This window comes from Arachis hypogaea, chromosome 15 (genome assembly GCF_003086295.3).
Source record: "Arachis hypogaea cultivar Tifrunner chromosome 15, arahy.Tifrunner.gnm2.J5K5, whole genome shotgun sequence".
NCBI lineage: Eukaryota > Viridiplantae > Streptophyta > Magnoliopsida > Fabales > Fabaceae > Arachis > Arachis hypogaea.
Genome location: NC_092050.1, coordinates 25,039,368 through 25,111,456, shown reverse-complemented (window position 1 = coordinate 25,111,456; position 72,089 = coordinate 25,039,368). Strand labels below are relative to the sequence as shown.

The following is a 72,089-nucleotide window of genomic DNA, read 5'->3' as shown; positions in this document are numbered from 1 at the left end:
GGTTAAGTAATTAGTGACACTTGAGTTGTCAAACTCAGCGGTTGATTGAGAATTGAAAATTGCTGATTGATTTGGATCCTTCTAAAGCTAGTCTTTCCACAGGAGATGACTAGGACTTGAGGAATCAAGTTGATTAGTCCACTTGACTTTCCTTTATTTAGTAAGGGTTAACTAAGTGGGAGCAATAAACAATTCTCATCACACCTGATAAGGATAACTAGAATGGGATTTCCAGTTCTTATACCTTGCCAAGAGTTTTTATAATTATTAATTTATTATTTTTCTTGTCATTTAATTTACTTGTTCTTTAATTCAAAAAAACCCAAAAATATACCTTTTTCCATAACCAATAATAAATCATACTTTTCTACAATTCCTTGAGAGACAACCCGAGGTTTAAATACTTCGGTTATAAATTTTATTGGGTTTTGTTACTTGTGACAACCAAAGCTTTTGTACGAAGGGATTTCTTTGCTGGTTTAGAAACTATACTTACAACGTGATTATTTTTATAAAATTCTTTACTGGCAAAAGTCCTCTCGTAAAAAATGGCGCCATTGCCGGGGAATTGCAATTGTGTGCCTTATTATTGGTTACTGTAAATATTTTCTTTTGCTTGTTTATTTGTTCTTATTTTTGTTTTTAATTTTTAATTTTTATTAGCTACTAATGCATCAAGGTCGAAACAATCAAAGATGGAAGGAACTACGAGGATCTGATCAACCCTTTCGGCAACAACACTTTCCAAAGTACCAGGGACAATGACCATTCTACGATGCACACCCAAACAATAGTTACGGTGGACCCCTTCGTGACAACCAACCTCCACCAGTTTACTATGGTCAAGAGCCATTCCGAGGTGCGTACCAAGATGATAGATATGGTGGACCCCCTTGTGGTTACCAACAAACCCCATCATACGCCTATAAACCACCTCCTCAACATAGCTTCGAACCACCATACTCACAAGCCAACCACCACCATTCACCTCCATATGACCCTAACCCTTATCCATTCCAACTCCAATCCAACTACTCCCAAGAACCACCACTTCTATATGCACCATATCCATGTCCATCGAACCAAGAATTACAAGATCGTCTCAAGGACACAGTGAACTAATTTCATGCAACCCTTCATCAATTGGAGCAAGCGATAAATCGATTAGCCCCCAGTACGAAGGAGACACGAGAAGCTCCGGTGGACAGTGAGAAGCATGACTTTGTACTGGAACAAATAGAGGAAGCTGCAATTATCGAAGAAGAAGAATTGGTTGAAGACTTAGGAGACGCTGAACCTCCATGGGAATCAAGAGTTGTGGAGAATTCTGCCTAGAAATTTGCAATTGATGCTAAGGAGGATAGTGCACAACCCCCAAGGCATGTATCTTATGAAGAATTGGACGGAACAGATCAAGAAGCAAGTTTCCTTGGTAGTGATGATCATGAACCAAGCTCTCCTAATGGTGACCTTGCAGTCACAATTGAACTCTTTGAGCTAGAAGATTCTTCCCCAAGTGAATATGAAGATGATGTGGAGATAGATTTTTCTCAGCCTCCAACTTATGACTTGAGTGATGAGGAAAAAATTGAAGACTTTGAGCAAGACGTGGTTGCAATTGAAGAGGTTTGTCAGGAATTGGAAGAATTCACAGAGGAGTACAAGGATGTGGAACTTGAAGAACCACTGGAAACACCTCTTCCACGGCCATTACCACCTAATACAAACTTCAAGTGGGTAAAATCCTTAGCCTTCATCTTTACTTTCCCACTTGAATACGGCTTGCTTGAAACAGATGGCCAGCTTAGCGCTCTTTGCGGCTTTAAGAGTAAGAGAGAGATGGTTAGTAATAGAAGTTGGTATCCAAGGTTCAATACGGTTCCACGCTCCGATTGGAAGTGCAAGGATTGGTATAGAGCTCGATTTAATGGGTTTCGGAAGATGTTTGGGTATCTCAGTGGAAATTTAGGTTGCGTACCGCCCGACTGGAAAAATGAAAATCAAGACAAAAACGGGTACAAAAGCAAGGTTTGGGATCATGGGATTCATTTTGATAATCAACACCCGTGGAGCCTAAAAACCTGCTTTGACTTGCTCGAAGGCTTTACATGCCTAGTTTGGGAGCCTGGAGGCTATTGGAATTGCAAGCATTGGTGGAGATTTTTGGATGAGTTCAAGCACAAGCAGCCATAACAAAGAGCTCATCAAATGTCCAACTTAAGGACTTTAACTAAAAGTGCTAGGTGGGAGACAACTCACCATGGTATGATCGTTCCTTTTCAAATTTTAATTTTATTTCGTTTTGTTTGTTTTTAGTTTCATTTTATTTTTATTTCATTTTCCCTAGAATCATTCATAACATCAGCATCTGCATCCTGCATACTGCATAAAAAAAAAATCACACCACGCGTGCGCATGGGCCATGCTTGGGCGTCGATTCTAAATCGACGTCACAATCCAATGCCCAGAAAGTTGGGCTAGAATCGTGCAGCTGGTATGCGTTAGGCACAATTGGGCCATGCGTGCGCGTCGATGACGCGTACGCGTCACTTTCACTTCACACACACCACGCGTAAGCGTGAGCGACGCGTACGCGTCGCATGATAATTTTTGCCCTCTTAATTGAAACAGAGAGTTGCGCCAAAATGACGTTGGAGTTGTGCGTTTAGCACAATTCTAGGTGACGCGTACACGTGCTTCACGCGTACGCGTCAATTCCATTATCCCTCACTCACGCGTTCGCGTCGTTGCACTTCCGCCTCATCCACGCGTTCGCGTGACCCACGCGTCCGTGTGGATTTGAATTCACTTAACCCCGACACAGAAACCCCAACCCAGCGTCGCCCCATTTCCCCCCTCCTTCCCTCACAGCCTTCTCTCTTCCCCTCTGCAACCACCCAACCACCACCGCCGACCAGCCACTGCGCCACCGCCGCCACACCGCCCTCGCGTCGCCCCTCTTTCCCCCCCTCTCTTCCTCTTCTTCTCCTTCCTCCCTCTTTTCTGCCCCCAACCACCACCGAGCCGAACCAGCCACCGCCACCACCCCCAAAGCTACCGCGCCACCGCCACCACCACCCCCAATGCCACTACCCAGACTGCCCCGCTCCCTTCTCTTCCTCTCCCTCTCTCATCCCTTGCCCCACCTGGACCACCGCCGCACTGCCAGCGCCGCCGTGCCGCCTCCCATTGCCGCCGTGCCGCCACCAGCACTACCACACCACCACCCTCTCTCTGCGTTCAATTTTTGTTATTGCGCCTACCAGGTTCCGCTGCACACCGATTCCTATCCTGTTCCAATTAGTTAGTTGCATATTTTTCAAATTCTGTTCAAATTAGGATAGTTAGAGATGTATGTTAGTAGTGGATTTTAGGTGGTTAGGTAGCTAGAATGTGGTTAGTGGATTTAGGTCTGATAATTGCGCTGTTCTTGTTGTTTGTTTTATCTGTTTCGCAATTCTGAAATTGTTGTGCTCATAATGTTGCTCATATGCTGTTCTTTACTGTTTAATGCTATTTTCACATTATTCAACCTGAATTGCATTTCTTGCCGCAGCTTGAGTTTGTTTATTCTGAATTCATGTGAATTGCTATTTGTTATTTTTTTATGCATTACTTTAATGTCATATGAACTGATTTTTGTTGCTGTTTATTACCCGGGAATGCCTAATTTATAGCCGGAATGCTGCCCGATTTTTTTCACAAATTGTTTTCCTCAACTACCATTCATGAATTGGTTTTGGTATTTTCGAATTCTGCACTAATTGGTTTCAACCAACCCAATTCATGGATGAATGGGCTAGCTTTCTTATTCTTTCTGGTTCCCTTATTAGTTAAATCGCATTATTGATGATTCTGTTCAATTTTGCAATTCTTTTATTTATATGATTTATCATCAATAATCTGCAATATTTGCTTGAATGTGAGTTGCTTGTTATTCAAGTTTATGCTGTTTTTGTTAATTAGGAACCACAACACCATGCCACTTACCTTAACTTCACTTTTTAACTCTTAACTGCATTAACTTTCTAACTTCTCTATTAGTTTTCAACTAACTATTTTCAACCCATTTCAAGGCATAATTATTGGTGTTCCTGATAAACAAGAATTCCGCATATCATAGATCTTGGATTGTGATTTTTATTCTTTGACATTTAGCTTGCATAGAGTCCAAAATTTTACATCTCTCCAACTCACCTCATGCTAATATTGCTATTTTATTTCTCTTTTGCCCCTCTATGCTTATACTGCTCCAATACTATTTGTTTACCTGTTTTTCTGCTTTAGTTTAATAAACTGTATCCTGCAACCTCTGCTTTTCAGGATGTCTGACCCCAAAGGCAAAAGAAAAGCCAAAACAGGCACAGGCAAGAGAAAAAGAGGAGAATCCTCTACCACTATTTTGGATATCCTCCATGATGATTCCTGGCAAGAGAAGAATTTTACTCCGCAAGAAAAGGCTGATCAGTTAGTGCCTGCCACAGACCTAGTCAAGTTTGCCAACCGATACTGTGAACTGAAGTATCCGGTCTTTGCAACTTCAAGGAACCTATATCTAGAAAAGACCCTCTGCATTCCAGCCGAATTACTACAGTACACCATAGACCAAATCAAACAGAGAGACTGGTACTTTTTGGAGAGGAACTTGACTGAGGTCAATGCATCCTGGGTCAGAGAATTTTACTGCAACTACTTTAAAACAACCCTGGATGCGGTCCAGCTCAGAGGAAAACAAATTCTAGTTACTAAGGAGGCAATTGAAGACATCCTCCAACTCCAGCCTAAATCCGATCAGGCGGATGGTTACCAGAAGGCTGAAGAAGATATGAGATTTATGAGGTTTGATTGGAAAGAAATGAAGTGCACCATAGCTATTGACCCTGCTGTCCCATGGGTTATGGGTAAGACAACAACAACCCCAAAGGGAATAAAAATTATTTATCTGAATGATGAGGCTCGGCTATGGCAGCAGATTCTGAGCAACTATGTGATGCCGAGCACTCACGAGACTGAGGTGCCAGCTGCCATTATTACACTTATCTGGTGCGTGATGGAGGGCAAGGACCTGTATCTTTCCCGATTTTTCCGGTACTATATGGCCAGGGTCCATGTCCGAGGCACTCTACCCTTCCCCTATTTGATTACTCAGCTGGGCCGCCGAGCTGAGGTGCCCTGGGAGCTTGCGGATGAGAAGCCACCTGCCGCCGACTGCAAGAAGATTATCCCACATGGCAGGAAGTTCCAGGCTTTGGGCTATAGACCACCCTTTCTCACTGCCTCCGCTGAGGCAGCCACCTCTTCTGCCGCCCCTTCAGCACCTGCTACCCTAGCACCCCCACCTGCTCTCGAGCCTATCTACCACCTAGTGCATTGACTCTTCGCGCGCCTAGATCGGATGGAGCACCGCAACAAGCGGCGTTATGAGCATCTGAAGCTGATGATCCAGTCAGGCAACCCTGACATCCCCTCCGAGCCTGACACACCATCGGAGCCATCTGAGGAGGAGGCAGATGATCATGAGGATGAGGCACATGCAGAGCACCAACAGGCAGAGCACCAGCATGAGGAGCCTCCGCGAACACAGCCATCAGACCCACAGACACTGATACATGTAGAGCCTCAGGCACTATCACTACTAGAGCCCACAGAGACACCAGCAGCACACCCTTTTGGAGATGCCACTTCTTCACACCCTGTTTGATTGTGCATCGGGGACGATGCTATTATTTAAGTGTGAGGAGGTCGCCATCTCTGGCGAATCTTATTTTGGTGAACTACTTTCAGACTCTCTTTATCCTATTTTGTTTATTTTCTGTATTTTTATTTTATTTTATCTTATTTGTCTTTCAGTACTTGCACATTTTCTTTTGCTGTATTTCTACTTTATTTTTGTATTTTGCACTTTGGGCTGTATATATCTTAGATATTTAGCTTAATTTGCACTTTTAGCTTACTAGTTGTGATATAGAAAATATGGATTAATTAGTTTAGTTTACCCTTTAGCATATGATAATTTGGTTTAATTGAAAATAAGAGTAAACTAGAAATTTTAGTTTTTCAGAAATATATATATATATATATATATATATATTGGTAAATTGACAACATTTTTCAAGGAAAATATTTATTTTTATAAGAGCCATTCAAAGATTCACATTGAGTTGAATAGAAACTCTTGATCTCTACTTGCATGATATACATAACTGATATATGATTTTTGAGCCAAAGAACACACAACCCGTGAGTTTTTTAGCTTAATTGCATGGTTATATTTAACCATAGTTTTCATTCTTGTGTGTTTCGTCCTTCTTTTCTATGCTTGCAATCTTTACTTTGTTTCAGTCTATATGTCCAATATAGAATGTATTTACATACTTGCATATGATTGAGGCCGTTACTTGTTTTAGCTCACTTATCCCAAATAAGCCTACCTTTTACGTCACCCTTATTAGCCCCCTTGAGCCTTTTAATCCCATTTATTCTGTTCTATGACCACATCACTAGCCTTAAGCAGAAAAACAAATGAAATACCCCAAATTAGATCCTTGGTTAGCTTAAGATAGAGATTGTGCATCCACTAAGTATGGAGAAATTATAGAAACTTGGGTTGATAAGAAAAAGATATTAAATTGATAAATTATTTGGAATTTGGGTACATGCTCATGTAAGACCAAAATAAGTAAAATACTATGTGCATTGATATGTATTGTGTTTCTCTTAAAAAAATTATTTTTCCTTTAAATAAAGAGATAAGGGGACAAAATTACCCCAATAATAAGTTTAGTAAAAAGATCAATGCACATAGGATAAAGTTAAAAATAATTTGATGCATGAGCATGTGATAAGAAAATGGAAAAATTATGGGAAGATAAGCATAATTTTAATTGTATAGAGTATGTATATGTTAGGTGAGATCTTAGACTAATCAAGGATTCAATTTATAGCTCACTTAGCCTTATATATATGCCATCACCTTTACCTTAGCCCCATTACAACCCTAAAAAAGACCTCATGATGTTTGCATGTGCACATTAAATATTTATTGATTGGTTAGATGAAGAACAAAGTTTTAGAAAGCATGACTAGGAAAGAATAGAGCGATTAACCCCAAATTCTGAGTGATTAGAGTGTAAACACAAATCCAGTGAGGGTTCAATAGCTCAATTCCATATATCCATGTTTAATTATTAATTGTCTTGCAAGTTTGTGAAATCTTTTAACTCAACTCAATTGTGAATGTGTTTTAACATGATTTAGCCTTGGCTGGCATATATGTTTCCTTGAAGAATTTGACTCAATTTAATCACATGTAAGCTTTATATATATATAAGTGGATAGTAATTAGAATTGTATGATTCATTTAGGTAGCTTGCATTTAGAATAGATTGCATTGCATAAGATTCTACCATTCTACCTTCACTCTTTTCTCTTGGATTTAGCATGAGGACATGCTAATGTTTATGTGTGGGGAGGTTGATAAACCCCTATTTTATGATTCATCTTGTACTCAATTAAGTATTTTTATCAATTCTTTACCCACTTATTCATAAGATTTGCATGGTTTTACAATTCCTTCCTCATTCCATGATATATGTGAAAACATATTTCCTATGCCTTAAAAATGTTAATTTTAATTATCCTCTAGTACCATTCGATATCGTGATCTGTGTGTTGAGTAATTTCAGGCTTTATAGGGTAGGAATGGTTTAGAGGACAGAAAGGAAACACGCAAAAATGGAAGGAACGCACAAAAATGGAGTTTTGAAGAAAATGGCAGCGACGCGAACGCATGGACGACGCGGACGCGTGCCTAGAGCAGAACACAATCAACAATTTCTGGGCAGAACACAGACGCCACGTGCAGAAAATTGCAGAAGTCGCCCCCAGCGATTTCTGGGCCCTTTTTCGGCCCAAATCCAAGCCCAGAAACACAGAATAATAGGTTGGAGAATGAGGGAATCAGAGAGCATTCATTGATAGATTGAGACAACATTCATTATTCACAATTTTAGGTTTTTAGATGTAGTTTTTAGATATAGAGGTTCTTTCCTCTCTCTTAGGGTTTAGGATTTAGGATTCCTCTTAATTTTAGGATTGTTTCTTCATTCCAGGTTCAATGTTTCTTTAATTCAATTTCTCTTCTACTTTTATTCACTTTATCACTTAGTTTATTTGCTTTTCCAATTTGATTTATGAACTTTCTCATGTTAGAATTGATATCTTTATTTAATATAATTTGAGGTATTTCAGACTTATGAATATTTTCTTTAATTTATGTTATTGATGCTTCCAATTGATCAAGACACTTTTATTCGAGTAGATTTTCTTCTCTTTTGGCTTTGGTTAAGTAATTGGTGACACTTGAGTTGTCAAACTCAGCGGTTGATTGAGAATTGGAAATTACTGATTGATTTGGATCCTTCTAAAGCTAGTATTTCCACAGGAGTTGACTAGGACTTGAGGAATCAAGTTGATTAGTCCACTTGAATTTCTTTTATTTAGTAAGGGTTAACTAAGTGGGAGAAATAAACAATTCTCATCACACCTGATAAGGATAACTAGGATGGAATTTTCAGTTCTTATACCTTGCCAAGAGTTTTTATAATTATTAATTTATTATTTTTTTGTCATTTAATTTACTTGTTCTTTAATTCAAAAAAAAACCCAAAAATATACCTTTGTCCATAACCAATAATAAATCATACTTTCCTGCAATTCCTTGAGAGACGACCCGAGGTTTAAATACTTCGGTTATAAATTTTATTGGGTTTTGTTATTTGTGACAACTAAAGCTTTTGTACGAAGGGATTTCTTTGCTGGTTTAGAAACTATACTTACAACGTGATTACTTTTATAAAATTCTTTACTGGCAAAAGTCCTCTCGTCAGAGTCCTCGGATACAAGTTGTTCTAATGAGAGCAAACAATGCACTTACACATTCCAGTATGGAGATTGTAGTGGGACTTCAGGCTATGATGTATCAGAATTGATGCGTTTAGTAAGTATTTTCGAGGGATCTTTGACACCAAATGCTTTGATGCCTATAGTTTTCTGGTGAGAAATCACAAGCCTCTAATAGTTTAAAGCAGCATTACTTAATTTTACCCCCAGTGTTTATTACTTTTAACAAGGAAATAATTACTTTGTATATTGTGGTATGGAACAATTATATCAATCTACAGACTGGGGAATTAAGTAAATCTGATAGAGCAATCGATGGAATGTTTAGATTTGGGTAGCAGGAACTGTATGTCATCTCCCTGTTCTCTTTGCAAGGGATAGCCCCAACAGTGTTCTTGCATTGCCTGAAGGGTGATAATAGTGGTAGGGGAATATTCGTACTCTGAGATATTGTGGAGCCAATAATAATTTATAGTCCACTTGTTCCATTACAGTAAGTTGTTTCATTTGTATTAAAATGTTTGATTTTTTGGTTTCTTTATATCACTCACTTTTTTTTGTGTATGTTAAGTACTATATAATGCTGCTGATTATTTGAATTCTTCCATAAATAGAGCATAGATTGATGGCTATAACGAAAAATATAATCTTTGTTATTTAGGTTATAAATTTGACTTGAAGATTGAAATTCTTCCTCATATGTTGGTTTCTATTGAAACTTATACTCAATCGATAATATGCATTCTTAAATATCATACAAAAAAGGATTACAACCTATTTGTCAATGCAGTGAGATACCTTTTTTACTTTTCTATATTCATTTTCACTTATTTATTCATTTTATTTTCTGCATATGTCTTTTATTAGAAATTTTGGATAAAGTTATTACCTGAGTCTGTCAATTGGAAGCAGACAATTAAGCCTCCTACAGATGCCATTTGGAGAAAAGTTGAGAACTGCAATCAAGTTATAAAGATTGGATAGGAGTTAGACTTTTCTCTAGTGAATGTTGCTCGCAACGATATTGTGCAGTGGATTACAAATCTCTTACTAGGTCCAATCAACTTTAAAAGCTACTTGGATCATGTTTTCTTAGATCCTTGAATTTCTTGGTTGATAAATACTTTGATTTTACTATTGCTTCTTCTTTTTTTTTTTATCTGCCAACAAAAGTATGAATTTAGGTTGCTCAAAATTTTGAATCTTTGATTATCATTTATCTTCCAACTTGTTTCTTTAATTGTTTTTTTTATCAATCAAACCATGGTATTATGTTTAACTTCTTTATGTTTGTTATGTATAACTGTTGATTGGATCTTAATAGACACGATCGTGTTGAATTAAATTATGAAAACATTCAAACAAACTTATTCATCAACATGTCATATGTTGAAATCATGTCCAATGTCCTCGATTTAAAGAAACCGTTTTAAAATAATGTTTTTCCTGTTTCACATGGATGGTTTAACAAAATTATCCTGTTACCATTTGAACAGTACAAAATTAAATCAAGATTAATCTAACAATGTGAAAGATGAATTATTCACTAACATTATTCATAGTGAATGATGGGTGTTTTTTTCTAAAAGGGTGCTTTTTTTACAAATAAAAATATCGGCATTGAGTACGATAAAGGAATCAAATTTCTTGATCAGTTGCCTCCAGAAATTCAAAATCTGATAGATTAAGAAGCTAAAGGGGTGACTTAGTCTTTGAGACTTTGCTTGAATATTTCTTGTTTTATTTTTGTTTTCTTATCCTTGGGCTTAGGCTCCGTCAAATTACCAAAAAAATTTTCTTTTTTATTGGTAAGGTCACCGGACCAGTAATGTGGGCCAGATCCAAAACATAAGCTCCATGACCAGTATCACTAGCCCAAATCAGATTGAGCCCTTCTTCATCTGCCAATTTAGCCACTGCATGTGCTAAAAAAATTTCTTCCCTTGGAGCTAATGTCACCCTTGTTTCAGGTAATACTTTCATCAATTCCTGGATATCACTAATAAATGCAGCAATTTCTCCTATTAAATATGTTGATTTTAATGATTGAGCAATAACTTGACAATTCGTTTCTCTATATGAGTTGTCCAATTTAAAATCATAGACCACCATTTATTATTTAGTATCAGTTGAAACCATGTTACTTTGAAAGATTCCTTGGGTTGGGTATTGGCATTGTCATAAAATAGCGAATAACATTTAGTATACATATACGAAAATCACAAATCGTGTAGCAAGTATTTTTTCCATCAGTATAAAAAAATGCTAGATGCATAAGTCGGATGGATGAAATAAACTTTTAGTATCATAGTAAGAATTATTATTACCAAAGGAAGAGGAGATAATATAGTAAGTTTTCACCTTTTAGATGTTCAATATAATTGAAAAATACATGATTAACTTCATAGACTTAACTGTGGCTAAATTTTACACCGGAAATATCCCTTGATAATACTTGTGTGTAGATTTAACTGTAATAGGATGTGGCGTTTCTCAGGTTGGCCAGGTTGTTCCTCACCAATAGCTTCCTAGTGCCATGTTCAATGTTGTATTATGTTAAAACAAGCTCTCTGTACCTGAAATTTAGGACTAATTCTCTTTTCTTTGAATTTTTAACCAACAAAACTAAATTATGATTCACAAATAGTAGTGAATTTTCTCTTATGCTTTAGCTTTTGAACCTATAGTATTGTTTGAATCTTGTGTTTCCACCGCAGTCCTTATGCAAGTGCCAAATCAATGCGACATAACCAAATTCATTATGTGTATACGAGAGGAGTGCAAGTTTTTTCTTGTGAGTTAGTAAACCGTGAAAGGTATAAATTACTTCTAATAGAATAGACACCTCGCTAAAAGATTCATGTTCGAAACTGTAACATAAAACAGACTTGGGAGTAGCATAACTATCTCCTGTACCAGTTATCCAATATGCATGATCGTTTTGAAAAACAAAATTAGGATCAATTTTTTCAACTCCAGAAAAATAATTAACAGAATAAAACCATCTAAAACTCCTTGAACAATATCTAGAAAAAAAGGTAAGGATAAGAAATATTCATTTTGCACATATGTATGATGTTGTATGCAGATGTATTTGGGACATAACCAAAACCATAAATTGGGAAATATGTTCTACTGTGCTCCATCTGGAGGTCGAAAATTTCTCTAGAGTATCTTGTTATTAGATTCCATACGAGAAGTCTTATGTCATTCTTGTCCCGATAGTACTTTAAACATATGTTTCCATTTACTGCTCCCACGATTCGAAACCATCCAAAAGATTCAATTTCAAAAGGGGGCTCAAAATTAACTAGTTCTCCCGAAAAGGCATCTGTTATAACTATTGAATTTGAATCTATTAATAGTATTGAATATCCAACATGAAACAAAATATGTTGATCTAACACATTTTGTCTTAGCATAAGCTGCATGCATGTGTCTGGTTGACGTAGACGTTTAAGCCAGAATTTATTCAAGCACATGCATCTTCCCACCACTTTCGCACTGCTTCTTAAAAAAAGTCATGCAACAGTTTATTCGGAATAACCGGTAATGAAAGATAATTTAGTGGGAAATAATTCATTTCTTCTCAACGCATGGTTGGTAGTGTTGTGGTTGGAAATTTTGTTTCTTTGATGTGATTTTTTATACTCCAAATTCGTGGTTTCTAGTTTTATAGGGTATGAAATGAAGTTAAATTGGTCTAAGCAATTAATTTGTGAGAGGTTGTCACCAATCAAAATTTTGATTAGAAGAATATTGTATTACCAGTGTTTTTTTTTGGAGTTGACAAACTACTTAACATTTTTTTGTTTTTCAACCCTTGATTTCTTCTTCCAACATTTTTTCATTTCTTATGCCAACCAATATAAATTTTGTGGAAATTCCAATTACCTGCTATGAATTAAACTTGAGAAATTGTTTTCTGATTATAAAGTAAAGCAATTTATCATTGTTGTGTTAAAAAGTTATTCTTTTATGCGTGTATAAATTTTCAACCAATTAACACTGTTAAAAAAATTTTGTTTTCCCCATTTGAACCTTTTTTCATTAATAGCTTCTTTATTTTGGTCGAAAGAAATTTTAAGTAAAGTCCTTATTCCATAACTGCTTCTTAATTTTGTTCGGAAGAATTATTAAACTAAGTCCTTATTTCCTACACATCTTCTTAATTTGGTCAACAGAATTTTGGGTAAATTTCATTTGAATTTAGATCCACTAAATGTTGGATTTTAGTTTATAGGGTAAAGGGTGATCGATTACCCTTTATTTTAAAGGTTGATGTAAGAGAAAATATGAAAGAGAAGACATTAGTAAGAGATCACACTTTACCTCCTAAAGTAAAAATTCTAAAATGTCTTTTTGTGCTAGGTTTAGTGGATACTTAGTAAGCAAAATCAAACGTATTATAACTGCAAAACAATTGAAACATGTATCAATTATTAGAATTGTAGAATTTGTAATTATACTAACTCATCTAATCATAACAAAAATACTAGGATGAAAAAATCTACATGGCCGTGCTGATGAGTTTAATAAGTAGTTTATAATAGTCCATTCAAAATAATAATATTGGAAACAACAACGATAACATATCTTCATAACTTATTCAAAGTATTAAAAGTGACAACAAAAGTAAGCAAAATACATTATACATGAAGCCAATAGTGAATAATCATAGCATATCTCCTTTGATCTTCACCAATCTTTCTTCCTTTCTAGATATTTTATTAAAATATAATTTTGCTGCCTGAAGCACTTCCTAGCATTTCAAGTTAAACAGTTTCAATGGATTTCAAAACTTAATTTACTTGCATTAATAGCATTGGAAAGATAAAAGAGAAAGTTTGAAATTGATTTGATTGCTTTTATTGCTTCACACGTTACTAAGCAAGGGAAGTGGAAAATTAATTCATTTCATTCTTCATTTACATTGAAAGTTTTCTCTCTTCTCTCTCTTCTCTCTCAAACTTTCGGTCACTTCACAGAGAAAATATGGAAGCTAATGCAAGCTATCAGAAAGAAGAAGAAGCTAGTAGCAAGGCCATTGTGATGATGGCATCAAGAAAAAGAAAATCTGAAGTATGGTGTGGCTGAGATTTTTACCACAAAAGGTAAGATGTGGTGAAGTGATCTCAAGCTCTCCATACCAAAAATGGTGTAGATCCACTTCGGTCAGAGGAAGAAGATCCTTGGAGGCATGGCTCGTCTCTATCTTTGCTCAACCACTACAGGAGGTAGCTACTGTAACTATGTGGAGGATGAGACAGAGGATAAGAGCAGGAGGAGCTGTCATCATCAAGAACTCATCAAGGGCTAGGAATTCTTCTTGGAGTGCAAGTCAAGATGAAAGGCCCGGATTGATGAAGATTGGTGACAAGGAAAGACACAGAGGTAATTGCATGTTGGGTTTTACATTCGGGTTCCTCTCCTCTCTCTGGCCGAACCGGTTTTTGCTTGAAGAAGAAGAAGATTAGCTTGGTTCAACAGTTTCAATCTTGGAGGCTTCCCCTTCTATAAATAAGGGAGAACAGCCAGGGTTTGAAGCAAGGAGAGTAAGCACAGAGTTCTCATAGCTACCTAATCTAACAAAAGTTCTTCTCCTTCAATGTTCTTCATTTTGTAATTTTTCTGTTTAGTTTTGTCTGTCTTGAGTCTCATGGAAAAAGGCAAACAGTGAGGTTTATAAGAAAAAGCCATAGAGCGGAAAAAGGCAGCATATACAAAATTAAAAGAAAAAGCCATAGATGTCCTAGAGGTCCTTTGTACATCTGTGTTGTGTTTCATGATTCTGTGGGAATCCCCTTACAAGTTGGGTTAGCACTTAGCAGTTGAAAGCTTGGTAGGTAACCAAGTCAAGTTCAGGATTGGGGGTAGATTCTTGACTTGTCCCGGATAGGAAGGGTAGTTCCTAGGGAAAATTGGTGTATGTAATCATGATGATTATAGTGAAATTCCATCATTGTTGTGATGGAAACTGGATGTAGGCTGCATTACACTTGGCAGCTAAACCAGGATACTTCGTGGTGTGATTCTCTCTTTCTCTTTTACTCCATTTCTGTTTCTGCTGCATAGGAGATAAAACTGAAAACTATTTCTTCGTGGTGTGATTCTCTCTTTCTCTTTTACTCCATTTCTGTTTCTGCTGCATAGGAGATAAAACTAAAAAATATTTCTTACCTGGGTACGAGATAAAAAGAAAAAGTCTCGTGGTTAAGTACAAGACAAAAAGCAAAAAGTCTCCAGAAGTTATTTCAAATGCCAGCAAGAGTTAACAATTAAAAGGATGCTAAGATTCAACTCCCCTTCTCTTAACCACTCATCATATTCTAAAATAAATCAAGTTGAAAAATCTAATATCTAACGAAAGTAAATAACTCTAGTCCAAAAAAGTATTATTTTAGTCTTTCTATAATTAATTATAGAGTAATTATTATTATATTTTTAACATAAATTCAACTTTCTAACTTCTAGTAAAGGTAAACAACTTTACTTATATAAGGGTATTTTAATCCTTTAATTCCTAAAAATTTGTATATTAGTTTTTTAATTAAATCAAAATTCAAATTTTAAATTATTCACGCAATCAAACAATTCTAATTCTTAAAGGGTATATTAGTATTTTAAAATTATTCTAAAAGGATTATTTAGTGGTTTAAAAATTAAATATAAAGATATTTTGTTTTTTTAAGATCAAATTCAAATTAAAGTATATAATCCCAGAGAAACTTTCAAACTTAAGGATTTGGTTTATGAGTTAAATCGTATAATTCATGTATTAAAGTATTTAGTTAAATTCTATTAAAGATATTTAATTAAATTATTTGTATTATCAGTGCAAAAATCAATAATATATTTTTTTTTGAATGAAAAAGTTTAACACAATAAATGAAGCAACGGAAAAAATCAATAATATTTACCAACAAAAAAAAAACAATAATAATACATTTTTTTTTACCAAAGATAGAAAACTTGAACCCGCAACTTCTTAATTGAGTATGGAGAGACTATGCCATTTGAACTATAACTCATTGGCAACAATAATAATACATTGTTCTCTTAATATATTATCAATACAAATGATTTATAAAATCTTTTTAATAATTTAAGATCTATAAAAAATATATAAAATCTATGTATCAAATCAGAACTAAATTTAAAATCAGTTATAATTGAGATAAAGATTTAATTTGTTAATAAAAGATTTTTTTTCCTTAAGCTATTAAAGAGAGTCAGAACTGTATAAAGGCTACCTAGCAATAGAATAAACGAACTAATTACTCGTTACCTTTCCATGGAATTCACCTTTTCTTCTTTGCAAATCACTCCCATTGAAGATCCAGCCATACCACAAGAGTTTTATTTTGGTGATTGCTTCTCCATCATCTTCAATTGCACCAAAAAATTGATCCAAATGATCGAACGCTCAAACCCAACTCCTGAAGTTGACTTTTCTTCTACTACAACTACAGCCAGTGAAGCAATCTTGGTTCCTTCAGACATCCTATGTAGTTGTACTCCACTCACAAATCTCAACAGAGAAGACACAGTCTTGTTACATGAAATCTTTTCTTCAATGCCTGTGTCCCCTGAGTTATTGGACCAAATTTTACCTGACATAGGCGAAACTGCAAGAAGGATTCTAAGTCGTGAAAGGTGTGACTCCAACACGCGGGAGATTGTTGTGAACCTTCATGTTACCACGTACATTGTTGTTCAAGATTCTGATATCTATGATGATGATCTCTGTCAAAACTTTTCTGAACTAGCACAATTCGTGAATCTGTTGGAGAGATCCAAAATTGATGAGCAAGATGATGATGCTGAATGCGCTATTTGCTTGGAGAAATTTGGCCATGGTAATGAAGATTCAAGTGTAGAAGTTGTTCGCACAAATTGCTCGCATGTTTTTCATGATCACTGCATGTTCCGCTGGCTCCGAGGTTGTTCCAACTGTCAGTCGCCGTATTCTTGTCCATTGTGCCGCTGCATCATATTTCCAAATTCACAGACACAGATAGATGATGAATAGGCTCATCTTCACCATGCTATATTCCACTTAATTACCAGGCTTACTCACTACAACTTGAAGGAACCTTTCTTTTTTTAGTGTTCCGTAGCTTCTTTAATTTGTTTTAATTATGTAGAATTATTATCCTAATTGTTAAAATGTGAATAAATAGTAATTTTCTTAACATAGGATAAATCTTCAACCTTAAAAGTATAATTCTAATAGTTGTTTCGTTAAATCAGTCTGTGTAAATTAACTTTACACAAACAATAAGAATTGGTTAATTTGTCATGTTATTCTGAATTTTCCTTTTATTAAACTTGAGTGTTTTTGAAGATAATTATCAATTGCCTTCGTGTCTTGTTGCACTTTTTTTTTCCTTTTCTAACATAACAATCCTTAATCAAACAATTAACAAGAAGATACCTTAACAGAATAATATTAATAATAGAATAATATTACATTACTAACAAGAAGATACCTTAATAATATTACTAACAAAAGATTTGTACATTAAAAAAATAACATCCAAAATCTATATTGTTTCTCCAGATTTATTGTAACTCAAAATCATTAACCTGAGCGTATATATAAAGATATAAATTATTCTTATACGTTAAAAGCTAACTAAGCTTTAATATAGTTTCTGGGCATGTTGCTATTGTTTATATGCAGGTATCACTACTTCACCAGTGCACACAAATAATTATATTATATCATTATTGTTGTGCATTACAAAATCATTTTCATGAAAAAATAAAACAAATTCTGTGTTGTATCAGAAATAAAATAAAATGTGTTATGTCATTGTCACCAGCACTCTCATATACAATCCTTAAAAGTACATTAATAGTTTTTACAAGGTGGCGTCTAAAATCAATCCAAAATATTTGAAACCAGAAGGAATGATCCTGAAAATATTCATGCCTTCTGATGAAAGCAACACTATTAGATCAATATACAGTATACAACCCTTAAGTACTAAATTTTATTAAATACATTAAAATAATTTTATATAATTTATTTTTTAATTAACCCCTGTTAATAGTCTTTATTATCAAATATCTAAGTCTTCATTTATTTTCACTTTAATGTAATTTTTGGTTTTGCTATCAAAATTTCTTTTTACTCACGTTCTCAAATATTTTATTCTCACTTTTTTTTGGGTGTCTTTTTTATTCTCACTTTATAAAATCCTATGTGCCCCTTTTGTTTTCTCGTCTATATAACGTTAAAACCAAAAAAAAAATATTATCTAATTAAGAAGTGTCAAATTAGAATTTTTCGTTTAGCTAATGCGTGAATGATAAGCAGCAATGGCTACTATGAGGAGAATTGTTAAGGAGCCAATATTTTTATTAATATTAATTAATGTTTTGAACTAACATTTTATTTTTAATTTTTTATACCATTAAGATTTAAAATTTATGATTTAATTTTAAAATATCTTTGTTGACCAAGTATGAACCAAAAATAATAAATTTTATTAGTAATGTAATATTATTCTATTATTAATATTGATCAAACAATTAACAAGATACCTTAATTAACATCAATATTGATTCCGCCGTTTCAGTTATTATAGTTTGATTAAAATCAACTAAAAAGACTTTAAACTATAAAAAAAAAATAAAAGAAAAAGGTGTGCGTTCAAGACTATGTAGTATGTACTCATAGTTCCACTTAAAAAATGTGTTTCTCCTACTACCATTCGGAATATCAATTAGGTGACTTCCTTTTCCTACTCATCTTTTAGGAAATTTTGCAATTCGATGACAACCACAATCAACCATATTAGCTTGTCTTGTAAGCTACAACTATCTATTTTATCTTTTGAAACACGTAAAAGAGGGGGTCTTCCCATATAATCTATTATTTACATAATATGAAAATTCAGAATTTAAGTTTATGATATATCAAGGCGCATACACATACACACGCCAACAAGGACGACACAGCTATATTTATTTACAAGAAATGTACATCGAACTGGAGATAGACTTTCTTTAAAGCTAACAAAATGATTAGTTACCATTTGTTTGGAGATGCTAGAGTTTTATGCGTTAAGCTGCCATCTTGAGACTAATGCAGGCAGAAGAATGACAGATAACTAATTTAATTACAGTTGGAGACAATACCACTGCCTCCAAGATACCTAGTTTAGAAATTAGAACTGCGTGTATAAGCTAACTGCACAGTTTAGTAGGATTAAGACCTGCCTCTGATTATAGAGAAGAGAGAACTGCATAGGATGATGGAGATGCTTTAGAAAAAGCCTTTAGACAACACCACATGCTGCAAGCAATAGAGGAAAGGTTAGGACTAGGGAACAAACCCAACAAAAGAATAGAAAATGCAGAATCAGTTGCCAATAATGATGTGCCTAGTGTCTCATTTTATGTGCAAAGGGAATATGCTTCAGTGACTTATGATTCAATTTGAAAGCTCAAAATCTGTGTTTGGAATACAGCTAGAAATTACCTGGCTAATTACAAAGGTGAAACAACACGCAATAAATATTGGGGTTACCGCCAATACTGTGCCCAGCGATGAATGGTCTCAACCATTTGTGGGAACAATGCACTCACACTCTCGTTGATGAGATCCTGAAAAAAGTGTATGCTGGCTTCATCGTCCAAGTCCAAGCGAAACTTCTCTTGAAGCTGTACAGCAAGAAAGTCTAAGAACAAAAGAACAGTAACTGACATAATTATTGAAAGACAAAGAAGCTTACCTTGAGGATTCCTTTTTCAGGATCAGAAGCTATGTCAGGAATATTTGAACCCGCCATCAAGTAAAACAGATTTAAAATTAGGTTACTGGATTTCCGAAGAATGTTGTATGCTTCACAACAATAGGACTTGAACCTTGTATAATATTGGCTGCGGGGAGAAAATGTTAGCAATCACTACATTATCTCAATAACCAAAGGCACAAACAACGAGCCATTGTTTTGAATCTGAATGAACTATCCCATGGAAACTTTACCTTTCAGCACCACCCATAGCCTCAACCATTTCCTTGCAAAGCTTCATCGGGGGTGGAAATGGCTTAGGATCTCGCCCAAGGATAAAACCAAAATCAACATGAAAAAGACGTCCATCATCTCTAAGGAGGAGATTATCCAAATGCCTACCAAATAAAAAACTCACTTCAAGCAGGATAGAATATGGATTCCATGAATAATGTAGCATGCTCATTTGATTAAGTATAGAATATATGATACTCTTTATTGAAATTGCAGAGAAAGAATTGGAAACAGTTGAGCTGCATAAATGAAAATAGAATTTGTATCCAAACATTAAGACTAGTTTATTTAGAAATAGGTAAGAAACCTACTTCCTTACTTTTATCCTTCTCTATTCCCCTTTAGCCTTCATCTTCTTTTACCAGTGGACCAAAGTTACTACAAACAGCTAAAGGAAAATTGTTCGCAGTTAACAAAAATAAACAATTACCTGTCTCCAATACCAAGTATATATGTGATAACAGAGTAGCCAGCACAGCTTTTTATAAATGTTTCAAGACAAGTGGCTGTAATGCCAAAAGGTCCATGGTCATCAGGATGAAACTTCTGCAGGTAGCTTACGATACTACGGTGCTCCGATAGAATCTAGGCAGGAAAGGATTGCACATCAGTATAGAAATTCAAGGCTATACATCCAGCAACCAACCAGCTTATTTACTGAATATCAAAATCTATATCCTAGAAAATTTCAAGGGGGGAAAGAATGAGTTGGATACAGTTAATATGCAACTAACAAACTTCAAAAGCCTATATTTCAAACAGAGAAAAGGACTAGCAACCTTTCCGACGAGAGAACCAAAAAGAAAAAGAAGAAAAATGTTTGCAATCAAACATATAAACTTGCTCTGACATAGTTGTACCCAAATATAAATTGACGTCCATGACCATGACAAAACACACATCTAGGCATTTCCAGATATGTTCAGTGTTTTCAAAGAAGTTATAGGATAAATTATTAGAGAAAAATACTCATTTTCAACTCCTTTTAACAAATATTAAGTTATTCACAATGTAGTGATGTGCTGGGATATATCAAATATGAAATAAAATGAAAATAAGATTGGGAATACTAAGACCAAAGCATTAGCTTAACAGGTATGTGGTTACTTGCAAAGTAACAAAGGTTCACTTCTACATTAAAAACTTTATATAGTGACAAAGGAATCTTCAGTCACCAAAACACAAAAGGAAAAGGAACAGCACTGAATCCAAAATAACAAAAGAAACAACACTGAAAATTACCATACCTGTGCTAGCGAACGGGATGGAATGAATTCCAGCATGCCTTCATCTTGCCCAGTTGCTAGCACCATGTATGGTGTTAAGTGCAGGTCAAGATTTTCCAACTTAAGCAATCGATCCATTAGTGATACCATTTGAACAACCTACAAAACAGAATTCATGTAATGAAACTCATGCCTTCAGAAGATTGATCTATAAATTCAAGTAGAATTCCTAAGTGTGTGCATAAGCAGACAGGCAAGCATATGTTTGGCAGTGCTCAAATGCACACGTACACAGGTATCTATGGCAACTGTATTTAGAGCAGAAGAAAGAAGAAAGAAGAAAGAAAAGATAAAGGGGTGGAGAAGTAATGTTTTTTAGGAATACCAATTGGTCCTGTCGAATGTCATCACCCTTTTTAAATATGATTTTACAGGTTCCACCATTTGCTGTTCTAAAAGTAAGCCGCAAAGGATGCAGCGCACTTTTAAATATTGACGACTCTGAGGGTACAATCCCAGTGATGAGGACACCAGGCGCCAGAGGTGATCGTATTGGCTGCAATTGAAAGTAGCGTCAATACATTTGAAAACTTTTCTAAGATTTCAATAGATATAATTACTGGAAATACATTGGTTAAATACAAGAGATTAAATAGTTGTCTTAACTATAAATACCATTCATTGAAGTAAAACTGTAAACAGACAGATAAAAACAACAAATGACCATGCCAGTTCATAGACTAATTACCTCATCAAAATAAGTAAGCTCACTAAGAAGACCAGATAGCAATTGTCGGAGCTTTTCAATCTTCTTCTGTGTATTGCCACGGACATTCCTCACATCTCTTGTGATTGAACACAACTGAGCAGTCAACTCTGTCTGACGCACCAAACTCTGCCAAAGTTTAAACCCATCTTCCTCTCCATTCACACCAGCTGCCATCTGAAACAGGGACTAATAGTTTAATTTCAGAATGAATACATTTATTTTATTACACATCACAATGATGCTGGATACAATCCAAGATTAATAGGCCAAACTATATTTTCTTCAAACATTTATTGCATGTATGCGACAAATGACATCACAACGTTTTAATTAAGCAAGAAACCATTTTTTTTAAGAATAAATGAGTTTCACAGCAAATAACTAAATATAGATAGGGTGGTCTTCGTCAAAGTTTTCATTCTTAAAATCAATAAATTAAAAAAAAAACAACTTATTCAGAGATAACGACAAATTTTAAAAATGTCAGAATAACATGATTTTGTGATGTAGGAGTATAAATGAGGTAAAAATGTCTTAGTTATTAGGTCCAAACTAGCACAAGAAGAAATATACAATATCTTTTCAAGCAATATTTTTCAGATGCAGGTAGAAGAAGGGTACAGTCTACATATTATGACAATGAGAACCATAGACACAAAAATTACTGAAGCAAATGCTCATGAATAAGAAATTTATGAGTTCACACCTTCATCATATTCTCCTCCAAGATCTCGTAAGTGCAGTAAAATCGTTTGGCATATGCAGGGTCATAAAGTTCAACAGCCACATACCAACGAAGGAAGCTTGCCAATTCAATATTACGTAATGCTGTCAGAGTTAAAAAGGTTTCCTTCATCAGACAAACCAATTTTAATTAGAATCAGAACATGAACTTGCTCTTAAACCATCTGCACATACCACGTTGGACAAGGAAATGAGAAAGGCGAGATTTGTCAGAGCGCTCAAACCTAAGAGCCTGAACCAGCTGAAGCAAGTAACATTCAAGCTCCTCATCATCAGCTCTTTCAAGAACACTAACAGCATAAGCACGGACCTGAATAGATACAACTGGATTAGGCCTTATATAGCTCTTAAAGGTCCATATATTACTCCTAATGAAACTTTGAATCGAAGGTGAGATATTAAGTTATATATCTAGACCGAAAGCATGGGCTAGGAATGCCTTGGCAATTTTATCCCTACAACTACTGTTGTGTTAATTTGATGGCTTCCTTTTGGTGTTCTATTCATGGCTAGTTCATGGGAATCACAATTTCTAACAGGAAAAGAGATTTGCAGATGTGACATAGTCATTTGTTCATTTGTAAATAAAGGACGAAATTTATTAACATGAAGAGAATTGTGCAAAACGACAGGAGGATGAAAGACCCTCCTAACAAGAACAGGCAAGTACATACAAGAGGCAAATATTGAAGCATATATTGTCTCCTCAGTTCTCACCCTATTTGTAATTATCCTCTCTTCAGTATGATAAACTTTCTCTTCTCTATAACCATTATTCTTTTCGGGTAATATTGATGGAGGAAAATTCATGTATATGTCAAAATTACCTCTTCACTTTCAAAAACAGGAGACAGAAGTTCAAGTGCATCAGAAACATCAATCATTTCCCACTTTCCCATCAATTCTAGTGCTTGTTTTGCTTCCTGAGATGAGATCAGCATTAGAGGATATGAGAATTGGGAACCACTCATTGATAATACATTAGCAAGTACACAATCTATTTTCTAGGTTATATTATTCATACATTGTCTAGTGAAGATGAGTTGATGTATTGAGGCTACAGCCAAATTGTCAAAAGAACTCATTGCTTTAAGTGGCAATGTTATCACTCACCCAAAACCAATAATATAATATCTATTACCAATTCCCAAAACAACAGGCTAACCTGAACATCGCTCCATTCAACACAACGAAGGAACTTTGTGAGAGCCCTCTTTTCAGACATTAAAGAGAAGCGAAATTTCCATAATAGCTGTCTTTCATCTCCACTCAAAGTCCTTGTTGGTGGATACTTCAGTATCCTCTGAATGGACCTAGACATTAAGGAGTCAGTAAAATAGTTAGACAATCATTTTTATGCTAGAACATAGGCATTAAGGTGTCACTAAAATAGTTCAAACAATCATTTATACACTAGAAATTATCTTAAGTACAGTACTAGACCTCCAAAATTTTCTTTGGATAACATTTGGATGCCATAAAAAAGCATTGAACAAATGGTAATGTCTTCTGACATTGCAAAAATCCAAAGATATATTTTTACCCATATTTTACAAAGTATTACTGTTTAGAAATTACGGAAAAAAAGCTAATTAAATCTGAATCCATTTAGTTTTGAGATGTTAACCACCAGAGACCAAAGTTTGGTAATGCAGGTGCTGAAATGGGCATGGTTACACATCTGATGTGCCACATGTACAACATAAAAACTGTTCAAGATTTAAAAAATAAAATAAAATTAAAGAAAAAAAAGAAAACTTCTCTTTGAAGTGTCCAATCTTCCCAGGTTACTTGAAACTTCAGTAGTATGTCAATTGCTTTCACTTTTCAGTTCATAAATGTCGAGAAACAAACATTTTAAGTGCAGAAGAGGTCAAGCCCACCGTACAGTCTTATGATAGATAAAGTAGCAAAGTAAGATTAAATTTGAGCTTACTTTCTCTCATTTGAGCTTGGCTTTAAATCTCTGTCTATGACACCACGGGTCAAGCTTCTGGCCAACTTTAATTGTTTGTGCTCAGAGGGATTTATCTTTCCCACTTCAGGGTCCCAGACAATAACAATATCATTTGTTGAAGCTATAGGGGATGGCATCAAAAAATTTGCACCAGATTCCTACGTATTCTAACAAATAAGAGTTACAACATCTGTAGGGATCTATAATAACATTTAGTATATAACTGGAAATATTCCCCCACCCCCCCCCCCCCAAAAAAAAAAAACACACACACACAAAATGGAATGAACATAATAATAATAATTAAGCACAAAAAGATAACTGACATTCGGAGGCAAGAATACCTGAAAAACAACCCGATGCTCAAAACTACAAAAATCTACAACCAAGTACAAATGAGAACTTCCATTTTTTAAGCTTTCACGTTCCTTGATTTTCTCCATTGTTTTAAACGTGAGGCGATCTAGCCAGTCCACGCGTGGAATCTGACCTCGCTCGTACTTGTTCACAAGCTTTTCCAACCGCTCTAACTCACCACGCTCATGCCTGGGGACCTAATGAGGACAATCCATAGTATATTTATCAGCATAGAGGATGGAATGATGATAACATCTAAGATCACTTAAAATGCTAATCACCTTTCCAGGTGTACTAGTAGGGAATGCTCCATCTGCCTCTTTTCCTGGCCAAAGCCTAAGCTTTTGCTTCCCAGTTTTGAGCTGTTTTTTTCTGTTAAAGAGAAGAATTGTGGCTCCTCCAACCAATCCGTCACCATGTGAAACATCCCAAACCTATTCAAACAAGAATATTGATAACCATATCAAAATTCAAAATCATATTTTGTAATAAATTTTGTAATCACCCAATTACATAACAAAATAGCTGTTAAGAAATGAACGCAAGCTGGATAACCAACAGTGCTAGAAGCAAGTAAACATAACATTTTAGACTAAGGCATAGGAATAGGTATTTTGAAGAAAAATCAAACGGAAATTCACAATAAACTCTGGTGACATTTAATTTTCACTATTGGGGTGTAGAAATATTCTTTGGGGATTTGACTTATATTAAATTCTAAAACTTCAAATGTTCTAAAATTTGGTAGGCTAAGGTAAAGTTAATGTTTCTTGACTGAGTGTTTTAAGGATTTTAATTCACAACAAAATCGTAATTCTTATGGAATTATAAGAAGGCTATCCATCCTTTGTCATTTTATTTACCATGTTATTGCTCCCTACTAACCATGCAGCAATTAGAGACAAGGCAAAAAGAAAAAAAAAAAACCTGTTTCAATCATGGATAAATGCAACAAGTACAAAAGGAACTCCAAGATCTTGTTCTATCGTGCTTGAAGTAAGCATGTAAGCCTAAGTTGCCACTTACAGTGAAAGTTAGTTGTGATTGAGCAGTTAAGTCTCGATATTTAGTTGTCAACGTGATGAGCTCATTCCAACAATATGGTCCTGAGGACTCCAATCTTCACGAGAAGAATTGTAGATATCAAAATCCAAAGATACAGAAAATTGTCAGCAGAAACATATCAAATCCCTAATCTAGTAATAATTGTCAGCATAAACATATCAAATCCCTAATCAAGTAATAATTGTCAGCATAAACATATCAAATTACTGATGGAGTAATAAACATGAGCTACCTAACAGGAGAAAACATGCTAACAAGAAGAAAAGAACGAGAATCCCATGGAATTTGTACTTAGATTAGATCTCCAATATTTTCAAGAGAACATCTATGAAGTTGGAGAACACATTATAGTAACAGTAATAACAAAAATAATAGTAATGACTAGGACAAAAATCAAAACCTCCATTCCTCCCATCCCTATAACTGTTCTGCATGTGAGATTCACTATCCAGGAGATAAAGATCAGAACTTCAACACTAAAAAAGCTGTCAAATTTGATATTTATAAAATAACCTTGTTCTCGTGGGAAGGCCAAATTGTGCACCATCAATGTATAATGCACACTCAACATACAACTCTCCCGTTCTATCTTCTGTAGGGACATTACTTTCTGCATTTTGAAAAACAAAGATTCAAAAACCAAAAAGGAACACAGGACCAAGCACATTAGACTAATTCACAACAATATTCTACTATATTATACTATACAACGTTCAATCACCATGCTCAATAAATCAATGAAACACGGCATTAAAATGATAACAGATAACAATCCTCAATTAAACTGACTAATTAACCAATTTTTTTTTCTACAAAAAAAAAAAGGAAAAACAAAACTCCGAACAAACTCAAATTAGTAATATTGGTGAAGTTTGGTAAATTGAACCTGAATTGGGGGATTTGACGGGAAGGGGCAAATGGCCTTCAAGGCGGTCGACGCGGAAGGTGACGGGGAGATTAATGTCGCACGAAAGGAAGAAGCGGAACTCGTTTCCAGTCATGTGAGCTGAAAGGGATTGTTTGTGATTCAGGTGCTTTCTTTTGCTTTTTCTTAATGAGGAATTAGGGTTCTTCTTCTTCTTCTACTCCAAGATAGTTTTAGAGGCAGTTTTTCCTGTGTGTTGCCAAAATCGAAAAGAACATAGAGTAAGCAAATGGAGAGAGGAACAAAGTGGCGGCAGAGAGCGGGGCAACGAGACTAGGAGGCTCAAAAGATAAAAGCGGTCGTGAGAGGCAGCGATGGCAAAAGAGGCGCATCGACAATGTCGCCGGCGATATGGCAGCCGCGAATGATAGTGAAGGGTGAGATAAGTGGGAAACCTGGCTAAACCGAAACCTAATTAATTTGGTTCAACCCGATCGCGTGACTCGAAAGTCGAACGTAACACTAATCCGATTGACTGACTAGAGTATAGACCGGGTAAGACTATTTATTTTTCCGTTTTTGTTTTTGGTCACGGCCTGGTAGGCCAAGGGCAGAGCCCAACAAACAGAACCCAAACCCCACAAAACCCGCCCCGAAGATCCTCCTCTGATCCTTTCGACTGCTGGGACTTGAGGAATTGGTATCCGTGGCGACCAACCCACAGGGCGGACCTTCCAGTGGCCGCCTAGTCCAGCTCCAAACTCGTTGCAGATTCAATCAGGCCGACTCTGGCCCAAACTACGGCCCTACACCCCAGCGAGTCTACGATTACCCATTTCAGATAAAGTTAACCTTCTATTCTATTCTATTCTTTTTTTATGAACAAAAACAGAAATACATGAAAGAAAGTCTTGAAATCTAATCCTGTTTTATCTTAACTAATTTAATTACGGGTTAAATATGATATTTGTGATACTTATAAAATAAAATTAAATAATTTTTTGGAGGGTAAAAGCTCAATTGAAGTCAAATTCACGTGAAAATGATATCTAGGAGCTGTTAGATGAAAATTTAGTCAAATCAATCAAATCATTTAAGGGCTTTCCGCAGCTGAATTTCCACCTTCTTTGGAGTTATTGGTAAGAGCATTTTAAACTTAACTTTAAAACATATAAAATTGACTATAATTATGCACTATCGTTATGTATGTACTTGCTCTGATTCTTAAATATGATTCCATGTAATTCTTAAATTTAGGAGATTCTTGGTATATAACTTTTTCTTTTATTTTTTATTTTGGCGGATGATGATATTTTAGTTTTAATCCTGATTAGTTATTTATGTATTATTTTGTAGGTTTTGGTCCTTGCTTTCAGAGATGCTAATTTGATTTTTGGTCTCTCAAATTATCTGTTCTTATATTTTTTAAGTTTTCTGCGTTTTTCATATAGAATTTTCCCTTGTTTTTCAAAGAAAGATTGATCTCTGTAGTTACATTTAATTTAATTTTAGTTCCTCAAAACATTATGACAAGAAATCATAGGGACCTAGGATATGATGTCAAAAAAGTATTTTGTGAAGCCCACAAACAAAATTGTAATCCAACTTAGGTGTCATCACTCATCAACAATGGAATTCAAAGCTCATTTTTATTGCATACATAAATGCTTGGTACAACTTGTATAATAAGATCTCACACTAATGCAATTTGGCAAAGCTACAAGGCTCTGCCATTTCACAATACTTTTTGGCCTCTTGCTGATCGCAGGGCTTGTAATCTCTATATATTCTCATGATAATGATGATAATAATAATAATGGCAACCTAATGAAGAAAATTTCCTATAATAGAGGGCTCTGATAATAATGTACACATGCTTGCTTTCATGTCTAACTAGCTAACATTGTGAAGGGATATATCTAAAAACTGCTTCACCCTTCTCAGGTGATCCAACAATGAACAGCCACTTGAAATTTACATATCTCTTTCATTGATTTAATGGTTCAACAGATATCATGATCGGTTTGAATCCGGTTGCTCGATGGCTTCCCGATCTGTAAACAATCGATAGTAGGGACAGTGGGGGATCTCAGTTCTCCATAAGTCTGCCAGCAGAATGGATTACATAGATGGTATTGCTCCTGAACTGGTTTCAGCTCCACCTTGTTTAACGACACGTCCACGCATGGCAGGCTATCACTGCATGCGAAGTGAACCGGCTTTACCGTGTAAGTTCCCTTAATTCTGTCATAGTTGATTCCTTCCAGAGACACAGCTGATGTGTGGTTTGTGCATGTTCTTTTGTCACAATAGAATTGGTCAATCACAATAGGGAGTTGAACTTCAGAAACCTGTATGTTTGAGAATAGTACCCCCTGCACTGATCCTGAACCACCCTGCATACATTTTATTTGATTTTGTTCATCATACTCGGAAATGTTTTATAAGTAACAAAACAAAAAAGAAGTCTATTTTTACTGCGTATATAATTGATTAAATTACTCAGTCAGTTTCTGTAATTTTACCAAATTTGTAATTAAGTTCCTGGAGTTTAAAAACTTCCAATTTGGTCCCTATACCATTTTGAAAATCATTAGAATTAACATAATATTCTGAAAATGAGAGGACGTTTAGGTTTACACTTAAGTGTGGATATTTTCAATTTGAGGAAAAATATTCTGGTAACTCTAACGTCTTTGACACTACAAAGACCTAATTACAAAATTCAAAACAGTATAAAGACCCAATTGAAAGCTCAATAATGTAACATATATAATTTTCATCTTAGGGTAATGTTTGGTTGGCAGATAAAAATTGTGTGAAATACTCATGGATGAGTCTAAATGTGTTTCTCTGTTTGCACTCCAAGTTTCATCTTAAGGTAAGCCGTGTGGTTGTGGAGAAAAAATGGTGTGTAAATTATTCCGCTACATTTTTACTTTCATCCAAATATACTCTAATTTACTTTCACCTTTTCAGTGAACTAATTCAATTCTGTACTCCAAAATTTCCCAACTTGTTTACAAGGTTTTCATTTTGTGGTGAGAAATGATTTTGTACAAAGTGTTAGTACCTGCCATGTCTTGATTCTGACACCATTCATTGTGTTGTGCATGTTGACATCTCTGACAGTGATGTTTGAGACACAGGCTCTGGTGTTATCCTTCCCTAAGCTTCCAATGCTGATTCCATGTCCTGGCCCACAGTTGACATCGTGTACAAATACATTTGAGCACCCAGTTTGTATGGAAATACAGTCATCACCTGCACCATGGTTGAAATTCAGAACAATACTTATTAGCCAACTCAAAAACTACTTTATGGTGTGTGTTATATATGTTTGTGTTTGGTTTTGCTCGTGATGGAGCTTCTCATGTTCTATATCCACCCTGTGTTCTGCTAATTAGAGCTTCAATTAAGGGTTGATAGCAATGATGCAGTGAAAACTTTGTGTTTGACACGTGTCATGTAACTGATGGCGTGTAGCATTGGTAGTTTGTTTGCTTGCCATGTGATAGGATAATGCTATGCTCTTTTAAAACTAATATTTACTTTTTTTGTTTTGATTTGTTTTAAGTAACTTTATGTTGGTTGACCTTATAAGGTTTTTTTTTTTAGGTTTTTTTGTGCTTATCTAATCCTTGAAAAGAAGTGTTGGAGCAACGGTTGAGTTGTCTCCATATAACCTCAAAGCCACAGGTTCAAGCACTGATATAATTACCAGGTTAGGCTTCCTACATTATACATTTTGGATGTGGCCGTTCCCTGACCCCTGCATTAATGACTTGTGCACCAGGCTTATTCAATCATTTAGACTCAATTGTTTTAATGATCGTTGTAATGCTGCAATTACTTATACATAATTGAAGTCTTGAAGTAATTACCACATGCTAAGTTGCTGGTATGAATCATCACATCTTTGGAATTCTGAAGGTGAATTCCATCTGTATTTGGGCTGTTACCAGGGGATGATATGCTAACATCATGGACCAGAACCCCATTGCAGTTGTCAAACTTGAGGTGGCATTGAGGACTATTTTGAATTGTTATGCCTGTCACTACTGCGTTAAAACTCCCATAAAATCTTAATGCCTGTGCAAATTAGAAAAACAAGATTATGTTAAAACATTCCCTAAACTTGATTCAAAACTGTCTTTGTGGAGTTTCAAACTGATCTTACAGTTGGCTTGATGCTTGGCATTTTCCTCCCCATAGCACTCTGAACCTAGTATAGTTGAAGCATAGTACATTATTAGTTTCAATCTGTTGATATTTTGTCATGTAAAATTTTGTAGAAGTAACAAAGATAATTTACCGGCACCGGTGGTTTCCATGTGTGGTTTAAAGGGACTATGAGCTTTTCTTCACCATCTATAGGGTTATCAAATGGCTGGTCTTGCCACCAAACTGAGCCTCTTCCATCAATGACACCCTTTCCTTGAATGGTGATTCCCACCAGCTTTGTAAACTCCAGCCATTGTAGCAGTCCTCCAGACCAAGCATTTGCATTTGTTGGAGCAATAATTGTACCATCAAGCTGACACAAATAATTGTACCACCCTTATTAGCCTAGTTTGCATTGTTGCTACATTATTTTTATTTTTATTTCTAGTATTTAGAACTTATATAATAGACAGAATTGTTATAAATGTTTTAGAAATCATAAGGACTGTTAGTTGAAATAAAACAATAAGACTGGTTTATGTAAGTCAATACTCAACAGCATGTTTCATCATTTTGTCTACTCAATTTTGACAGTATTGTGTCACTAAAGTATTTTTAATATTACTGCTGTTATTTTTGTTCCAGCAAAAGATAAGGGAAAAGAAAAAGAAAACAAAAAAAAGATAGGATGGTAGTTAATGCAAAGTTTTCAGGACAAAATGCAATAACTGTTCTATGTTATGTAACTTTCTGAATTAGCAACAAGACATTGGCAAGTCATTTGTCTTTTGTTAAACCATGTTTTAGCCTGGTGATTTGGGAATATTGGGATGCGGATTAGGAGCACCCTTTGTTCACATGTTACCTAGTACCTACTACCTAGCCTTGTGTTTTTCCATTTTTTTTTTCTGCTGCTTTCAGTTTTGGTCGTTGTGTAACTTGTGTTACCTGAAAAACAATGCTTGGTTTGCAATATGGGCCTGAGAATGACATAGGTCCCACATAGAAGGTGTAATCTGCTGGGACTAGCATTGTTGATGCCTCTACCTTGCAAGCTGCTCCCCATGTGGCTTGGAATGCCTGCATTGCAATTGCAATGTAGCTTTTTCAATTTTATAAGTGGCAAACCATAAAAAACAAATAAGGTTATGAGATTCTAGAGTTTACTAAGTTTTTGTAGTGTTATGTAATGGTAAAATGTTAACTTGTGAACCCAATTTTAGAAGTTGATAAGTTAACTCAAAAAAGAGTTTAATAACCTTATCAAGAGCAAATTATATTAATTCGTGCTTACTGTTTTACTACTTTCTTTATTAAATGTGTGTAAAAGTAATAAATATGAAATCAGTTGCAATGATAAGTTGTTTATAACTTAATTAAAAGCTTTGCGTTCAAGTTATGGAAATAGGGGGAAAAAGTAATTTTTTTATAAATTATATATAATGAAAAGCATTTTAGAAAAGAAAGTTGGTACCAACTTTTTTCATATCTTTATTATATGTAGTATAGAAGTATAGATACTCGCGCAGTCGTGGAGCACAAAGTGAAAAATATTTCAACCAATAATTGAGTAACATTTTAGATAAAAATGTGTTGTATCAATTGAAAGTTGAAATAGAAGACCAAGTTATCTTATACTTCATGAACACTCCACAGCACAGTAACAAGGTTAGGTGTTAGTTTGTTCCTGTGGGTGTCTAACAATTATTGTGGGAATCATGAGTAACTGCCTGTGAAGGACGAGAATCATTCATCAAGTAGTGGGGGTCCCATCTCTTTGCTTCTGTTGCTTTGTCACCTATTCTATATATATTTCTCACTATTTAGCCTTTAATCTATGATATATTCTAGCCTTTTATGGTAAACTCTTTTATTAATAGCAATTATATGATTTGTGAACACTGATGCAGTATATATGCTCCTAATGAGTAAGACAAACGGCTTTGATAGGTGAGAATACTTGTATATGCATATGCTCCTTAATGCCATATTATTCTACAGTTAAATTAGGTAGATGAGACCATCATATTCACAGGTTAGTGAAGGAAAAGATTCTTATTTTGTGATTTCGAATCACCCTATCTTTTAGCTAGGAAAAGGGAAAAAATAAATAAATATTTACTCTCTTTTAGTCTTTTCTGCCTAATAAATAACTAAATAAGTGTATTTTTTTTTTTGGGATTGTAATAATTGTTTATTTAGAAATTTGAAGTAATAGCTTTGTTAAATGAAAATTAAAAGTATGAAGAGAGAAGAGTGTATATAAGAAAAATATAATTTAGAAAACATAATTTATTAATTTTGTAAACTCATATAAATTTATCTTAACATTAAAATAATTTCAATTACTCTCTCAATTTAGGTGTCTAATTAGAATTGGACACCTATTTTGACCAAAGTTGCTTTCTACTCTAGTAACTAGAGTGCCAAACATGGTGAAGTGACCAAAAGCAAAAAAATTTACCAAAAATTTTCTCTTACAATGCTACTTCCTTACTCCTTAGTAAATCCAAGACAACATAAAAATTCACAAGTGACAATGCAATGCTATAACAATGTAGTAAGCAGCATGAAAACTTGTATTTCTAACTATATCGGTAAAGTTCATAACTCAATAAGATTGCCCTGCATGTCCATTGAATTGTGATGAAAACACTGAATTTTTATGGAAAGATTTGAACCACACTAAAAACTTTTCATGTTACCTTGTAAGCAAAAAGCTAAATTATTATAACCAAAATGCTAGTGAATGTTAGACTCAAAAGAGTTCTTTCTTTTTACCTTTGTATCATCAGTGCTTCCATCTCCCTTAGCTCCAAAATCCAGCACATTGAATATGATAGAATGGCCACCATTGCAATCTTTCGGTGGCGGCGGCGGAGTCGAGGGTACGCCCACTTTCGGCTTGTGACTCTTTGGTGGTGGTGGTGGTGGTGGTGGTGGAATGGTTGTGTATGGTGGAGGATTAGGTGGTGATGGAGTACTCTTTTTATGTGTTGGAGGCTTTGACTTTGATGATCCTCCACCATGGTGATTGTGATTGTGATTGTGACTATGACTATGACCATAATAACTCTTACCTTTCTTCTTATACAGAGAAGATGAGAAAGCTCTGGTATGTCTCCAATGCTTGCCTCTTCTTGCAATGCAGGACTCAAAACTTGAAGACCAGATAAGAATTGCAATGACAAGCATGTAGGTCAAGTTCTTCATACTCAATCTACTCATTTTCACTTGTTATGTGGAAAATGGAAGTTGAAAAACTCTGAAGACAGCCAGAGAAAAAGAGAGAGAGAGAGAGAGAATATGAGAGTTTCTCTGTATTTCCAAAACAAAGTGACGGCTATGTTTATATAAGGAGTGCAATGTGTAATTGTAATCTGAAAATGCAGGCAAACACAAGAATAAATATTTTTGGTCATTTAACTAAGGTTTTGAGTTGTAATTTTGTAACTGGAAAATATTTCTTTGAAAAATCTATACTCAGCTGTATGAAATTCCAACTACGTGAGGTTATATTAGTCGAATTTTAACCCATTTAAGTTTGTCGGATGACTAGTTGACTCGTCTATTTAAATAAGTGTTATAATTTTAAATTCTGTTTTGCGTAAACAATATTTCATTGACTAACAATAAATCTTTAATTAGAAGTCAAATTCGCAACAGAAAAATAATAAGAAAATAATTCTTCATGGTTTCGGGTATTTGTGTTTCCTCCTCTTGCCTAGCTTTTCCTATCTTTTTTCAATTTTTTTTTTTTTTTGTGAATTTTGATTAGCATTTATTTCACGATCAGAAATTGGGAATGGCTGCTATTCTCTTGCCACGTATTAAAAAAGTTGTCACATGTGACTAAACCTTTTTTGTTTCAACAGAGGCTCTTTTGGAGTGAAGCAGAAATGAACATAAGGCAGAGGGATATTAGGATTATAGTTCTCTTGGACCAGGAAAAATACTAGTTCAGCTATGTGCCACTGCCTCCTGTAGTGACTAAACAACCTATTGGTTGTTGGGGTTACAATTGTCATTTAACTGTGCACACATATACACAGTCTTTCATAATTATTATTGGAGGAGGCCATCATAGCCGTATCTCCCTATTGATGTTATTGTCCCAATTTCTTTTTCATTCACAAGCTTAAAACATTAGTTTTAATGTGGATAAGATACATTTATTATTTGATGAAGCTAGAAAAGAAAATCATTGATCCTGAAATTGAAAAAAACCACATCATATGTGAATTTTGAAACAAAACTGAAACGTCACACATTGTTAAACCAGATTCAGTAATGTTGCTAAACCAAACAAAATGGTGGGTCTTGGTTTTCAATGAGGAATTATTATTAATATCATTGCACTTATCCCTATGATTACATTTGGATTATTTCTTTCCCTTGCTCATACAAACATTTACAAGTTGTGTAAATTACTTAAACATATAGTATAGTATAGTGTCTATAGTGTAATGCATCAAGATTTGATGGGAAAAGACAAAATGATACACGTGAGTGGGTCTAAAAGGAGTCAAGGGGCACTGATTATAACAGCTCTTAATGATCACATGCAAACTTCACGGGCCAAGACTTCTGTGTACTTTGTCTTCTTAATATGCCATGAGCCCACACTCAATTCATCACACACTCATAACTTAACATGTTTCCTCTAATTTCGGCTATTCATTTCATTCTTATTTGTTAGAGTGAATGAATTGAATTGAATTGAATAAAGGCATCATCAAAACTACTGAGCTCTTTTTTAGAGTAATCTTTAGGATATGATATGATGTTGCATATATAATTGAAATTTTAAAGGAAGGGTTTTGAAACAAATTAAACCACCTTATAAGTTCTAACGCCCACAGATTCTGCAGCTTTTTTTTTTTTTTCTTCACGGATTTGTTAGACAATATTTTCTGCGCAAATGAATAGGAACAAAAGAAAAAGTACAATGTCATGTTCATGCATTATTTTTGTGCATATGCCTTGCAAATCTATTCAGGTCCCCCAGAAGTGAAAGATTACAAAAAAAAAGTGATCAATTATTAGAAATTCATTGGCATTATAACTTATAAAATCAGTGTGGTTGGAAAAGCATTGTTATTGATTTAGTGTATGGTTAAGAATGTAAGAGTTACCGTACTATTTCTAGCAGAATCATATTCAGGGCAGGGTTATGGCATGATTTTTGAAATCATTGTCCTCTGCATGAATTATGAGGTTTTCATATGCATATAGACATTTATGTATCTGTTCTTTTATATTCTTGTTGTAAACGAAATTGGTACATACATTCCTCCGACTATATATAATTACATAGTTATACTGGTATCTTGTCGGACACTTTATACTCGTCAAATTTCATTTTGATTAATTATTGTTTATAAAACACAAATACACAACAAACACAAAAGAACAACGGTCAAAGAATTTATAAGGAGTATGATTTAAAATAGGCAAATTTTCTTGTGTCTTTTTATTTTGATACTGAGTTTGTCGAACTTATCTTTTAAAACAAAAACCAAAATTCTCAAAATTTATTAATTTTTGTATCTTTAAAATCAAACGTTGATTATTTAGTGCTTTTTTTTAACAAATTAGACAGTAGAGCAAGGACCTTTAAAACAATATATGACATGATTATATGAGAGTGTACGATAGCAATTAAAGTCAACATGATATGATATAATTTTTGAGGGGTGAAAATGATAGGCATGAGGGATTATATAAAGAATGATGAATGATGAAAATACAGGTGTTTGTTTTGTGTTATTTGCATGTTTTTGTAATCTCGAGTACATGAGAGGGAGCTTGTTGAATGTCAGAAATGAGTGTCAGTCACTTATTTTGTTGCAAAATGCCAATGCTTGAAAGCCACTCTTCATTCTCATCACACACCCTGCTTTTTTGTGACTCCCCTTTCTTCACCTTCATCATGCATGCCTACACCCAAGGACATCAACAACTCATCACATGTATATCTTAATCACTCACAAAATTAGTTATTCGTATAGAATATACGTTAAAAATATAAATTAAATAATATATATTTATATATAGAAATATAATAATAAATTTAATAATTAATTTTTTATATATATATAGTATTTTTTATTATGTTTAGTTTATTCATTTCTTTTCCTTTTTTATAATTAAAATGTTGCCTTAAATAGTCAATAGTTTTTTTGGCTAATATATAGCTAATAGTGGGAATAAAAAAAATAATTATTCATGTTTTTGGTTAATCTCTGTTTGCATACTCTTTGTAATATTTAGACACCAAAAAAAATACTTTGTAATATAAATGTAAATTATAATAATTTATGTGTACATACGTATGTAAAAACTGATCAAATATCAAGAGTTTGATATACTGGTTATTGGCCAAAAGTTATTAATTCCCTAGAGTTTCTAATGAGAAAGTCATTTCTATTAATTTACATTTTATTTCTTTCTTTGTTCCTATGGTGATAAAAATAAAATAAAAGATGGCATATGGTTATGGGGAGAAAGAGATGAAGAGAGGAGTGTGTCGTACGATATACGACCTTCTTAATCCTAACCGTCTTTTTGTGGCTATGAATGTATGTAGTGTTGTGTGTTGCGTCTCTCTCGTGAACATTTAAATCGTCTCGTGAACGGCATGGCATGCACACGAAGATCATTAGGGTTGCTTCTCATCCATTATAAATTTCGTATACGATTATGTTATTTAAAATTAAAATTATATTTTGATAATATTTTTTAAAACTTATTATTTAATAATAAAAAAACATTTTTTAGTTTTAATAATACTTTTAAAATATTATAACTATTATATAATCACAAAGCATACTTATACTACTAGTTAACTATGCGCTCCTCACTGTTTCTTCAGTTGACTTATAAATTTAGCACGAGAATCAAATTGGTTATTTTTTATTGTTCACATTATAACTAAAGAGTGAAATGATAAATAAGTTTATAAAGATTTACATTTTGTATGAATTAATCTCTAAAAAAATATTAATAAAATTTTTTATGATAGTAGATATTGATAAGTTATGTTCAAATTAAAATTTTTTACTTTAATTATATAAGAATCAATCTTAAAATAATATATCTACATCTATTATCGTTAAAAAATTTATTGATATTATTTTTAAATTAATATATTTAAAGTATAAATCCTCAAAAATTTATTTGTTATTTTATTCATAATTAAATTAGTTTTTTAGGTAATGAATCGGTCCAATTAATGACATTAACGAAAATTTGATGTAAAGCATTAACTTATACGTGTCATGCATTAGACAAACAAACATAATAGAAAAAGTGTTGCAATGATTTTAATCTATTTATATGACCAATTTAGTCATATATAGAATAAAAATAGAAGAGCAATTCAATTGTTATCTCTAACCATAATCATTATCGTGCTGAAAAATGTACTACAGATAAATATCAATGGAAGTATAGAATTAGTAATTCATAAGGTTATATTCGGTTTGTTCGTGTGAGTTTTTTTTTTTTTTTTTAAGATATTTCTTAAAATGGTCTTATTTCAAAAGATTTTTTGAAAAACTAAAGATAATTTAATATTTAAATAGTTCATATAAAAATATTTTTTATTTATCAATTATATTTAGATAAAAATATAAAATATTTTTATTTATTTTTTATGTTAATTTTTTTCTAAAGTTGAGATAAATCTATTAAAAACACAAGAATTGTAACTTTTATTTAAAAAAATTCTAAAATACACTAAAGTTTTATAAAATGTTTTTTGTATAATGTAATAGCATCCAAACATATATTGTTCTTTTCTGCTCCAATGGACCAATTGTATTATTATTATTATTATTATCGTATACACATTGAAGAAAAAATTGATGAAAATGGAATAAATTGCGGTTGGTGGCTTTAACCGACAAATTATTGCACTAGTGTCCCTACTTTAAATTTGTTGCTTACAAGTTAAAATAGTTTATGGGAACATTATATAAAAGTTTATAGTTATGTCATTCTTCTCAAGAAGAATATAATTATAGAAGAGTGTTAGGGACTAGTAATTTTTGTATTTTGTAATTATTAATTGATCATTAATAGTCTTTTTAATGGTGTGAGATTACATTTAATAGTGAGAGATTACTCACTTTTCTTTTGATGATTAAGTGTTGACCACAAAACACAAAAATTGCTGGTCTTTAAACTTTTTTTACAATTATATGTTTTTGGACCCGTTCCCCCGGTCGGTTACTAATAGAGAATAATTGAAAGTATAAGTTCACTTTAAAAATATTACCAAAAAATATTTAAAGAAAAATTGATTTTTACATCAATTGCAAAAGTTTCGTAAATTATCTTTTATAAAATTCGAAAATATTAATAAATATATTTATAAATGAACAAAATTAATTTTATATTAAAAAATTCTATCTTTATATAATAATAAAAGTACTAACATTACAAAAAAATCGTCAGATATCATCATATTTATTGCTGGATTTACCAAAAATTCCGTCGGTAATTTGTTTACCGTCGAATTTAACAGTAAAATAAATTCGACGGTATATATCTCGTCGGTAACTGTTTATCGATGGATATAAATTTTTAATTGACAAAATTTTAAAGTTTGATACCGTTAGATTTATCTCCCGATAAATCCGAGGATAATATATTATTTATTAATAATTAAATTAATAATTATCGACAGATTTAACTGACGGTAAATCTAACAATAAATTTAAATTTTATCTTTTAAAAAATAATTTATTTAAAAATTTAATAATATCTAAATTAACAAAATTTAAAATTTTACAATTTTTTATAATAATTTATCTATAATTTTTAGTTAATAATGAAATTAATAGATGCTACGAACTTAATTAGATTGAGTCTTGATATGGAACCACCAAAATATAATGGTTAACCCACAAACAAAATACTTGAAACTATGCCGAATATATATACATGAAGGAAGTCTTTTACAACAACCATTAGTTTATTATTGAATGATTGCATTATCATATCTACAAAACTAACTTGCATTTTTTTACAATTATATACAAAACAGAGACAACTGTAATCAGATAGAGTAAGGAACATGTGTATGAGGAATGATAGAAAATCTAAATAATGCATATATTGGCACAAAAAGTTACAAACAGTATGTAACCTTGATTATTTGCTTTCTTTGTAGTAGAAGCAAATTCTTAATTGACATAGTCAGTCGTTTTAGAAATTCATTGGTAACAAGTTGCTCTATTTATAAACTTGAACATCAAAGCAAAACAAGATTATAGTGTCAATAACATATATATATAAAGATAGTGCAAGAGATAGCAGCAATTGTGAGACTTGGACAATGCAAACTTACTTTGGTGCATCGAATTCTCACCTCAGCCATAAATTCATGTTTACTCTTCAATCTTTCCTATTATTAAAAAAAATATTTTATTTCATTTAACACTCAAACTATATAACACCCTATGACCACATATTAAATATTATAGATATTGACATACAAAAGTATATTGAGAATAACATTCAATATTCGCATGACTACACACCCACCGAATGCAAAAAATCAGAAGAACACCAATACATAATAGAATTTAGAATATTAACAATGATTAATAATAAATTAATAATTAACTTTCAAAATTAATAAGTTAAGATTAATTCAAAGAATTAACAATCAGTACTAATTAATTCAAAAAATAATTAATTTAAACAACAATTAATTTAAAAAATTAACAATCAACCAAAACACCATAAACTTAGAACAAACCTAAATTACATTCACCTAACATGACATTATTTAATTTTTTATTACACTAAATTAATGTAACAAGTCCAAATACATTTCATTAAAAAATTTAATTAAAAATTAATAAAATACTTAATAAAATCCTAAACAAACAAACAAAAATTACAAAAAATATAGAAAAATTACCATAAATTATGGCGGTAGGATGGTGGAAGCGTAATGGTAACAAGAGGCGGCAGTGAAATTTACGATGGTGGAACTAGGGTTTAGTAATATAACAAACAACCAAAAGAAAAAAATAGACAACAACCTTAATTAGCTTATCTTTGGCACAGTGGACCTCAACTGCAGTGACAGCGACCCAATGATGATCTTCGACGATAAAAGATGCCGATAGTGGCAAAAGAAGCTTTCAACGGAGACTCCAACAACAGTGACGACACCGTGCTTATTTGCGATGACAATGGAGCTAAGCAGTTGTGACGACGATAGCTCCAGGTGGTGGTGGCGCAACAACGTTCTTCAATTGAGGGGAGAGAGAGAGAGAGAGAGAGAGAGAGAGAGAGAGAGAGAGAGAGAGAGAGAGAGAGAGAGAGAGAGAGAGAGAGAGAGAGAGAGAGAGAGAGAGAGAGAGAGAGAGAGATTTTGCATTTGAATTTATCTTAAATTTATCATCAGATTTACTGACGAAAAATTAAAATCCGACGGTAAATTATTTATTGTTGCCTAAAATACCGCGTTTAACTAAATTCTGTTATCGTTAGAAAATTTTGACGCTAAATTTGGTGCTAAAAAAATAATTTGTATATCTCTATTTATTGTCGGATTTAATTACAAAAATGTTAAATCTGATGATAATTTATTCAAAGAATGAATTTTCACTTATAACCGTCAAAAATCTGCTACTAAATCCGCCAATAATATCCGTAGCTACAATATTAAGCGCATTTTTTATAGTATAAAATATAAATTTGCCACAAATTCAAGTTTGTATAAATAAAAATATTAGTTAACTTTGTATGTAGTAAGATGCGCTACTGGGAGATAGACTATCTACTGCTAGGCTCTCTAGCTGGTTACATTTTATGATTCGCGAATCAACCTAGAATTTGATGATGAAAAAAAGGTGTATATAATGTCGCATCAATGGAAAGCTATTAAAATTAAAATTGTGTATATGTGTGTTTTTTTTTATTTTATTTTACATAATGAGATATCATATTAACTTACATGATATTCATTATTATTAAATATCATAAATTAACTTATATTCTATTTACTATTAAATAAGATAAGAACATGATTAAATTTGGACTAATTCCATATTGTATTTCAGTAATCAACCCATAATTTATCTAATTTAATGGTAAATAATAAGTTAATTAGGATTGTGTATGTCCTATCCCATCATCATCTATTTACTGCTATTTCATGAACAATTTCCAACACTAATTCTTGAGCAAACCATGATTAAATAAATAGGCGAAGCTGAAGAAGTTGTTTTCCGATTGAAGATTAATGATTCATTGTTATTGCCTTGTTGTGCATGTGAACCCTCAGTTGTAAGAGCACCCGTTTGCCTATTTATATGCTTCAATCTTTCTTTAACATTATTTGATGCTTAAATTAACATAGAAAGCAAAAGACAAAAAGTGCATTTGTCCACATCACAAAGCTTGCATTGGCCATGGACCTTCCCTTTGTGTTAAGGGCCTACACACAAGCCATACACACATTCACGGATCGCTTTGAGCCCCTAAAGTGCTCTTTTCATCAATAATTCCTTGAAGGAAGAGACCCCGCTTTTAAATATAGGATTTTGCATATTGTAAAAACAATACAATAATTATAACACAAATGTTATGGCCATTAAAATTTATTATTTTTGGTCATTATTTAGTTATCAACTTAATTTCTGATCTTTAGTCTAATTTTTTTAGTTTAATAATTTAACAATATATTTTATTTTATATTTTTAAACATTAATGATTAATTGATGATCAAAAATAATAAATTTGGATGGTTCTCTAACATTCTTCTAATAAAAAAAATCAATTATATTATGTACATTAAAAATTAGATATTTAATAATCAGTCATTTTTAGAATGCATATTAAAAATAAATTAAAAGAATAAATTATCATTTCTAACCATGAAACTTTAAAAAATTAACAAATTTAATTATAAATGAGCGAAACTAATTTTATACGGACAAAAGATAATTTTTATATATGTAAGAAAAGTATCCGAATTTTAATTTTATTTATATGTAGATTTATTAATATTCTGATTTTTTTAGTAAAAATGATAAGTTTTTGTCTTTTATAAGTATAAAATTAATTTTATTTATTTATAGATAGATTTATTAACATGTTAAATTTTTATAGATAAAACTGACACAAATAAATGATAATTTATTTTTTATTTGTACGTAATATTTTTAAAAAATGATAAATTATAAGTTATAAATAAAATAATTTTGGTAAAAAGAACTTTAAATTTAAAAAAAAAACTCAAAAAACAATTTCACTAATCTTGTAGTTGTAGGGAGTGTTTGGAAGTGTTTTGAGATAAAGATATAAAGATAAGAAACCCGAAAAAAAAATAGAAGTATGTTTGGTTATTATTTTAAGGGTCTTATCAACACTTGTTAAAGATATTATAAATAGAAAGTTTGATAGAAAATATAAATTAGTTGTTAGAATTTATATTTTTTAATAATACTCAATGCATGGAAAGAAATATTTTTTTTTTCTTTTTATTCTACTAACTATTAACTAATGAACCCCCTTTGGAGCTAAATCATTATTTCAATATTTCTTTTTCTGAATAATTTAATGTATTAACACTTCTCTTCATTTGATGGCCTAGAAAGACCCTTATCCCTAGGCAAATAACGATGAGCCACATACGTATGAAATGACAGAGAGTAAAAGACAATAACTCTATTTTGGCTTAGCTGTGATGAGTGTGCACAGTGCACACCCATGTGGGCACTTTTGGTTTTTGCTATTATGGAATGTTCATTGCTTCATCATGTCATTTAGATCAATGCTGCCAAATTAGGTACCGTATCCAAAAGTACCAAATCTATGCAGAGATAAGTGGATGTCGTACATCTTCAAAGAACCTGGGAACAAAGAAAAAAAATAAACTTCGTTTTGTTAAGAAAATCTTAAAATAGTGGTAGTTACTAGTTAGGCTAAAAATAAATTAATATGATTGTTTGAGAGGTGAAATCACTAAAATTAGGGTAAAATATTTATATAAACTAAAAGCAATTCAAAATTGCATGAATTACCTAAAATAAAAAACAGAATGTCAATGTCTTCATGCATGTTACTATATAAATTCAATTAGTTAAAGTCGAATTATAAATTATAGTAGTAAATCGACTTAGCCTATATCGATTTAGTAAGGTTTAGTATAAATTGAATGAGATAGGTTCGATTTACTAAGAGCATTAGTAAATCGAAATGAATCGATTTACAAGGAGTAGGGATGAATAAGTAATTTGAATCACCCAATTTCGATTTACTATTTTAAATAACCAAAGTAAATCGAGTCTACTTGATTCGAATTACTATGATACCTAGCAAGTGATATAAATTGAATTCGACTAATTCGATTTACAAAGGATTGGTTCCTATATAAACATGATCAGAATGTTATAGATTCATTATAGTTGATCACAATGGCTAGTGATGATAGTTTTTAGTTCTGGTGCACTATAGAGGGTCGATTAAGAAAAAACACGTTCTGGAATTAAGTTTACTCATAAGGTTCCGCTTAATATTTTTCTGAAACCTTCGACGAGTTTCACCGAATTTCAGAATACTATAATCCAAAAATTGGGGATGCAAGGCGTGAAACGGGTGGAGAAGTTATTTTACAGAATTTCAATTTTCGTGTTGCGGGATGATATGAAGTACGATTCGTTCATCATAGGCAGCGACGAAGATTTGCAAGTTCTGTTCCATTGTCGTCGGCAATTTTCCAAGGTGAGGACCCCTGATTGTAGATGTGGTATGCAGTTCAGGAGGTTCGAACCAGAATCCTCAACCTTTAATAATGGCTGCCTGCTCTAGTTCAATGCCTATTGGTGCCTCTTTATCTGTGCCTATGATTGCACCTGAGGCAGTTTTGGTTGCCTCCCCATCGTTCATAGCTGATCTAAACCGTAATCGTGACGGAGAAAGAGGTGATAGTCGACCCTTCAGTGAGCTAATGATTACGACGGCTGGTACTCCTGATGTGGTACCGGTTTTTGGACAAGGTGGAGCACCAGATGGTGTTAAAGATGTACTGCTGGATGATGATGATGATATAGAATCCGCCACGATTGCTGATGATAGTGATGATGACATAGCAGGATTAATCACCGTCCTTGCCAGGTATATCACAACTTATCAACAACAATGCATCATAATCTGCTACTCATCTAAGCTATCACTCTTCATATTCAATAGGTTCTCCAACTTCAATCTTTTACAAATCATCATTAGCTTTCCTTTTCCACTTTACTATCCACATGCCACTCCACCAATCTACTCTAATTATTCCATCCATAGTACGTTACGAATCTAAGTCACCATCTCTAAACTAGAAACACTCTTTTTTAATTCTCCCAAAATATTCTCGCTCGTCCCAAAGCCTAAACACTAGCTAGGGGGATCTTAAATAAGCATTATGGAGGTTTAGAAGACTAGAGAAATGCTTAAAAACACAAAAATACAATTTTTGTAAAACAGGGTAGTCATGCATACGCATGCCTTCCACATACGCATGAGTCCAGAATTTCGCCAAAATCGCGTATGCATGGTACTGTCCGCGTACGCATGTCCCGCACTGTTTTGCTGCAAAATTTAGTTTTTCACACCAAACTTTAACACGCATAATTTTTTTGTTAAAATTTATTTTTTATCCGTTCTTAGAATGGCATAAACTACACGGACCCAACTTTCATTCAAAACAAGTTTCACAAATTTTGGGATCCGAAAATCAAATTATGACCCGTCGAAATTAGTTAAAAAATAAATTTTTATCAAAATTTGCAAAGTCCTCTCTAGTTTTCAAAAACACTCAACCCAAACTAAATCGACCATATCCCATTTCAATACCAAAACACCCAAAAATCAATACCAAACTCACTATAATATATTAGCAACCATTTCTCAACCACTTTTCAATCATTCCAATGCCTAATTTGCTCAAATTTTCATTTCAAACCAAACATAATCACTCACTCCAAACCAAAACATAATTTCTTACCATACCAATACCAATGCTATGCACTTCTACATATTATCAATTTCTCCTCAATCATCACAACACCTAAATAATTCAATTTATCAATCTATCAACTCATTCAATCCACAATTTCCAAATCCAACAATATTTTTCTATTTATCAACCTTTTTCAACAATCCTCCACTCCTACATTCACAATTCCAACAATCATCAATTCCAAATATAACTCACATCAATTTCACACATTGAATTATATCACGATTATCCGGGGTTATCTAGTCACGGCCTCCGACCCAAATTTTACCAATTCTCATTATCACAATAATCAATCATCACATTTCATTCTCATATCATATCCAAATTTCATTCAATTACTCACATACCATACACATTTAATCAACTAAATTATGTAATTCAAATCTATCTTAAGGGCTATTAGCCTAAGTTTCACACAACATTACATATTATCTAGTGAAAACCGAAATCATATCTTGACCGATTTTCTCCAAAGCTCAAAATACCACAAAAGCCTTCTTTATTTTCCACAAGCTTCTCAAGCCTCTAACCAATTTCAACAAGTTCTAGCCACCAAGGTTCAATCCCAAGCACTCTAATACCAAATTCAAGCTCCAAACAACATCAATTCAATCTAATTCCATGCAATATATCCAAAATTACAAAAATCATAAAATTAGTAAATAATTAGCCAATAAATTAATTGTTATTTAAAAAATTAGAAGATTAAATTTAATAGTTAATGAAGTATAAATAATTAAAATATGAATTTTAACACTAATTTTAAAAGATTTGGCCCAAAATTGGGTTGAACGGGCCAAACCGCGCAAACCGGAGTTTTAGGATTGCCTCTGCCTTTTTCGGGACCTTATATATTATGTATGTGGACACTTTAACCATACTGAGAACCCCCGGTTCTCATCCCATACAATATTATTATTTTTCAGATGCAGGTCGAGAGGCACCTTGGTAAGCGTCTGGAGTTCATTCTGCAAGCGAAGATTGGGATTATTGTATTTTGGGTTATTTTATGTGTATATTTATGTATATAGACTCTCCATATATATATAATTGTACTACGCCTTTTTTAGAGGACTTTTAGAGAGATAGGTGTTCTGTTTATGTTTCTGGGATAATTTTTTGTTGTATATATATAAATATATGTATACTCTGGCTGACCTTTGCTTTGCAGATTGAGTTAAGAGCTTGATTATCTGTATTTTGGAATTATGACCTTTATATGTACGTATAGCTTTCTTCTCGTGTCGATCTTCGTACCTTGTGTTTTTCGTTTTGCGGTTTTGCTTAAGTTTCTTTTCTTCAAGGCTCCTAGATGTGTATTTCCTTCAACTATATCTATATACGTCTTTTCTTTTAGAGGTCGTAATACCTCGCCACCTCTCCTTTACAACTCGAGCGTAAGGTTCTGTGTGGTAGGGTGTTATAGAAATCAACACTAGAGCTCATAAATTTCACAAATCACAAGGGTTTAGAGAATCCTTATCATGCCCAATGATGTTTGGGGCAGAATCCAACAATAACCCAATACAAGATTACACCTAAACAATAAAATCAAGAAGAATATCAATTTTCCAAAACCAAAATTCAAAATTTTGCTAGGGCAGAGAACTGGAGTATGAGTCTCGAAATTCTTACCTCTTTGTTTGTTAAAATTAAAGAACTCAACTAGACAAACGCATGGTCGTAAATAGCACGCCAATCGAAATTCCAGAACTCAAGTTATTATCAAAACAAGATTGGGGTGAATAGTGAAAGCCAAACCCTCTCTTCTCTTCTTCTCCAACGTTACCCTCTCTTCAATTGTTGGAATGAGGCTAAAATGCCTCATTAGTGAACTTATATAGGTTGGGTTTGGGCCTAATTTAGGTTCGGTCTAACCGGTTTATATTTTTGGTTCGTTTGGTCAAACTTCGGGCTAAAACATTTAAAATAAGAGTCCAGTTTTCTATTCTAAACATTTCTCTAAATATTTTTTCAGTTTTTATTTTCTCATACGTAATATCAGACAGACTTAAATCGGTACTGTCGGCTAAATTACCGGTACGCACCTTTACGCATTTTTCTACAGAAAATTATATTTTTCTACTCGAAAAAATTTGCTGAATTCAAATCTCACCTTCAAATTTTTAAATGAGTATTTTTAAATTTTTCAACCTATTCTACACAATTAAATTATTATTTTATTTTAATTAAACGGCTAATAAATTTCTGGTTCTTACAGAATTGCCAAAGACAAACCCAGATAATGCCAAAATTTTTAAGCTATAGAAATTGAGTTCAGGAAAGTGGAAAGAAAGAATGGTCTAAATATAAATAACTCAACTAAATGGTGTTGCTGTTAAAGGTGCTTGAAACTTTAGAGACTCATTATTACACTATTTTAACCTCTTATACAGTTCAGTGCCACTAAGGTTGCTTAATTGATATATAACTCTTTCAGATAAGGAATAATTCTTTATAATGAGAAAGAACTCATAATTATTAGTTGTAATTTCTTGCATCAACTCAAATCAAATCTCTAATAATAGAATTTTGTTTGATCTCATTGTTTTAAAGCATGAAACTTTTATGATTCTTGTCAACTATGCAGCACAGGATTTATAGAATTAAGATTAACAAACAAAATTCTAACACACTAAAATTGTATGTGTTAGAATATTTGTTAGAATATTATAATTAGAGTAACAAATCACAGGATATCAGAGATAATCAAGGAAAATCAATTATATTTATTTAGAATACTTTCTGTATTTAATTTCCTAGAATTCTATATTAAGAGAGTGATTGTAAACAAAGAATATAAAAGAAAATACATTGAAAACCTTTCCTTGCTTTCCTCTCTGTTACCTTTGTTTGTGTCTAACATTTCCTAACCCTCGATACCATCTTAAGATGGTATCAGAGTGGTGTTAGATCCTGGGAACCCAGAAACCAACATCATTGTTCCAATACCCTAAACAAAAAAAAAATGTCATCTTCAGGGGATGAAATTAGCAACAACATGAACCAAAACTAAAACCAGAGTAACTCCTCAATCATTACTGATGAGATAACTTTACAAATTGCAAATATGCTTCGTAATGGCCTAGAAATTCAGCAAACACAAGCCAATCCTGACAATTTGTCAATTGGTTTTAAATTAAATGGAGACAATTATCCATTGTGGGCAACACTTATGAAGAAAGCTGTCGGTGACAGAGGAAAGAAAAGCCATCTGACCGGTATTACCCCTGCACCAGAAGAGAGAGAACCAGAATATGAAAAATGGGAACAGGCAGATCAAGCTGTCTTTACCTGGATAATTCAAAATATTGAGACGAGTTTGATGAACAATGTCTCCCAATTCCCAACCGCAAAGGCTTTATGGGAGGGATTGGCTACAACCTATGGGAGCAGCACAGACCCAGTACAAACCTACGATTTACACCGAAAAGCAAACACACAAAAACAGGGACAGGATACCCTAGAGAAATTCTGGAATAAATTACAGGCTATATGGATGGCTATTGACAGAAAACAACCGAATCCTATGAAGTGCTCAGATGATATTGCAATTTTCAATAAAATTAAACAAGAACAGAGACTATATCAATTCCTAACAGGGATAGATGAAAAATTTGAAGCCATTAGAAGAGATCTTTTGATACAGGAGAAGACCCCTTCGGTAGAGTCCGCCTATGCTGGCGTCAGAAGAGAGGCGGCCCGACTCCAGATTTTGAAGCCTACCACCAACAGCAGAGGGGACACATCATTAGGGGAGGTCGAAATTGGCCTAATCGCAAGAAACAGACCACAGGGACAAGGATGGAATCGCTCAGAAACTGCCGGACGGCGTTCATCACAGCGAGACAAAGAAGACAAAAGCCACCTCCATTGTACTCATTGCGGAATGAAGAAACACACCAAGGAGACTTGCTTCAAAATCGTGGGTTATCCTGAATGGTGGGAAGATCCCAAACTAAAAAATCGCAAGGCCGCCACCATAGTGGGCACTCCACAGACCGCCAGCAGCAGTGGTGGTGACGCAGCAAGAGAGGAAGAAACAAAATCAGCAGTTGTTCATGGAAAAGCCGCAGCCGCTCATGGAGGTAAAAGAAGAGAGGAGGCGGCGCATAAGGGAGAAGAAAATGGAAGTTCAGAAGAGAATGGGAACCCTAATGGGTCTCCTGAGCAAAATGGCCCACTAAAAAGGGAAGCCCAAATTCCTTCTCCCTATGACCCAGCCGAAAGCCCAAAATCTTTTAAAATATCCCAATCAGAAAAATATACCAGCCCAGAAAAATCTGATCAGTGGATTTTTGATTGTGGGGCCACTGACACCATGACCCATGATCCTCATGATTTTAACAGCCTCTCCACACCTGTTAAAACTCATATTGAAACAGCCAGTGAAGAATTAATTGCGGTTCAAGGAGAAGGCTCCATTGTTTTTTCAAAAAAATTAAAATTAAAAAATTGTCTCTATGTCCCTGTACTGTCATCAAAGTTACTTTCTGTAAGCCACGTTACAAAGGAACTAAATTGTGTGGTTCTCATGTTCTCTACTTTTTGCCTTTTACAGGACATTCTTACGAAGGAGATCATTGGGTGTGGTACTAAACGTGGAGGTCTTTATTACGTTAATGAGGTTGTTCACAAGGGACATGCCATGCTTGCTCACGGAACGATTACGAGGCAACTCTGGTTATGGCACAGACGCTTGGGACATCCTTCCTTTGGGTACCTTAAGATTTTATTCCCTAGTTTATTTACTGGTAACACTGAGCTCATCAAATGTGAAACTTGCATTCAGGCAAAGAATCATAGAGTTACTTTTTTCCCTAGCAACACTAGAGTCAATTCTGTTTTTTCATTAGTGCACTCTGATGTGTGGGGTCCAGCTCCTAATTCTCATAATAATCAATTTCAGTATTTTGTGTTATTTGTGGATGATTTTTCTCGCATGACGTGGGTATATTTTCTAAAACACAAATCTGAAGTACCCGACAAGTTCTATGCATTCTATCAAATGATTCTCACTCAGTTTGATAAAAAAAAATTCAAGTACTTAGATCAGATAATGGTGGTGAATTTGTGAACAAATCGATGCAAGAGTTTTTTAGAGAAAAAGGGTTAATTCATCAAACTTCCTGTCCAAACACACCCCAACAGAATAGTGTGGCAGAACGAAAAAATCGTAAATTATTGGAGATGACTCAGGCCATGATTTTTGATGCAAAAGTTCCGACACGTTTGTGGCCTGAAGCTGTTGCTACCTCAGCCTATCTTCTGAACAGGCTACCCTCTCAGACCCTCAACCACAAAATACCCCTACAGATCCTAGCTACTCAATCTGACATCCCTCCTGTCCAAATATTACCACCACGAGTTTTTGGGTGCTCTGTGTTCGTCCATATACCCAGAGCTAACCGAACTAAATTTGACCCATGTACTGAGAAATGTGTCTTTGTTGGGTATGCTACGCATCAAAAGGGGTATCGATGTTATAACCCAATCACTCATCGTGTACATGTAACTATGGATTGTGATTTTTTGGAATCAGAATATTTCTTCAGTAGCCAACTTGATGTTCAGGGGGAGGAAACTAGTAGTGAACCACCAAGTTGGTTGGTCAACCTGAGTTACCAAGAAACTGTTCCAAAAGAGCAAGTAGATGGAGCCAACGAGCATGCCTCTGTTAACGAAGAAGAGACCAACACCACCAATGAGCATCCTTCTGAGAATGTCCAACAAGAGGTAAGTGACCTTCACTTTGCTGAGTCTTCTCCTGTTATGAATGAAGTCACTAACAATGACAGGTTAGAATCGGAACCAGAACCTTTTACACTTCCGCCGCGAAGAAACAGAGGGGTACCACCTGTCCGATATTCTCCAGAACATGTTCCTCGAAATTTAAAGTATCCTATAAAGACAACCAGAGAAGGGGTGGTAGACATTGCAAGAGCTTTCCTTACTTCCCTTCTAGCTGAAGACATTCCCAGAACAATTCAGGAAGCCAATAAGAAGGGTGAAAAATGGATCTTCACCAGCAGAGATGGAGGCTCTTGTAAAAAATGGAACTTGGGAAAGGTGCATCTTACCAGCAGGGAAGAAACCAGTCGGGTGTCGATGGATCTTCACCATTAAACACAAAGCATATGGCACCATTGAGCGATATAAGGCAAGGTTGGTGGCAAAAGGCTATACACAGACATATGGCATTGACTACTCAGAAACTTTCTCACCAGTTGCAAAGATTGACACCATCAGAGTACTATTTTCAATAACAGCAAATGAAAACTGGCCACTCCATCAGTTTGATGTCAAAAATGCCTTTTTACATGGGGATCTGAAAGAAGAAGTATACATGGAAGCTCCTCCAGGGTTCTCTGAAGATTTCCAAAAAAATGAAGTTTGCAGATTGAAGAAAGCACTTTATGGGCTTAAGCAGTCTCCACGTGCTTGGTTCGGAAGGTTTACAGTGGCCATGAAAAGGTATGGGTACAAATAAAGCAACTCTGACCATACTTTATTCTTGAAAAGAAAAGGAGATATGATCACGTGCCTAATAATATATGTGGATGACATGATCATAACCGGAAGTGATTTGAAAGAAATCGCAAAACTGAGGAATAACTTGTTCAGAGAATTTGAGATGAAGGATTTAGGAGGACTAAAGTACTTCTTGGGAATAGAGGTTCTTCGCTCCAACAAAGGGATCTTTATTTCTCAGAGAAAGTACATCATGGATTTACTTGCAGAAACAGGGATGGTCGATTGTAAGCCAGCAGATACTCCTATGCAAGTTAACCACGGTTTAAAGTTTGAGGAAGGGGCTAATCTAGCAGATAAAAAGAAGTACCAACGGTTAGTTGGAAAATTGATTTATCTGTCACACACTCGACCAGACATAGCATATGCAGTGGGGTGATAAGTCAGTTTATGCACCAACCTCAAGAGGATCATATGGAAGCTGCCATGAGAATTGTTCGGTACTTGAAGGGGACACCAGGAAATGGGATCATGTTCCAAAAGAATGGGCACTTAAACATTGAAGCTTACACTGATGCTGATTGGGCTGGTAATCCAAATGACAGGAGATCTACATCGGGCTATTTTTCTCTTGTGGGAGGTAACCTGGTGACATGGAGGAGTAAGAAGCAGAAAGTAGTTGCTCTTTCCAGTGCTGAAGCTGAATTTCGGGAAATTGCCAAAGGTATAACTGAAGTTTTATGGATCAAAAAACTGATGACCGAGATTGGTTTTCCACCACAACTACCAAGTCAATTAAAGTGTGATAATAAGGCAGCAATCAGTATCTTAGAGAATCCTGTGCAACATGACAGAACTAAGCACGTTGAAGTTGATAGACACTTCATTAAGGAGAAGATTGAGGATGGCAGTGTTGAGCTTCCGTTTGTAAGGTCAGAAGACCAGTTGGCAGACATCCTCACCAAAGCCGTTACAGGCAGAGCATTTACCCGTGTCCTTAACAAGCTAAGCATTGGTGATCCCACTGCTCACCTTGAGGGGGAGTGTTAGAATATTTGTTAGAATATTATAATTAGAGTAACAAATCACAGGATATCAGAGATAATCAAGGAAAATCAATTATATTTATTTAGAATACTTTCTGTATTTAATTTCCTAGAATTCTATATTAAGAGAGTGATTGTAAACAAAGAATATAAAAGAAAATACATTGAAAACCTTTCCTTACTTTCCTCTCTGTTACCTTTGTTTGTGTTTAACCTTTCCTAACCCTCGATATCATCTCAAGAGTATGCTTTACATAAAATTTTAAAAAGGATCACATCAAATTTTACCCTATGTAAGCTACCAATAGATAATTTGAGTATTGAGGGTAAGGTTTCTTATATGTACAGATGAAGATAGCTGCTAGCGCAACACAAGTGCCTCGCCAATAGTAAAGGACACACATCAAGGATTTTGATACAAAGAGAAACTGCAATAGCATCACAACTTTAGCTAGATACAGCAAAATAAACTATGTGATCAGACCAATCGAAAAGTACTGCCAATATTGATCCTCGAATGTTTAGTTTACTATGTATACAGATGGTTGGTTACCTTCAATAAATGGATGTTTGTTTTGATTATATACTTGGTCTTTTACTTGATTCACTATGTGGATTGTGAGTTAATTAAATAATCAGTTGAAACTAGCGACACCCTTAAATGGAGCTTAGATCTGCAACATATTAATCCTTGACCTATTGGGTTGAGGGATATCGTGGGTAACCAAAAAAAAAAATAATTGGTTGAAAGTTATTTTAATTATGCTAGAATTATTTCTCACTTTGGCTTGGGATTTTTTTTTAATCCAATCCAAATCAAATAAATAAATATCCAAATTAGAAAGAAAATAATCATCCACCTACCTAGTAAAATGAACATCTGGCTTATTTTGGATTGACCACAAATTTTAACATACCGATTAATTTTTTCATTTATTAGACATTTAATTTAATAGTGACATATATTTTATAATTTATTAATTTATATTTTAAGAAAATGACTAATTTAAACAGGATTAAGCGTGTTAGTAAAATTTCAGTTTATAATAAACACCATACTCACAATATTTTTTAACAAAGTCTTCTAATAAGGTAAAATTATGTTAAATCCAATCCAAATTAAATAAACATCCAAACTAATATAAAATGAAAATAACCATAAGCCTACCTAAAAAAATAAACATCCGACCTATTTTAGTTTTTCTTTTAATTATTTTGTTTACATCAACATAGCAGGATAATAAACTGTACTACAAACAGTATACCCAAAATAACTATCCATTTTAGAATAAAAAAATCATCTATAATTATAATAAAATGAACATCTACCTTAGTTTAAATGGCTTAAAATATAATACATGATGCATTATTAACCAAGAATAGCACTACCCTGAAACTAATATAATAAAGTCATATTCCATTTGTAGTTTTGATACTAAATAGACTAATGACGGAAACAATATTGGTGTATCTGTAAACGTCGAAATGTAGTTAGATTTTGCTCACTGTTCGTCATCCTAAAGTTCTTTGATGGTCTTATACTGATAATAGGTCTCATTAAAAAAAGCAGTACCCTTAATTGGCCTCTCTTGAACAATAATTTTTCATGAGTAATTGAAGAAAAGAAAAAGAAGCTTTCTACTTAGTCTAGTAAATAAAATAGAGGAAATTATAGATATGTTTGTTTTAGATTATATGAGAAAAAGTGATTTTATAACTTTAAATTTTTCATATAGTGAAAAAAGTTGAAAATTGTATTTTTTGAGTAGCTAATCTTAGCTTTTATAGAAGAGTTTAAAACTTATTTTTTTTTATACAAATATGTAAAAAAAATATATATAAAATGATATTTTATTCAAGAATTTCAAGATAACTCAGATTCTCTATTTCAAGATAACTCAAATACTTTATTTTAAAGAAGGGAAAGAGAGTAAAAGCTTACGTGAGAAAGTAGCAACTAGTCGTCAGAGTTACTGGCTCTAATAAAAAAAACCTCCACCTAAAACCAAAGAACTATTTATCCAAAAAAAAAAAAAAACGTCCATCTAAAAACTAAAAAGAGTGAAGTATCATTTCGATTCCTATCCATTTTTAAGAATGACAATGCGACCCCCTCAAAATAAAATCGATATACTTTAGTCTCTATTTCCTGATTCCGTCACACAACGCAGTCCCTGTAGGTATTTTTCCATCAACTCTAAATGAAAAATGCTGACGTTCAGGTTTAAAAATAGACAGAGGTCTAATTGTCTCTAAATTTAAATTGGTTAGGAGTTTATTTGTCTTTATAATTTTTTAAACAATATTTTTTTAGATTATTTTTTTATTTATTATATTAATATTTTTTTTCAATAAATTATTAAATATATAGTATAATAAGTACAAACTAATTAATAAATTATTCAAATTTAAAAATATCATTTATTATCAAACTAAATAAATCATTCTCAAATATAATTTTTAAATACATAAATAATAAACATTAAAATCCAGTTTATATATTAATAATAATAACCCTATGATATACTATTAGTACTATGATATACTATTAGTACGTATTATGATAATAAAGTGAAAACTAATGAACACATTACTTGATATATAGTAAAATATTTTTGAGTAATAACAAATTTAATTTTTATCTCTTTAGACTAAATTAATAATTCTATTTGATATCTTTATACTAAAATACACTATGAGTAAACTACTAATACTAAATGAAATAATTATAATATAATATATATATAATGGAGACCATTTATAAACTCAACAAATTTAAAGTATCAATAATATTATTAATCTATTAATAATACATATGATCATAAGGTTATAGATTGATAAAGATTTATCAATATAAGAATAATATAGATTAATTAAAATTTTAAGTATATTAAAATTCAATTAAAGAGATAAAAAATAGAATTATTTCAATTAGTATTTAATTATTTCATTAAAGGTTATATATTTTAATTATTTCATTTAGTATTAGTAGCTTGCTCATAGTGTATTTTAGTACAAAGATATTAAATAGAATTATTAATTTAGTTTAAAGAGATAAAAAATTAAATTTGCTGTTACTCAAAAATATTTTACTATATATCAAGTAATGTATTCATTAGTTTTTACTTTATTGTGAAAAATCATCTAGATCATAATACTAATAGTATATCATAGGGTTATTATTATTAATGTATTAACTGAATTTTAATATTTATTATTTATGTATTTAAAAATTATATTTGAGAATGATTTATTTAGTTTGATAATAAATGATATTTTTAAATTTAAATAATTTATTAATTAGTTTGTACTTATTATACCATATATTTAATAATTTATTGGAAAAAGAATATTAATATAATAAATAAAAAATAATCTAAAAAAAATATTGTTTAAAAAATTATAAGGACAAATAAACCCCTAACCAATTTAAATTTAGAGACAATTAGACCCCTGTCCATTTCTGAACCTGACACGTCAACATTTTCCGTTCAGAGTTGACGGAAAAATACCCACAGGAACCGCGTTGTGTGACGGAATCAGGGGATAGGGACAGAAGTGGGTCGATTTTATTTTGAGGGGTCGCGTTGTCATTCTTGAAAATGGATAGGGACCGGATTGATATTTCACTCAAACTAAAAATAAGGAAAACAAAAACGAGAAAAAAAAAAACAGAAATGATGTTGCATTGACGTGGCTACCACGTTAGTGCGAGTGATTCAGAATGGAGGATGGCCACGGGATGCAGGGTGGCCGACGTCAAAGTCGGGGGCGTTGCTGTGGGGAAGATGCGAGCGCCTTCCTCGCTGCGGGGATGGCGCGTTCGTTCATGAACGGCGGTGGCTGCGGATGATTCCATCACAGAGGAGGGCGAATGGTCGCCGAACGATGGCGCAGCAGCGTAATGGCGTATTGCTGTCTTTCATGCGAGCTCCTGCGTCAATGGTAATGGCTGTGGCGATTTGCAATGAAGACGGGCTGGAGGCAACGAAAGTCTGGTCGGTGCCGTGGCAACATGGTGGCGGCGCGAAGAAATGACGCATCGCCGCGTCGGGTTGTTAGGAGCGAAGGCAGCATGACGTTGGGAGTTTAGGGGAGGGAGATTAGAGTTTGAGAAAGAAAAATTAGGTCTAATAATAAAAGTAAATATTTTTTTATACAATAAGTTATGGACTTTTTTAAATTTTTTAAAAATTTAATTTGTAAAATTAATTTAAAATTAATTTTTTATTCCGTTATTTACATTATTCAATATAAATGTTGTTTCCTATATTTTCTCTAAACATGTGATATATATAGCTTATATGAAATTAGATAGCCAGCTTGCAATTACTGCAAGTTTATCGATAATAATAATAATTTAATGTGATATGTAATGTTCTTCATGTAATAATAATAATAATAATAATAATAATAATAATAATAAAAGAAAGAAGCAGGGGACCATAACTTTTCGTGGCGACAACATTAATTATGAATCAATACTTACAAATGAAAGGACAAAGCAAAGCAGGCACACAAAATTTATGTTGTGGTAAATACTAGTGAGTGCTTGTCTCAACTCTCAATTGAACCATATGGAATAATAATAATGTTGAGGTTGCATTATTTCAGATAATTAAACTTTTTTTCTTTCTAAGCTGGACAAACCCGTGGTTCGGGAAGCTGATGCTACCTACAAATTAGGAGACTCTAACAAGTAACAATTAATGTCTAATGTAATGACACGGCTCAACTCCACAGATGAATAATATAATGCCCTTTGATTAGTACCTAAACTAAAAATAAAATGGCATGCATAAAATTAATGATGACCTGCAGTTATTGAGTTTTGACACTATAAAAGGAAATAAGTTAGGTAATGTCCCAAAGTAAAATAAAGTAAAATCAATTTAGAGTTTAAGATTTAAATTTCATAATTTAGGATTTATTATATAAGGTAAGCAGAGGCGGCAGTGAGTGGGCAGCCGCAGTGGCAAGTGGCTAGTAATGAGGGATGAAATTGTAGTACTAAGGGTGGCAGAATTTTGGATTTGTTTGGACACCATTTTTAAAAAAATAAAATTTTTAATTTTATAAAAATAAAAGTAATTTTATATTTGGATATTTTATGTAAAAAAAATTTTTATTTATCAATTATATTTAGGTAAAATAAGATAAAAATATTTTTTATTTATTTATTATGTAAAAAATATCTTTTAAAAAAAGATGTAAATTGTAACCTATTAAAAAATATATATTTTTTTAATTTTTCTAGTGCTTTTACTTTTGCTATTAAAAATTTTTCAAACACACTAAAAAATAAAAAAATATTTTTTATTGAAAAAATATTTTTTATCAATTTAATGACGCTTAAACAAACATTTTAGCTTGGCAATGGAGCTAGGGATCCCAAACTTTTTTATGTAAAAATTAGTAATATTTGTGTATAAGAAATTTTCAATTTTTTAATGGTAGAATTATCTATAGTAAAATTAGGTATTTTTATTTATTCAATTTAATATTATTTTATGTTTTACTGTTAATTTAATTTAACTTTTTATGTTATATAAAATATTAAAATATTCAATAAATATTGATAGTATTGTGTTTTTATAAATTGATAGAAAAATTTAAAAGTTATAACGTAAGAAATTTAAATCTTTTAAGTTAAGTTTTGAATCCAAACAAGTATATTTTTTCGCATCATTTTTGTAAAATTAAGTAACTTTTTTCTTCATTTAATTTAGTGCTATTTTATGTTTGTTGGTTTTTTAATTAAATTTTTTTGTCAAAAAAAGACATTATTCGATAAGTATTATAAATTTCAATATTTATCATTTTAACTATTTTTTATATAATTCACAGGTTATATATTTGAATTTGTAAAATCGTAATGATAAAAAATCAAAGAACCGATAAATTTTTTAAAAGGAAGGTTAACATTTAAGTAGAAGAAAATATAATTTTTATAATATCAACACCTGTATATAAATAGCTCTTCTACTCCAACGAATCATGAAGAAAATAAGATATAACTTTTAAAAGTTTAAAGAATTGTATTCAATAAATTTTACCTTAATTCTTTAGAACGAGACTCTGAAAAATGGTTTTAAGTTTGATTATTTACAGTAAGAAAAAAATTACTGAAAAATTTAGATTTAATTTGATTATTGAAGATTTTAAGTCACTCAAGACTCAAAGAGTACAATTATAAACTATTTTACATTTTTATATGTAAAATTATTTATTTATTATCATATTAAAAAAATATTAAATAATAATTATATCTATGAATTTTATTTTAATATAAATATTATTATGTAATATTTTTTTGTTAAATTTTGGCCTCCTAAAAATTTTTCTTCAAATTCCGCCACTGAATACTAGGAAGAAATAGATATTATGTAATATTTATGTAATATTTTTTTGTTAAATTTTGGCCTCCTAAAAATTTTTCTTCAAATTCCGCCACTGAATACTAGGAAGAAATAGAAAAAAAATAAAAAAAGTTAAAAAAAAAGGCAAGTAAGTATATTTAGTTGGCAGTGATTCAAATATTCAATCATTAGTTATTGGTTGAACTTGGATAATCTTTTGTCCGCTCTCTAATGAATTTGTTTTGTTCACGTAATAAGGTATTTATAAAATTATTTTACACTCAGTATAAAATCATAAGGCATTCTCTAATTTGTTCATACCATAATTTGAGAATTGAGTTGAGTGGAATCACTCAACCTTTTACCAAATTTTTTGATGTAATAAGAAAAGGATCCACTCAACCTAATTTGTACACGCCATAGTTTCCTTACGAAACCAAAAAGGGACTTTCACATGACTAATCACTTTATGACGGCTACAATAGTTTATGAAGTATTTATAACCTCTTATCAGGTTAAAATAAAAAAAATTTAAAGTTCATTGACCTAAAGCCTAATCTAATAACTATATAAATAAAAATAAAAATTTATGAAAGTAAATTGAACATTTTAATACTTAAAAATATAAATTAATAACTACTAAGTAATACTTAAACTCTTCAACGCATAAATATTTGAAGTATATATCATTCTTTTTTTCTTTAAAAAAGATTTATTCTCAAATCTTATGATTAAAAAAATAGTATATAAAAAAGATAATTTTTTCTTTTTTTATTTTTTCTTTTGAAAGAACTATTACTCAAAATTCTTTTATGGTTAAATCAATCCCATTAACAAACTAGAGGTAATGTAAAAGAAAAGAAAGAAGGGTTTAAAAACATGGATGGGAGCAAAAACATATATAGTGAAAGATAAAGAAATAAAAGAGAGTAAAAAATTTCACAAGAAAGATAATAAATGTATAAATTCGGTATACATCTCAACTTTGTTTGACCGGTAATATAAAAAGTTATTTAGTTCACGAGTACACTCTTTAAATATAAGCCATTGAATATATATTCACTCAATCTAATGATCAATCTTGTACCATAAGTTCGCAGCATATTATTCGTCACTCTCTTTTCTTTTGTCGTCTTTGTAAAAAAGGATAAGTTGACTAATTCTAATTTTAGAGTAAAACCTCACCCCGACCTTAACAATTTTCATAATTGATGACTCCCACCGTAACAAAATTAAAATACCATCCCGACCCCTATTCACTCGTTTTGTTAGATATTCTAGCCTTTTCATTAAACTTTTTATCAAATGGTAACGACAAAATTTTAGCTGTACTGTTACCTGTATACGTGTTACTGTACAATTTTGTTAGGACACATAGCCCCTTGCTGAGTAATCAAAACAATTGTGTTTTGCCCACTCTCAAAACAGTGTGTTTCACTTTTCCACCCTCCACTCTCATATGAAGAGGATTCCCAACCATCTCCTTCGTTCACACCAACAATTACACAAAATCCTAAGGACACACTTGGCGCCAATGAGAGTCACCATGGAGGAGCACTTGACGGAGGACCAACAACGACTTGATGGTGCAATGATGGCAAACAACTAATGGTGAAGTGACATTATCTTAACTGAAGTAAGCCATCTCTTTGCTCTAATTTTGAAATCATTCAAACTAGATGGTGTGATTCTCTGTTGTGGTCCCATGAGAAACTTTTCCAATACATGTTTCTATCAATTAAGAACTTGCATTCTGGTTTGGCATTGGCATATCTCCATTGCAGAAGAATTTTTGCTTCTGAATTCTCAACAAGCTTATGATTCTCATAAGAGGAATTCGAAAAATCAACTTCGGCTGCTGGTGGTGTTGCCACTTCAACGCCGTTGATGAAACCGTTGAAGATATGAACCTAGAGCTCACCTTCCAGTCCCTAGGTTGGCAGTGGTTAGATGGGATCGGCGGCGATGGAGGTGGAGGAGGGGCAGATGCACCTGAAATGACAGTAGAAGTTTTTATTATTACAGAATTTTAGAGTTCTACAAAACTACGCGATTCTTGTGTTTGGATCAAGAAAAAATTCTATAATAGATGGTGTTCAGATTGGGGTAAATGAAAATGATAAAGATGGAGACTTTAAAGAAAAAGGAAGCCTAGATGGATTGAAAGTTGAGGTTTTAAATGAAAGAAAAAGTGAAAGACGATGATTATTGAAATAACCATTAGAGTAGGCAAAACTGGTACTGATTTGAGAGTGGGCAAAACACAGCTATTTTGCTGACTCAGTAGGGGACTGTGTCATAATGAAATTATAAAGTGACACGTATGTAGCTAATAGGATACTTAGGATTTGCTGTTACCATTTGATAAAAAATTTAACAGAAGGACTAGAATATCTAACAGAATGAGTGGATGGGGGTCGGGATGGTATTTTGATTTTATTAGGGTACGGGTCGTCATTTATGAAAATTGTTAGGGGCTAGGGTGAGGTTTTACTCCTAATTTTATTAGGTAGCGTTTATTTTAAGGTATTGAGATTGAGACTGGAGGATTGTAACTCAGTATTGTATTTGGTGGTTAGAGACTGGAACAAAAATTTCAGTCCTAGAATACAAAATTTCAGTCCTTTCAGTATCTCTAAAAAGTAGAAACACAGGGTACTAAAATTTATGGGGATGGAGTCTTTCCAAAAGTACCCTTATTCAACTTTGATAATTTCCAGTCTATCCTTTCGCATCACTTTCTCTTCATTACCAATATCCTTTATACCTCTCTCACCATCTTCGACCAAACCTACCTACTGCCCTCTAACTTCCTCCAATCTTTTCCCAACCTCACCTCCATCAAAATCTCCCATTCCTTTTGCGGTGACCGCAACACCCTTTTCCACCAATTTACCTTTTTCAGATTCTCTTTCTCCATTTCCTCGAACTCTCTTATAACCCACTTTCTCCAAAGTTGGATTAGTTTATTTCTCTAAAAAAATTTTTAACTTTGAAGTATTTGAACTGTTTTCACATGGTTGCACTCTCAACCACAAGTCTTTATGACCTTCGAACTCATGGATGTATTGTTGAGTTTGAAGAATTTGATTTCTCTTAATTTATCTTCTATGTGTATATCCAATTAGTTCTTATGTGCTGTTGTAAATTGTGGTTTTTTATTAATGAAGCTTATGCTTTCAGCTTGTTCCAATTACTTTGAAGTTAGAATCTCTTACTTGTTGAAAAAGTATATATTTTTTTTGCAACACTTGGTTCTTTGTCATTCAATCTTTCCTCTTGATAACTTGTGTCTCTTGCTTAAAAATTTGATATTATAGAGTTTAGTTGGAACTATTTGGTTTTATTTTCTTCACCATTCAATCCACCGGTGAAGGGAGATGAGGGAAGGGAGGAAGGAAAAACGGCAAAAGAGAAATGAGTTTTATTTTCTTTTTATTTTATTTTTACCTTTTATAATAACTAAAGGTATTTTAGTAATTTTATTTGTTTTAATCTCCATATTTTTCATGAACCAAATAAAATATTGAGATATAACTCAGTCTTGTATATTTTATACTAAACACAATATAGAAATTTAATTTAATCTCACTTTTTCAATCTCTGTCTATCAATCTATATCTCCTAGTATCAATCTCCCTTAAAGCCTATATTGTTATATCAAATAACTATCACAAATTATTTTTTATATTGCGTCGTTTATGGTAATGTACAGGTGAGTGGGAAGAAAAGAGTTGAATGTTAGTATGGTGATGCAGCTTTCTCGTGATGAACGAGATACTGACACTGCCTTCACGTTAAAAGCGAGAAACTGAAAAAGCGCCACGCATTCCTTGGCCTCCTGCCATGGCCTTCTCGTACACAGTGAGAAACTGAAAAGCTTATGCACGCCTGCGACGCCTGCAACTTGTATCCCGTGAAGTGTGAGAAAGGGGGGGGGGGAAGTGACACACGTCCTTCATGTATGTTGAGTGACTGTCTCCCACTGTCAAAACTTCTATAAAATCAGTTTCTTCTTTCTCGTTGTAGCCAAATAGATGAAACAGTCTGAGTGAGCTTTTTTTTTTTTGACAATAAAGAGTAGTAGTGAGAGGTGGAGTAGTAGTGATGGTAGTACTTTTTTTATTTTTTTGTTTTCGAAAAAAAGAGTGATAAACTAAAAATTTTAATATATTTTTTTAATAATATTCAAAGTGTTTGAAGTTATTAGTATTTGAGGTGTGATTTAAAAAAAAAGGTACAAAATTTAACTCTACTAAAAAAATATATTGTTGTGCATCTACACAATTCTCAATATGTAAATTATTATCTTGTTAAATTATTTATATTAATGTGTTTATTTTACTGTTGTTGTTGTTTTTTTTTTAATTTTTAATATTACTGAAATTTTAAATTATTAAGATAATTTGATTACTAACAATTGTTGGGAATAAGTAGTATGACCACAATCCAATCAATCACGTGTCAAATAATTTGTTATTGTTATTATATTAAAATGTTAATATAATAAGGTCCTTGATTAAATTTAGAGATTTATCATTGTGATAGTGATCATAATATTGAGAGATAAATCTTTTATAATTTAATTTAAATTGTTCTTGGTCATAGGATTATTAAAAAGGACATTAATAATCCGAAAAGATCAATATATATATAATGATCTTCATTGGATGAAGATTAATAGATCTTATTTATTAAATTATATATATAGATGGTGCATATAGAGATATGACCATTGAAGTGACTCACTTTGAGAATTCCTAATGGTTATAATTTTCGTATATTTGTCAATAGTATATTCTCAAGATGAACATGGTAATAGAGTTTTCTTTGACCTGCGACTGTCATAGTAATTAACAATGTATTTATTATACTTTGATTCCGGACACCTAATACCCTAGGGTGCTAGTTGAATGGATATTGGGTATAATTTAAATACTTGTAGAATTAATGATTAGTCAATAAGAAATCTGTCAACTCTTGGTAAAGAGTTTGAGCTCTGATTATAATGACTGAGATGAATAAAACCTTGGCCAAGGGGATTGAATGAATGAAGAAATGAGTTTCTTAGGTTATTCACAGTTCATTATAATAATGGTAACAAGTTAGAGTTTGACAATTAAACCATATTCTAAAGGTTAACCAAGAGCTGGAAAGATGGAAGGAATTATACTTTGTTCTTCTGAGGTTCTTAATAAAAATATATTACTTCATACTATCGGGTCGTTGAGAAGTGTTGCTAGACGCCAACCTTGATTAGTACATTTAGTATGACTAATTTACTACCCGCTTAGTATTGAACCTATGAGGTCACACACTAACGAGTGTTCTAATCTTTGCTGTAGAATTATTTAATTATTATTTTGATTTGATCAAATAAATAATTATATTAATTCAAATAGAATATTATTATATTCTTTGCTAGCACCAAGAATATAATAATAGTATGATGATTGAGAATATTAAATGAAATTTGAGAATAATTAGTTATTCTATTTCTAGATTTGGATGAGATCCTAACTGATTCTGTTTTCAAATTGAGTTATGATATGATTCGTAAATTTGAAGGATTCAGATTTAGAATTTCAAGATATGATTTAAATTTGAATTAAGATTCAAATTTAAAATTAGGAACAAATCTCATACTATATATATGTATGCCAAGAGTAAAGGAATAATTGACGAGAATAAAGAGTTTTATTCCGTTACCTCTACACACATAAACGTATGTGAGCCTGATTCTTGGAGAAGAATTTTATGGCGTGCAAAGAGTTACAAGAAGTTTCTCAATTTAGATCAGATGTCCATTGGTCAAGGAGTTGACAGCAAAGATTGGTCTCGGTGTGGATACGCATAACGCCTTCGTACCATGGAAGGAGAAAGTGATTTTTACTAGTGTACACATGTATTTAGATCTGATCTATATATTGTATATTATTGGAATAAAGTTTAAGCACAAAATAGATCTTTAAGGATTACTTTCTTTTCTTCCGCTACGTGTTATGAACACATAGTAATCTTTCAGTGGTATCAGAGCTTTGACTTTTTTGTGTTTAAATTTTTTTCCTATTTTCTTAAAATTTGTGAATTAATAGGATTAATTCAAATTGTTTTTAAGCATGTGATGTATTTATTTCCATTGAGATGGTTTTCTAATAAATTAATAGTTAATTTATTTTAATTATTTAAATGTGATTAAATTATCATTTTTTTTAATACAAAAGTTATATTTATATTCAAATATTTTGTTTGATTTTATTTATCTATTAAATTTTATTGTGATTTTGATCACAATAAAAGGAATAAGATGCAAGATATCTTTTGTTTGTTTCTTATATATATAAGTGTATATATAAAGGTCAAATTTGATTTGATAATTTTTAAGGCTAAATGTTAGTACATGAAAAATCAAATTTTGATTTGATTGATGTGTTTTGAACACTATAATTTTAGAAATTAATTTTTCTAATGTTCTTGATTATAAAGAGCAGCCTGACAAACAAGAGTTTTATTTTCAGATAATAATCAGTGTATACATTTGATGTATTAAGGATTTAATTTTATATTTTTACCTAGACAACCTGGGAGTATAAAATTTAATCTATGTATACTGGTAGAAATTCTCTAAGGTAGCGTTTGTTTTGAGGTACTGAGACAGAGACTGAGAGACTGAGACTCAGTATCATGTTTGTTAGTTCAGAGATTGGTACTAAAATTTGTCTCTGTCTCTAAAATTTCAGTATTTCTGTACCTCCGAAAAGTAGAGACACAGGGGACTGAAATTTTTAGAGATGAAGACTGAAACTTTAATAACAGTTTATACCTAAAATACTTTTATTTCAATTAATTAATTCTAATTTTATCCTTTGTGCAAATTAAATTAGAGTTTCATTCTTGTTTCAATTTCTGTCTCCCATTTTGCACCAAATAGAATACTGAGATTTATTTCAATCCTTGTCTCTTAGTCTCTGTCTCTCAGTCTCAGTCTTTCCATCTCTGTCTCTCCACCAAACGCTACTTAACAATTGAGATAAATCTTAAAAGTTAGGAGTTTGCCAAAAATAAATTTATCTCTTGTTTACAAAGAGCAACCTGACAACTAGGAGACTTGTACTCACGGATAGAATTTATTCATGCATATGATGATGCATAAGAGAAATTAATTTTATACTTGAACCTAGACAACCTAGGGGTATAAAATATAATTCAGTTAAATAATTGTCCGACAACTAGATAATTATTTGGGATTATAATTGTATGGGATGCAATTTAATCATGTTTATTTGGAATAGGTATGAGTAACAACTTGACAACCAAGGTGCTCATTCATGATTCTAAATAATTTTTCCAGAAATATAGATTTCTTGATTTACTTTCATATTTTAAATTTTTAAATATGTCCATCTTTAGTATGGCATACTTGAAAGTAATAAATTGACTACAAATTGAGAATTGTTCTCATGTATGAAAGGGTTATCATGGACATGATAATCCTATTGAAATAATATTGTCCAATAAAATTGGTGATAGAATAGTCAGTACTTGTGAAGTATTTGGATTATTGTTTTATTACAATATAGGTTGTTTTGACAACCATGAATTCCAATTTCAAAGACATCTACCCACTATTTATTACTAAACATCTTAAGAAGATGTTGGTGTCTAAAACAAGATAGTACAACTATAAAAAATATTTGTTTAAACTAGTGAGAGCATTGGACAATATATTTTGAATTAAACAACTTTAGAAGTTGGAATGCCATTAGGCAAATGGCTTTAGCGAGAATTGTTCTTGTAAGCATTTTTGGAGATTTATTTTGTTGCAAACAATTTATAATTGGCTTTAATATGATTAAGATTGTGGCCTTTTTTGAAAAAAAAAAACTCAATATGAGTATTGAGGATGCGAATCAAAATTGCTCTTAAGGGTTAGTTTGACCAATAATAAAAATATTGAGTATTTTTATTATAAGAGTTTAAAGTAAAATCTCTAATATCTAATTAATATTCTATTAAATAGAGAATGAGATTCTCTCCGTGCATAAATACTAGTACTCTATGTACTCTATTATGCTTAAAAAATATGAAATTTGATTTAGTTGAATATCACTATTTGTTAAATATTTAGACTACATTTTAGAAAGGTGGCTAAATTAACAAATTTCTCACTAAATCAATTTTTTACCCATATGAAATATGGAAAAGGTATAAGCTGAAATTCAAGAACATTAGAGTTTGGAGATGTCTTATATGTGTTAAGAGATTGTACAACAATAGAATTGATATTATGTCCAATAAATGAGATTTATTGATTACCCTAAAGAAATAATAAGATTATTTTTATCACTCTTCTTATGACAAAGTGTCTGTGATAAGAGGTTAAACTTTTTTTAGAAAAGGATTCCATCTTAAAGAAAGAGTGGGAGTACAATTACTTTTATTAGAATTGTATACCACTCAATAGAGGATATACTTCCTCCTGAAAGTATAAAAGATTTGATCGTCAAACTAACTTTTCGAAAAAGTAACCTATTTGTATAATGATATAATTCTATAAAGATAGATCTAATAGTTACTTAGATTTTTTTTAATCATGTTCAATAAGGATTGTCCTTAAAATAAAATTATGCAATATTGTAGTGGGAGATTTCATGTTTTGATAAAACGTGATATTTATTATGCACTAGGTGTATTTTACAAAAGGTCAAGCAAACATGCTCAAGAGCAAAGGTGTTTAAGGTCAAAAGAATTTTGATAAACACAAATGTGCATTAAAAAATTATACACATGATTGATTGGCTCTAGTGCAAGTAGGAGATTATTATGATAATAGTATGCCCAAGATCCAATCTATCATGATTGGCTCTCGTGCAAGTGGGAGATTGTTGGGAATAAGTAGTATGACCACAATCCAATTAATCACGTGTCAAATAATTTGTTATTGTTATTATATTAAAATGTTAATATAATAAGGTCCTTGATTAAATTTAGAGATTTATCATTGTGATAGTGGGTGGCAATATGTACCCTACCCGCGGGTACCCAACCCGACCCCACCCGATCGGGTAGGGTTGCCAACCCGATCCGCAGCGGGTAGGGTAGGGTGCGGGTAGGGTTTTCATGCGGGTCGGGTAGGGTGCGGGTTGAGCCTCAACCCTACCCGACCAACCCGCACCCTATATATATATACTTATATAAAAATATATTTTAAGTGGATGTTGAACTAAAGACTTCTCACTAAATACAAAAGATCCTTAGTCATTAAAAGAAGATCATTAATTGATAATTTAATAATTTTTTTTACATAAAAGTCAGTTCTATTTTAAATTATCATCAAGTTATATAATAACGTTGTATTTTTTTTGTAACCCGCGGGTAGGGTCGGGTACCCGCGGGTAGGGTTAGGGTTGACTCCAAACCCTACCCTACCCTACCCATTGCCACCCCTAATTGTGATAGTGATCATAATATTGAGAGATAAATCTTTTATAATTTAATTTAAATTGTTCTTGGTCATAGGATTATTAAAAAGGACATTAATAATCCGAAAAGATCAATATATATATAATGGTCTTCATTGGATGAAGATTAATAGATCTCATTTATTAAATTATATATATAGATGGTGCATATAGAGATATGACCATTGAACTGACTTACTTTGAGAATTCCTAATGGTTATAATTACCGTATATTTGTCAATAGGATATTCTCAAGATGAACATGGTAATAGAGTTTCCTTTGACCTGCGACTGTCATAGTAATTAACAATGTATTTATTATACTTTGATTCTGGACACCTAATACCCTAGGATGCTAGTTGAATGGATATTGGGTATAATTTAAATACTTGTAGAATTAATAATTAGTTAATAAGAAATCCGTCAACTCTCGGTAAAGAGTTTGAGCTCTGATTATAATGACTGAGATGAATAAAACCTTGGTCAAGGGGATTGAATGAATGAAGAAATGAGTTTCTTAGGTCACTCACAGTTCATTATAATAATGGTAGAGTTTGACAACTAAACCATACTCTAAAGGTTAACCAAGAGCTGGAAAGATGGGAGGAATTATACTTTGTTCTTCTGAGATTCTTAGTAAAAATATATTACTTCATACTATCGGGTCGTTGAGAAGTATTGCTAGACGCCAACTTTGATTAGTACATTTAGTATGACTAATTTACTACCCGCTTAGTATTGAACCTATGGGGTCACACACTAACGAGTGTTCTAATCTTTGTTGTAGAATTATTTAATTATTATTTTGATTTGATCAAATAAATAATTATATTAATTCAAATAGAATATTATTATATTCTTTGCTAGCACCAAGAATATAATAATAGTATGATGATTGAGAATATTAAATGAGATTTGAGAATAATTAGTTATTCTATTTCTAGATTTGGATGAGATCCTAACTGATTCTGTTTTCAAATTGAGTTATGATATGATTCATAAATTTGAAGGATTCAGATTTAGAATTTCAAGATATGATCTAAATTTAAATTAAGATTCAAATTTAAAATCAGGAACAAATCTCATACTATATATATGTATACCAAGAGTAAAGGAATAATTGACGAGAATAAAGAGTTTTATTCCATTACCTCTACACACATAAACGTATGTGAGCCTGATTCTTGGAGAAGAATTTTATGGCGTGCAAAGAGTTGCAAGAAATTTCTCAATTTAGATCAGATGTCCATTGGTCAAGGAGTTGACAGTAAAAATTGGTCTCGGTGTGGATATGCATAGCGCCTTCGTACCATCGAAGGAGAAAGTGATTTTTACTAGCGTACACAGGTATTTAGATCTGATCTATATATTATATATTATTAGAATAAAGTTTAAGTACAAAATAAATCTTTAAGGATTACTTTCTTTTTTTCCGCTGCGTGTTATGAACACTTAGTAATCCTTCGGAATAATATTAATATTACTGGAATGATATCTTAGTACATATACTAGATATTAACATTATTAGATAATAGGTGTAATTTTTTTAAAAAATTAGTACGTTAGTTATTAGGGCCTAATTTCTGGTTTGTTATTGCCTTTTATAATTTTTTTTCTTTTGTTAACATTTGTTAACTATATTAATATTGTACGGATAATAATATAATCATTATACATTATTATTAGTTTTAAAATAGAAGGACAGACTGGATAAATCAGGGAAGCCAAACGATGCAATTTCAGGAAGGAGAGAACAATGTGGTGGAAATAGGAGGTGAAGACAAAGTTATGAGTCATGAAAATGTTAAAGAATGGGATACAGAGAATGTTTGATCCGATATAAAAGTAGAAGATACAAATCAAAATGCTGATCAGAAGTTTATGCAGGAAGGTCAGTTAACCAAAAATAAGGAAACATGGAAGTTAGCAGTGAAATCTGGTGCTGTTTTCTATGATGAAGAAGAAGACATTAGGGAAGTTTTACAAAGTCAGAATGAAACTATTGTGGTAAAACAAAAAGAGAAAATTAAGAGGAGCAGGCCCAAACAGCATAACAAGGTGTGTAAAAATTCTTTTAAATGATTTATAGTTGCTGAAATATTAGAGGACTAAGAAGGGATGGAAAGTTGAGTATGATAAAAGAGTTGAAGAAAACGTATAGGTTGAATATGCTAGGATTGATTAAAACTAAGAGGGAGGCAGTGACTACGTTTGATGTAGTACGATTGTGGAGTTGTGTCACGGTAGACTCAGGAGTTTAATCCAATATATTCTATCATCATGTGGACTGACTGATAAAAAAATAGCTCCAACTGTTCTGTTTGAAGATTCAGCATGCATTACTCAACTTAAATGTGGATACATCAAAGGTGATAGAACAAAGCATATTTCCCCCAAATTCTTCTTCACTCATGGCCTTCAAAATCAAAGAACAATTGATATCCAACAAATCTGCTCAAGCGATAATCTGACAGATTTATTTACAAAGTCGCTTTCGAAATCCTCCTTTAAAAGATTGGTACATCAAATTGGGATTCGCCAATTTCGAGATATTAAATAATGTCGATAAGAGGGAGGAGGCTGTACTCTTTTTTCCTTGGTCAGGTTTTTCTTCCTATTGAAAATTTTTCT

General features: G+C 32.7%; 4 protein-coding genes and 1 long non-coding RNA gene across 9 annotated transcripts; 3 read left to right on the top strand and 2 right to left on the bottom strand.

Annotated features, from left to right (window-relative positions):
* The first annotated feature begins 16,315 nt into the window (after positions 1-16,315).
* Positions 16,316-16,933, top strand: LOC112748139 (uncharacterized). Its single transcript, XM_025796347.1, has one exon. It carries the CDS (start codon positions 16,316-16,318, stop codon positions 16,931-16,933), a length of 618 nt encoding a protein of 205 aa, XP_025652132.1.
* A 1,803-nt stretch (positions 16,934-18,736) lies between these two features.
* Positions 18,737-27,586, bottom strand: LOC112750005 (phosphatidylinositol 3-kinase, root isoform). Its single transcript, XM_025798481.3, has 18 exons — positions 26,945-27,586; positions 26,572-26,668; positions 26,020-26,113; positions 25,275-25,427; positions 24,981-25,190; positions 24,616-24,794; positions 23,845-23,992; positions 23,507-23,602; positions 22,854-22,989; positions 22,642-22,763; positions 21,915-22,109; positions 21,552-21,722; positions 21,188-21,325; positions 20,371-20,525; positions 19,901-20,044; positions 19,647-19,794; positions 19,394-19,575; positions 18,737-19,207 (listed from the first exon to the last, which is right to left on the bottom strand). Exons 1-17 carry the CDS (start codon positions 27,057-27,059, stop codon positions 19,438-19,440), a joined length of 2,439 nt encoding a protein of 812 aa, XP_025654266.1. The 5' UTR covers positions 27,060-27,586; the 3' UTR covers positions 18,737-19,207; positions 19,394-19,437.
* Positions 27,587-27,629: 43 nt separating this feature from the next.
* LOC112750008 (uncharacterized) lies at positions 27,630-31,658 on the top strand. 4 transcript variants are annotated; one of them, XR_003175306.3, is made up of 6 exons: positions 27,630-27,769; positions 27,977-28,062; positions 28,934-29,151; positions 30,056-30,246; positions 30,542-30,647; positions 31,219-31,658. It is a non-coding gene; the product is annotated as an uncharacterized lncRNA (long non-coding RNA). The 4 variants fall into 4 exon arrangements; XR_003175305.3 differs by having other exon boundaries at positions 27,632-27,769; positions 27,931-28,062; XR_003175307.3 differs by having other exon boundaries at positions 27,634-27,769; positions 27,939-28,062.
* Positions 27,631-34,790, bottom strand: LOC112750007 (polygalacturonase At1g48100). Of its 2 annotated transcripts, XM_029293356.2 has the most exons (8): positions 33,869-34,576; positions 32,036-32,167; positions 31,239-31,460; positions 31,104-31,148; positions 30,808-31,015; positions 29,997-30,187; positions 28,934-29,319; positions 27,631-27,770 (listed from the first exon to the last, which is right to left on the bottom strand). In XM_029293356.2, the coding sequence occupies exons 1-8, from the start codon at positions 34,313-34,315 to the stop codon at positions 27,761-27,763; spliced, it is 1,641 nt and encodes a 546-aa protein (XP_029149189.1). In that variant the 5' UTR covers positions 34,316-34,576; the 3' UTR covers positions 27,631-27,760. The 2 variants fall into 2 exon arrangements, with proteins under 2 accessions (XP_029149189.1, XP_025654268.1); XM_025798483.3 differs by lacking the exon at positions 27,631-27,770 and having other exon boundaries at positions 28,554-29,319; positions 33,869-34,790.
* A 14,401-nt stretch (positions 34,791-49,191) lies between these two features.
* On the top strand, positions 49,192-51,198 carry LOC140179173 (uncharacterized). Its single transcript, XM_072217828.1, has 2 exons — positions 49,192-50,526; positions 50,683-51,198. Exons 1-2 carry the CDS (start codon positions 49,192-49,194, stop codon positions 51,196-51,198), a joined length of 1,851 nt encoding a protein of 616 aa, XP_072073929.1.
* Positions 51,199-72,089: the final 20,891 nt, after the last annotated feature.

Bases quoted from the DNA above. Each gene is read 5' to 3' on its own strand.
- LOC140179173 (XM_072217828.1), top strand. From the start codon at position 49,192: ATGCTTCGTAATGGCCTAGAAATTCAGCAAACACAAGCCAATCCTGAC. The intron at 50,527-50,682 runs GTTCAAGGAGAA...TGCCTTTTACAG, and splicing joins CCAGTGAAGAATTAATTGCG to GACATTCTTACGAAGGAGAT.
- LOC112748139 (XM_025796347.1), top strand. From the start codon at position 16,316: ATGATCGAACGCTCAAACCCAACTCCTGAAGTTGACTTTTCTTCTACT.
- LOC112750007 (XM_029293356.2), bottom strand. From the start codon at position 34,315: ATGAGTAGATTGAGTATGAAGAACTTGACCTACATGCTTGTCATTGCA. The intron at 31,461-32,035 runs GTAACACAAGTT...TATTTGTGTCAG, and splicing joins AACCAAGCATTGTTTTTCAG to CTTGATGGTACAATTATTGC. The intron at 31,149-31,238 runs GTAAATTATCTT...CAACTATACTAG, and splicing joins CATGGAAACCACCGGTGCCG to GTTCAGAGTGCTATGGGGAG.
- LOC112750005 (XM_025798481.3), bottom strand. From the start codon at position 27,059: ATGACTGGAAACGAGTTCCGCTTCTTCCTTTCGTGCGACATTAATCTC. The intron at 23,993-24,615 runs GTAAGCTCAAAT...CTTAATGTCTAG, and splicing joins CCAAGCTCAAATGAGAGAAA to GTCCATTCAGAGGATACTGA. The intron at 22,110-22,641 runs GTGTGAACTCAT...TCCCTGTTTCAG, and splicing joins TGGAGGAGAATATGATGAAG to ATGGCAGCTGGTGTGAATGG.